We start from the raw sequence: 72,089 nt of genomic DNA on the forward strand, positions 1-72,089 counted from the left end.
ACGGCTAGATCGGTCGACCTCGAAGCTGGGGAACCGGGTTTGAGTCTCAGCAACGACGCCCAACATCCTGTGATTCTTGGCAAATCACTTAATCTCCCTGTGCCTAACAAAAATGAATATGTCCTCATGTAACGAAACTGGTGCTCTTGTAAAGCGCTCTGATACCCGATGTCTCTGGTCTAGTTTGTGCTATGTAGAACTAAAAAAAAAAAAACCTCTACGGTAGACTTAGCGAACCCTAAGGCAGGGTGAAACATATATCCGTAGCACGTTGCATTTTACCTGTTCTGACAGTAAAAAAGCTAAACTGTTTTTACTGTGAACCATTGGTGAGTACTTCATTAACACACTGAACCCCACAGCTGTGCTAACTCCTGAATGGTGCAACCAAAGTTGATAGTCCGAGGTATCAAACAACTTGCTACATTAAGCCTGACTTGATATTCAAGTTGCAAAAACAACAGTTGATGGACAGAATGCAGAACAATGTCATACATTCACCCCAGTACAGAGATCTGGGCCTAAATCCATCGTTTTTTTGCTCACCATGCCGTTTCAGTTTGAACCCAGCCATATGCAAATCAGTCTTGACCCTGTGCCTCATGGGTACAGTCCAGCCCGAACTGCCAAGCCAGGTCCTCCCTGGACTGGAAACAAGCATCCTAGGACCGGTTTCGGGGTTTCACCCCTCTTCAGCCAGGATAGCTTGATTCCAGTGGCATGGACAGCACGAGACTCACATCTGGGCATACCCTTCCCACTAGGGGTGACAATTGCAAAAATAACAGTTAGGGCTGGACTGTTCCCATGTGGCACAGGGTCAAGACTGATTTGCATATGGCCAGGTCTAAACTGGGGTGGCATGGTGAACAAACAAATAATGGATTTAACCCAGATCTCTTGACTGGGGGTGAATGTTTTGATTTGTTCTGCAGTCCGTCCATCAATTGTGTGTCTTTTACTTGTAAAATGCTTGTCAGGACTGCGGTGGTCCCGCCAGGCATAATGCTGGCTCTATACCGCCGCATGCCCAGATGTGGGTCCCGTGCTCACTGCACCACTGGATTCAAGCTAGCCTGGCTGATGAGGGGTGATGCCCCGAAACAGGTCCCAGGATGCTTTTTTCTGGTCCAGGGAGGACCTTGCTTGGCAGTTTGGGCTGGACTGTTCCCATGAGAAACAGGGTCAAAACTGATTTGCATATGGCTGAGTCCAAATTGGGGTGGCGAAGTGAGCCAAAGAACGATGGATTAAACCCAAATCTTTAAGACTGGGGGTGAATGTTTGCATTGTTCAGCACTCCGTCCATCAATTGTTCCTTTGCTTTTGTTGCCCTAAGTGGGAAGGGTAGGCCGAGACGTGGTCCCATGCTTGCTACGCCACCAGATTCAAGCTAGCCTGGCTGATGAGGGGTGAAACCCCAAAACTGGTCCCAGGATGCTTGTTTCTGGTCCAGGTAGGACTTGGCCTGGCAGTTCAGGTTGGACTGTTCCAATGGGGAACAGGGTCAAGACTGATTTGCATAGGGCTGGGTCTAAACTGGAATGGCCTTTTGTAGAGTAGAATGGCATAGAGCGGAGCAGTGTGTCATGGAGTGGAGTAAAGTAGAGTGGAGTGTCGTGGAGTTCTGTAGAGTGGAATGGCATTGGGTGTTGTGGAAGGAGTGGAGTAGAGTGGAAGGGTACAGAGTGGAGGGGCGTGAAGTAGTGAGTCGTGCAGTGGAGTGTCGTAGAGTCGAATAGAGTGTTGTAGAGTAGAGTGGCATTGAGTATCGTAGAGTTGAGTGGAGCAGAGTGTAGTGGACAAGAGTGGAGTGTCATAGAGTGTCAATAAGGGAGTAAAGTGCTGTAGAGTAGAGTGGCGTACAATAGCTTAGATTGTCGTAGAGTGGAGTGGCATGGCGAGTCATAGAGTGGAGTGGCATAGAGTGGAGTGGCATAAAGTGGAGTATAGTGTTTAGAGTGGAGTGGAGTAGAGTGTCGTAGAGTGAAGGGCCACATAGTGTCATATAGTGGAGTGGAGTAAAGTAGCTTTAAGTGGCATAGAGGGAGTTGCATACAGTGGAGTAGAATTTTGTGACATAGAATGTAGTAGATTGTCGTAGAGTAGAGTGGCATACAGTGACACACAGTATCCTAGAAGGGAGCTGCACAGAGTTTCGTGGAGTGGCAAAGAGTGTCGTGGAGAGGAGTGGAGTGGGGTGGAATGCTGTAGAGTGGAGTGGCACAGAGTGTGGTGAAGGGAGTAGAGTGGTGTAAAATGTGAGGACATTATGTGAAGGGGCGTAGAGCAGCGTGTCGTGCAGTGGAGTGTTGTTGAGTGGAGCAGAGTGGAGTAGAGTGTTGTATAGTAGAGTAGCATAGAGCATCATAGAGTGGAGTGGCATAGAGTGCCATTGAGTGTTGTGGAGGGAGTAGAGTGAAGGACCACAGAGTGGAGGGACGTAGAGTGGAGTTGAGTGTTGTGGAGTGGCATAGAGTGCAGTAGAGAGTCGTGGAGTGGAGTAGACTGGAGTACAGTGGCGTAGAGGTAGTAGAGTGTTGTAGAGTAGATTGGCGTAGAGTGGAGTGGTGTAGAGTAGAGTGGAGTGGCATAGAGTAGGATAGAGTGTTGTAGAGTGGATTGTTGCAGAGTGGAGTGGAGTGTTATAGAGTGGATTTGCATAAAGTGGCATAGAGTGACGTGGAGTGGGGTAGAGGAGTAGAGTGGAATAGTGTGTCATAGAATAAAGTGGCATAGAGGGAGTTGCGTAGAGTGGAGTAGAGTGTCATACAGTGTTGTGGAGTGGAGTAGAGTGTTGTACAGTGTAGTAGATTGGAGTGGCGCAGTACAGAGTGGAGTATAGTGTCACAGCATGTCATGTCATAGAGTATTGCGTCGTAGAACGTTGTGTTGTAGAGTGTCGTGAGGTACAGCGATGTAGAGTGGAGTGGCATGGAGTGGAGTGTCATAGAGTGGCATGTTGTAGAGTGCCTTAGAATGGAGTGGCGTATCGTAGAGTGGAGCATCATGGACTGGAGTGCCGTAGAGTGGAGTGTTGTAGTATGGAGTGGCATGTCGTGGAGTATGCATGCATGCATGGTAGTGCTCTGCCAATACAGACAACAGATTTCCGATTGAAATGACTATTACATTTGCGCAGACATACAGTTTATTGATAAAGTATACAGTGCACACATGATAAATGTGGTAATGGCATCACCTAGTCCATTGATTTGTTTTGATCATTTTTAAATATTTGTTTCCACTACACTTCAGAATTACAAAAAATGTGTTTTTCTAATTCTGATACATTCTGAAATATCTGCACAGTTAATTTACAGACATTTAAAATTTGTTGTGTGCTAGAAAAAAGCCTTTCCTTTCACAGAAAGATTTTCACATAAATCCTCTCACCTTGAAGTCAGAGAAAGAAAAGTAAATACTAAGCTCCCTCAGAAGACAGCGCCTGACAGCTGACATCTATCTTTGAATGCACAGCAAATGTGATAAGATAGAAACAAGATTTAAAGGCCTGTTTACAGAAAGAACAGCACCCATGGAAGAATACAGTAAGGGAGAAACAAACTCAAGCTGGACATCCTAAAGGAAATAAAGCCAGCAAATAGATAGCAAGAAAATGTGAGTTACAAAGCAAATGGTAAGCAATGGACAGAATGAATTCCCAGGGACGCTTTCAGAATGTTCCCAAGATGTTGTTAGCAATCAAGACAGCTATGCTGTCTGGTAGGCTTTGACCTAAAAATGGTACAAGGTGTCAAAGAAAGGCAGGGACAGAGAAGTAAAAAGTGAGAGTTTCACAGGAGCAAGCAGTGGCAGAAAGGGGTGAAAAAAGAGATTATGTCACCTGTAAGACAAGAACCAAGCTAGAAAAGGGATACAGAAAGCAATAGATATGGGAAAAACAGCATAAAGTAAAAGAAAAGGATGGAAACACACTACGCACAAGTTGAGAGATAAGAGGGGATCGTGAAATCAGCAAAGAAATTAGGAAGGGGAAAAAGGTGATTGGAGAGAAAAGAAAAATAATGGAAACGTGAGAGTGTTTGTATATATATATACTAGGCCACAAAGTCCAGTCCTAGTTGGAAAACTATGCAGCTTAATGCAGCTATTCTAGAGATTTCTGTCCCAGTATTTGTGGCCATAGTGAGATAGATCAGCAGGTCCGTCTCTTAAATAATACCTATCATTATTACCCAACAAAATACATGTTCCTAAGCAAGAAAGGATGAACGGTACGGTCGACCCTCTCAGAACTGAAAGCTGTGTTCTGAAGCCTACAATTAGATCCCAGCAGCAGGCACACAACCCATTGAACTATCCCAAGACCTATCTTATGGCAATGAACCAAGGTACACTTCAGCTGCTGAACTCTGCAGTCCTCTACAAAGGAATGCTGTTTGCTGGAATTGTCTATCATTTAAACCTAATGTCTTTCAGACAGAAAAAAATGTCATTGATAATTAACTTCTAAATGACCTTGCACCCAGCATTTTGCAATGCTTTATGTCAGTCAATAAAGTTTACTACCACCTGCTTCATCCCGAAAGTCAAATAAAATACCTGTTATGAGCGAGGATTGAATATCATTAAAATGGTTTCACTGTAGACATATCTAAAAGGCAGCAAGAAAGAGAGAGAGGTACTAGCTGTTAAAACAACGATGCTTTGTTGGCTTCGGACAGCAGAAAATAGACGTGGAGTCCTGGACACACTTTTGTAAGACTGTTGCATCAAATCAAGGCACGCCTTCTTTTCAGCTTCAATGATTCCATGAAAGTGCTCAGAATGAGTGCTCAACCCCTGGGAAAAACATTCGCAGCCACAGAATGTCATCAAGAATTTGTGATCGAAGAATATAATCAAGACAGCAAAATTACTATAAACAAGCACTGGCATAGCCAATAAGTCTCGCTTTTGGGACCTTATAAGTATTTAGTTATGCAGCACAATATCATTGGTGCAACAACATCAACTGTTGCATGGCTAAACACTTATAAGGTCCCAAAGGCGAGACCTATTGGCTATGCCAATGCTGGTTTGGAAAGTTTTGTGGAAATTCGTCAAATGGGCCAACGTTATTGGCAACACAAAAAGGCATTTCCTTTGGAAACACAATCCGAATTATGGCTACCCAGTGGCGACCAACACTGGGTAATATATAGATATATAGATATACAGACACACACATATACATATAGAAGGAGAGAGGAAGATTATGGTCTTTTTGAGAAGACCAGCCTGATGATGAAATACTGCGCACCTCAATAAATACAGATTATTTACATTGCCAAAGCATAACAAATACAAACTTATATTTTTTTTAAACAGACTTTTATTGAACTTTACAAAGTAATACAAGCAAACCTCCCGCTCGCTGTCGGGCTACCCCGATGAACCAGGATGTAGGAAATCAGCCAACCCGCCAGTCAGAGCACAACAGCATATCTCTCTTCCCACAAGGCATCTGTGCCATAAGGCAGTCCGTCAATAAGAGTGGTTCATTATCACAATGCAGTACAAGCAACAGACCCCCCCCTCCCCGGTAAATCTCCCCCAGCAACGCCCCCCACCCCAGCCACCCCCCCAAGCATGCCGCCAGTAGCCAACGTAGTGAACCCTGAAGCCTCCCGCCCCGCCTGATGGGTTCCCCTCCCACTGGGCACAGCGAGTAAACCAAGAGATCAGGGGGAAGCGTCCTATCCCGGGTCCAGAGTCCTCCCCTCGCCCTACACTCCCATGATCATGGAGAAATTCTCACGGGTCTCCTACTCCATCCCCCTCCCCAGGCTCCCCCTCGCCATCCTCATCCAACTGTTTGAAGAGTTCCAGGAGTGCCACCCATGCCCGGGCCATTTCTAGTGATTTCTCACTTCCATTCCTCCGAGCCATGTCTAGTCTATAGTTCCCCTCGCTCCCCGCCCACTTCACCATCTCCCTATTCCAACGCAAGAGATTAGGCCCTTGTCTCGCTTTCCAATGAGAAGTGAGCTCCCGCTTGGCCAGGACCAGCCCCAGGTCAATGAACCGGCTGGTTGCCTTAGTCCTAGCAGTATGCGGGAACCAATGCAGCAAGCAAACCCCTGGTAACGTCTCCAGTTCCCTCTCAGTCACGGCCCGCAGTGCAGACATCACCTCCCGCTAAAAGTCTCCCACCCGTGGGCAGTCCCAGAACATGTGGAGGAAATTCGCCCCGTCCTGGTCACAACGGGGGCAAACATCCGACCCCCCAAAATATTCAGCTATTTTACTAGGCGTGAGGTATGCTCTATGAAATACATAGAACTGGATAAGTTGGAACCGTGCATTTCGGGAACATTTCCATGGACGCTCCATGACTTCGTCCCAGGTTTTGTCCCCAATGGGTTCTCCCAGGTCCGCCTCCCATTTGAGTCGCAATGCAGTCAGGGGTTGACGCATGTCACAGGTAATCCGCCGATAAAGGCAGGTCACCGCCTTAAAAGTCCCCGCCGCCATCACTATGTACTGACAAGCAAGGGATGTGGTCATCTCCACCAGTCCCTGTCTCCAGTGTTTCCTGACAGCCGCAGTCAGAGCTGCATGCAAAAGAAAGTCCCCTCGCGGGAGATCATGCCGCTCCCTGAGGTCATCAAAAGGGAGAAGATTACCATCCTCATAGAGGTCACCCAGTGCCACAACTCCCGCCTCTTCCCAGGCTGACAACCGGCTCCAGTCTGCCCCATGAGGCAACGCCCCACACATCCGCAAGGGGATCTCAGGCACGTAGGGAACCCACACCCGCGTCCTCCTGGCCAAGCGCACCCAGCATTGTCGCACCGCTCTCAAATCCGATGGTATCGAAGCATCCCTCATCGGGACTCGGAGCAGCACACATGACAAATGGTGCCAGCTCGTATCCGACCCTCCCCGGTCCTCCGGACGCCTGATGTGGCCCGCCACCCACTTCGTGAACCACTGAAGCTGCGCAGCATGGTAGTAGGCCTCCAGATCCGGCAGGGCAAGGCCTCCCTCTCCCCTGGGCCTTTGCAGAGTAAGTAACGCCACCCTCAGTCTCCCAGCGCCCCAGATGAATCCTGTAATCAAAGAATTCAATTGTGCAAAGAGTTTACCCGGGATCCAAACCGGGAGGGTCCCAAAGTAATAAAGAAACCTGGGCAATATGACCATTTTCACCAGGGCGACCCTACCGGCCACTGACAATGGGAGGGTTCCCCAAAAGTCAAAACAAGTTCTCGCCCCACGCATTGCTCGCCCCCCGTTGCCCTCCAGTAGGTCAGCGGGAGCATGATAGATCTGAGTCCCCAGGTAGGACAAACACCGAGGCTCCCACGGGACATCCCCCGGGCGAACCATCCCGTTTGGCGCAGTAGGGAACAGATATGACTTGGTCCAGTTCACCCGAAGGCCTGCCACCCTCCCCAAGGTCTCCAGCAGGCCCCGCGCCCCCTGTAGGGCCTCCCCAGCATCCGGCAGGAAGATGAGGAGGTCGTCCGCATATAATGCTATGTGGTGCACCCGCCCCTCTACTAAAAGTCCTGGATAATACCGCCCTGACCTGGCATGCACAGCCATGGGTTCCAATGCCAACGCAAATAAGAGAGGGGACAGCGGGCACCCCTGTCTCGTCCCCCGAGCGACCCCACAGGCAGCAGAAATCAAGCCCTCCGTCCTCACCCTAGCAGTGGAAGCACTGTAGAGAAGCGCCGTCCACTGTACGAACCTTTCCCCTAGCCCAAATGCTCGCAGCACCTCAAAGAGGTAAGGCCACTCCAGGCTATCAAAGGCCTTTTCAATGTCGACCGCGAAGACGCTGGCCTCCGTTTTGTCATAGGAGTCAGACCCCAAGATCCGCATAAGTCTACGAACATTCATCGCAGTGGTACGGGAGGAAATGAACCCCGCTTGGTCCTCATGAATCAGCTTCAGCATATTGGGCATTAATCTACTAGCCAGAATGCGACTCAAGATCTTGTAATCAAGATTGAGCATCGCCAAGGGTCTATACGAAGCACAATCCCACGCAGGCTTACCCGGCTTAAGAAGGGGGATGATGAGGGCTTCCCACGTGGTAGCAGGGAGGGCCCCCTCCCTACGCGCCGTGTTATAAAGCCCCACCAGGCATGGAGCTAAAACATCCGTGTAGGCTGCGTAGAATTCCACGGGGAGCCCATCCGTGCCCGGGGTTTTGTTCCTGGCCATGTGCTTTATAGCACTCCGTACCTCACCCGCGTCAATGTCCTTAACAAATACAAACTTATAACAATATTATATGTTGTTTTTGGATGGAAAATGTGCAGCCCTATAAGATAATATGATTCTCCAGCTTTGTACACAATTAACATCTTCCCTCCTTTAGTTGCTGCAACTTTCAACCAACCTTTACTTTGTTCGCAGGCCCCTTTGTGCTACTAGTGTCTCAAACTCTCCAGCTGCTGAGACCTCTTCTCTGGAATGCCCTTTTAATTGACCTCCTCTTTTTTGATCGTCAAAGGGATTGTAAAGCCCAGACTCATGACAATACATTCCCTCCACCCTAGACACCCCTTGATGCCCACCTCCACGGCTAGTCTCCTAACCGGACCAGTTAGTACCCAAAACCCAAATTCAGAGGCCACTTAAATATATGCAAATATATGTTACAGTGCCCATGTCTCATCAAAAAACAACCATATACCATCAACATATTCATCAACTTATCTTCAGGTAAAGAGCCCATTTATCCTAAGAATTGGTAAGAGCAATGTACTGCTGTCACTAAATGCAAAATAAATACTACTGTTCATAAAAATACTGGCATTGAAACTATATCCCGGTATGATATCCTTCATAAGGATTAGAGAACGATCTGCCCCACCTCAGCTATTCCCACCTATCACCATATGTGAGCAGAAGTAAGACACAGTAGTCATTACAATGGGAAGAAACAACAGTAAAATACATCAGAATTCAAATAAACCATGGCTCAGGAGTGACTATTTGAAGTAACTATGGAGTACTGAATGACATATTAACTGTGTTAGTCAGTTACTGTGTACAATGAACATTATTCGTGGTGGGAGGAGGAGCACTCATGAAGATGCCAATGACACCCTGCCTGCTATACCTAGACAATAATATCCCGACCCGCCTCACGCTATGCTTTTTTAAAACAAATAAAATCACCATTTAAATGCTTGGCACAGGTAGGCAAACAACCACAAATCGAATGGGAAACACACAGCATAGCAGCACCAGATGTAGAACACTGTTACTATTGTGCACAGGCGCAACATGCACACTTGAAGCTGTGCTATGGCAAAACCAGCAGGGTCTACCGAGAGAACCAAATGCAATCCAATGCACTAAATGGGCGTGCAAAAACTAGGCGAGCATTGGAAACTTCCTGTTTTATTCACTGGTCGTTCCCTTTCACGAGATTCCATTGTTCCCCATTATCCTTCGAGCCCAAAACTATAACACAACTGCCTGAATTAAAACTACACAGAAAGGGAGACCTATTTTAAGAAGTCATATTTATGTATCTAAAAGATTTTAAGACACAATCTACTAGGAGCAGCTAGGGTGAAAGACTTGGGCAGACCTATGACCAACATAGTTCAGTTGCTCCCACATGGGAGATGTTTCACTCAACAGCAGACTCCACCTAACACATCTTAAATTCCTTTGCAGAATATGTTATACAGCACAAAGCCTACATCGTATGGAACTCATGGATAATTCTGAATGTGGCAGGTGCAAAACAAATACAGATTTCTTACACGCAGCAATGTTGTGTGCAACAATTCGAATATGTTGGTCAGAAGTGTTCCAAGAGCTATCTAAAATGGTAGACAACCCTCTGAAAACATCACTTTAACAGCTTTGTTGGGATATGTTAAAAATAAATCCTTCCAGCATTTGCTAATTTACAGCGCTAATGTTGTTGCCAGTAAAATGAGAAGCAGGAATTGGATAGGGAAGACCTCTCCTCCCCCAACAACAGGCAGATGGGTGAATGATCAAATTCACTGCAACTCAGAACTATGTGCATTACTACACCTACCCACTGGAAGACCGAGATATATTGGGGGACCATTAAGTACATATGTATTATATAAGTAAATAGAGATATTGCCCGTTCATTCAAAATCTATTGACTTAAGACTAATAAAGTGAATATACAGGTGCTGAGACAAAGCTGAGCTAAGAAATAGTAGCAGATACACAAAAGAGAACAGATTGGTGAAAACATGATAATAAATACCTAATGTAACCTGCTAAATTGCTAATATGGACAATGGGTCAAAAGGGGGACCACTGGGTCAGGCGAGACCTAAAAAGGCCTGCTGCGTTGCTGCTCAAAATCATTTTGAAAAATTGACTTGCGCGTCTTTTTATTTTTAAAGAAAGTCGTGTCTTTTCTTGCTCTTAAATAACGCTAAGCTTGGCACGTGGAACTTTTCCTTAAGCAAGTTAAATGTCCTAATCTTTTAAATTCATATGATGTGCTGCTTTTTAGCTAGCACCAATTCAACAGGTGTGTAAATTGCGCTGTTAACTCGGTTTCTAAAGCACAGCTTTCAGCATTAAAGTGGTATCTTGTCGTGTGCGAGTTGGTGGTGCCCTATACACTTCCCAGTAATTGAAACAGACCAGTTTTAATGGTTTTACAGAATTCTAAATAGCCTGAGAGGCTTAGCAAAAGTTGATTCCATTGGTCTTGGTGACGGAATGCTCTGCCTAGCCATAGAGTCCAAGAGGAATCAACTTGGAGATCTTTGTTGAAGCTCACGTAGAAAACTACCTGTTTTCAGTAATAATATCATAGGCGAGGTAACTGGGCAGCTTTCTTCTCAGACATAACCAGAAACAGCCTTCCTGTTTGGCTCGGAGATAACTTCCGATTGCGCTCTTTTAGAATATATGAAGGATCCTGTCCGTTTCTTTTTTGGTAATCCAAGTATTCTGGAAGTGCGCAACCCTTGTTAAAGCAAGCGACGAGCTCAGCTTTTATCGCAAGGAGTTTGCTGATGGTTACACTCCCTGAGCAGGCTCGATGGGAAAGGATGAAAAACAGCCCTGTAGTTCAGAGCTGAGATTAGAGGAGCCCTGCAGAGCTGCTAACACTCCAGGGCATCTCCAGCTAGACAAGAATGTGATGCGGGCCTGGGAGGAAGGAAGGATCCGCTTCAAGGTTAGTGCAGGGTCATCGCATCGTAATGACCGGCTACACAAGGGAGGCGGAGCAATGAATAGGTCTGTGCCGAGTGTAGCACGAAGGCCGTGCTCTGCACTGGGTATTTAATGTCTTTTCCCATATGTTTCTGAATGGAGCGGGATTTGGCGGGGATGAGCTCAGAAATAGCTTGTGTAATGACCGGTGACATGGAATTGTGACAGACAGAACGAAGACCTTGCATGTCCAGGGCATTATTGTGAATAGCCGCGGTCGACATCAAAGACTAAACGTTTACTCGCTTGTTATTTTTGGCAGATTACATTTTTTACATGGCTGTGCTTTGTTTTATTCTTTGCTTTTGATCTCGGTAAAAAAAAAAAGGCTTCAATACAATAGTAGATGTGTTTTTGGAAACACGTGGCCTGCGCTTTGCCGCCAACATGCGTTTCTGCTGTTTGATACTTTATTCTATTTCTCTTTCAGAAGGGACAAGTCTTCACACTCGCCGCCGAATGCAAAGATGAAATGGGGCCGTGAAGCGCGGCGAGCGATGCGCTTAATGAGCATGACGAAGAAAGCCATATGGCGCCTCTGCTCGTAAGGGCGTGCCCGCGCACATGCACGCAAGCTGTAGGCCGGCCATGGTAGCATTTTTGAAGCCCTTACAAAAAGTCTCGCCAGACCAACGCATGCGCTGGGTCAGGTGAGACCTAAAAATGAAATTGATGACTTAAATCATAGTATGTCAACCTGCGGGATTAGCACAGCAGACGATAAACAAACACAACACTTGTAACGAGCAACACTGGTATCTGCCATCTGAAGTAAAAAATGTCATATCTGCCGGGCGCCACGGCGGAATGGTATACCACAGGCCATCTTCAAAGAAGATCCTCACTTTTATGTAAACCCGTTATCCACATTATATAATGAAGTCCAATTAACTGGCTCTATTACAGAGAACTGGTAGGGCTCAATCATCAACCCAGTCTTTAAACAGGGGATAGATCTAACCTGACCAACTACAGACTTAGCGCACTCAATGACTCGGAAGCCAAGTATTATGCCTCCTTAATACTGGCATGTTTCAGTGAAGGGTCTAACATGAACAACGTGAAGCCTGTAAGCCAGACAGGATTCAGGAGAGGACTCTGCACAACAATCATCTTAACAGCTTCCTTAATTGTAGATAAATGCAAGCAAATGCGAAGGAACTGACAGCTTTGCTTTATAGGTTTCAAAGCGGCATTCTAGCGTGTTGAACGAGGGATGCTATGGAAAAAAAAGAAACGAATGGAGAATCCCACACAAGATGCTACGCGCTACCGAACAATTGTATTTGAAAACATGGACCCAAGTTAAGGTGGGCAGTGGCACAAGACTCTGAAGGAATATTGCTACCCAACAAGGTCTAAAGCAAGGATGTGCGCTGGCGCCTCACCTCTTCAACCTGTTCATGGCAGACATGACTTTGAAGTTAGACCAGGTAAACTCCAATCCACCACACCTGGGCACCTTTCGCTTGTCCCATCTGTTATGCGGACGTCCAACTGTTTATTATGACAAAAGTTGGGCTACAAAGGCTAGTCAATACAGTGAAAAGTAATGTCAACGCTAACAATCTTGAGACCAACACATCAAAAACTAAAACAATGACTATTAGTAATAGACACGGACCTCTAATTCAGATTCTCTTAGATGACATAACTCTGGAGGAGGTTAACAGCTACAAATCAATTAGCATATATATAAATAACATTAGTACATGGCAAAGAGTCTTCATTATTTAAATGCCCTGGCCAGAAATCACAGAGTTGAAGCTCTACATGGTTTCACCTGTGGTGGGTGTAGATTATCAAATTTCTGGAGTTCTCTAACAATTCAAAGACTGCAGATTTTGACAAGCTTGTGCAAATTGTACATTCTATACACTTAGGTGAGAATGCTCTACAAAAGTGCATGTGCTCTTGGTAACTTTTTTCTCCTTCCCTGACCTGTTTGACAATGCGGCTTTCGCCAGACCATATGTGACCAACAGAAAAAAGAGCTCTAAGAACCTGAGATAGGGGCTTTTGCCCCAACCACATGCTGATCTTCCTCCCTACTAAAATTGATTGACCTGATGGTGTGCGCATCTGCTGAAAAACTATATTGCACAAGCTAAGCTTGATATAGTGGGCCTGAGCTGGTTATGGTGACAAGCCAATGATCAAGGCTGTAGCCTGACTGGTTTGTTGGGGAAAGTTATGTCAGTTGCCATAGTTCTGATCTGTTTACTGTGAGGTATGACTAAAGCAGCAGAATAAAAAAAAATATTTTGAAAAGCAGATGTAAATGCCATTGGGCCTTTAGGGATGTATTGTTGTTTTCTGTGTTGGAGCCTGCAGATAAGTCATTTCTCACAGGACTCGTACAGATTTCCTTAGGATACCCCATCTAACAGACCTGGTTAATTTTGGACTTGCATTGATTTTTAGGCCTGGCTTGAAAACACAGCTGTCTGCAGGGGCTTATGTGATCCCCAGCAAAAGATCTGTAGGAAGTAATGCTAAAAGATAAGCTGTGGCTTGGCTCACGTGTTGTTCTTTTAAACAAGTTGTCCTAATCCGCCCAAGAGGCAGTTTCATTGCTCGTAAATGACTGGCTCACTTTTTACACAGATACATGTCAAATACAGTAACCAGGGGCTTTTGATATCATTATTACATGACCAGTACTTTAGGAAGGGATTTCACATTGTAAACTCTATGGCAATTATAGGAAGAGTTGTTACACTGTACTGCTTGGAAAAAACTAAGATAGTGGTTTTACATTGTGAACTCTCTGACAAATGCAAATAGAGGCAGCTTTACATTATGAACTCTGATAAATGTAGTAGCAAGGGGCTTTACATTTTGAACTACTTAACTAATACAATAGGAATGGGTCTCACATTGTGAACTCTGACAAATGGAATAGGAAGGAGGTTATTGCACATATACACACAAGGGCTGGACATTCTTTTCCTCCCCACACACTACCTATCCCAACCTGATGAACTCTGGGAACTGTAGTCAGAATTCCAAACTACAGGGGGGGTGCACACATGTGACCGTGGGGTGGAGTGCTCTAACCTATAAGAGCGAGGCAGGAGATCTTAAGGTGTGGGTGGAGCAGCGCCGTGATTACAGTGGCATCTGATGAAGGCGATGGAACGCCGAAATGCATTATGCCCGATGTCCGAATAAAGGCTTCCAAAAGGAATCTCCCCGAGTGGCCTCTTACTTCTCTGCACCGGAGGGGTTTGCGTTTGATATATATATATATATATACATCATATCATATTCACTGAAAAAAACAAAAGTTACATAAGGATACAGTTAGGTGAAATGTTCAGTAACAACGTAACATTTTAAACTCTAAAAACCACAGAAATTTAACAGTGTTGGGTACCTCTAGTGACTATAACTCGTGCTCTAACATAACTATAACTCGTGCCTTCGCACTGCTAATTGCCCCACATATTTTTAGAACAAATATCTACAGAAGGAGGGAAAGATGTATCTGAAGTAAGGAAAGTGAGGTAGGTTTTTGGGACTTTTTCACCACAAACCCAGTCCCAAGCGTTAAATAATGAGCTCCCATGAGAGAATGCTCTTCGTTATAGCTCCCACTTGCATTAGTGGCAGTAGTCTTAACATTTTTTCCGCTTAGGTCTCTTTTGATAAAAAAACTTGCAGCTATTATGTTACACCCTGATTGTAGCATTACAGCGTCTAGATCGTCATGCTCATCGGCTCCTCATTCTCATTACCAGGAGGCAACCTCATTTAGGCTTTTTCGATTAGCAGCAGATTTTGTGGCACAGCACTGCACGGTGGGTTGTTGGCCACCGGACCCGGCCTGTGGCCAGGTTCTGCGGCCACCCCCACATGCAGCCAACCCACGCTGCACATGGCTAAAGGACCTCCAGGACCTGTGGCCAACCCCCCAAAGGCAGCCAAACCCCCTCTGCACACCAATGTAAACATGATCCCAACTATATCTATACTGTGGCTACCGCCACTGGGTCATATATAGATATATATGTATAAATGTATCTGAGAAATGCAATAGGAAGGGGAAAGTATATATAATGTTAATGTTCATGTCAATGTATACCTTTGGTCTGCCTAAATTGTTTGATGGTTCTTTCTGGGCAGAGACAACATGGTGAGGTTTATGTGCAAGTTGAAGCCAATCCACATTCTTTATTGAATATTACATGTGAATACAAAGACATTAGGCTACTCATTTAAAACAGTAAATGGCTTAATAAAGACTATAGATTTAACCGTTTTGATTATGAAGTCTCGTGTTTTCCCAAAAACTCTTAAAGGGCCAGTGTTGATTTTAACGATATGGAGCAGGCTATGCTCTTGCAGGCACTATTCACCTCTCCATGCACAGTGGTGAGTTGTGATGTGCAGCTTGTTAATAAAAATATATACTGGCTTATTGGGTAGCACTGCCTTTGGCTGCTGCACAGGAATTACTGCCAAAATTTGTATTTCTCCCATTCATTTTTCCACAAAACCATCTTTTGCTGTGATGAGCATGAGAGGAAGAGCAAGAACGTGAGTGTAACAGTGAAAGAGTGAAAAGGGAGGTTTCAAGCAGGACTGACAGTCAATATTCCAGAAGTTACCATAACAGCTATACAAGTAGGCAGCAGCAAAGAGAGAGACATTGAGATTTATTAACCCTTTCAACGTGGCCGGAATTTCCCCGCGTTGCAGGAAAATTCCACTTGTGCGCAAATCGGAATGGCGTTGAATAGCCGGCGGCCGGCCGACGCATGCAAAGGGTTAAGAGAATGATTGAGAGTGTGAGAAAGAGCAAGTGAAACTTACAGATAAAGTGACAGAATGCGAGCAAAAATGATTTAAGTAGAAAGCAGTGCTTTAAATGGGCCGGTACTTACCGGTACTGAGTACCGGCACTTCCTATTTTTAGCACTTGGAGTACCGGCACTTCTCTGCTGCCAAGAAGAGTACCGGTACTCATAAACGGTAAGAGATTGGCTGCTAGTGCTGGTGACCTGTCTGACAGCCAAGGCATATCTGTAGCCGTGACTGGTGAGCTGAGCCCCTGCTGAACTATTCAGCGGCGGCTCATTTGTATACCGTCCTGGTGTTCACCATCATGCTGTGTTGCAAACACCGGATCTAGCCAGCCCAGTGACAGCGCAATTAAGAAAGCAAAAGAAGGTTAGGAGGTTAAAATAGCTTTAATCCTACCCGATTCTTTTTGCCTGAGTGTCTGCCTATATTTGTCTGTGTGCCTGTGCCTGTTTTGTGTGAGGAAAAAAGCGAGAGAAAGGGAGAGATTCGATACACTGTTGCAAATATTATATAACAAGGAAATGTTAAAACATCCCCACGTTTGGCTGTCGTTTTGTGTAACGAATTAACCTGTTTCATTTAGAGAAACGCATTTCTCATGTGTTTTGGTAAGCTCTTAGCCCCGCCCCTATCCCCGCCCACTAGCCTCATTTAAATGAGTACCTGCACTATTTTTTTCCCATTTAAAGCACTGGTAGAAAGTAAGTATGATAGGGTGAATACTAAAGCTAGAGAGCAAGTGTGGGGAGGTATGTTAAGAAAGCCAGAGAGGAAAGGTAAGAAAGTGTGCTGGGAGCCATGGGGAAGTAGAAAGGTTGAACAAGAAAGAAGATGTGTGGTTCAGTAGTTGAAAGAGAGGTAATGTATTGGTGGCAAGTGTGGATAAGGAATATTTGAGTTAGACCTATGATGTACAGGATACCTTTCAGGTTTTCCTTCTCTAGGCACAGTATATCAATGGTATATATTGATTGGTACAATGTAAGGCAGATATTTTCTTGTAATGAATGGGACAGCAAAATAAATGGTGGCATGCTCCGCAGCCACATCACCTGGGACAGAGGACGCAATGGAATTCAGATTGACAAACCCAATTGCATGCATTCAGATGGACATATCTAGATACGTTAATATCATAGCTACTTTATCTCCTACTTCAATACAGAAAGTATTATGACTGATGCTTTTAATGCCACCTGAGCACAGTATTTGAACATCTGTGCCGTTTCATAAGGTGGTCTGCAAATATGTTCACTGGTGCTTCTGACAAATATGTGACTCTTTACAAGCAAAACATTTCATGACTCAGATGACTGAGTATTCTGAACAAATCTTGAATAGTTTTGGATGTATTCATTTGCTCACATTGAGAGCAGTCGTTAAAATATAGGGTGACCTCCTCCCTCCAAATCATCACATTTCAATTCCTGTATTTTTATGTGCCAGGCTAATGTATTTTCGCTATTATAGTATTGTTTTGCTTCCACTGAATTAATTAGAAGATCAAACATTGTAGGTGAAACGTTCAAGATTGGAGAGGGTGTCCATACTGGCCTGGAGTGAGAGGGGTACACTAATAAAATGTGTGTCTTTTTAGCCTAACTAGTTGGAAAAATATGCTTTAAAATGTACAATTTAGGACCGCTTTATATAACAAAACGTTTTAGAGTACTGTTCCTCGCAATATTCACTTAGAAATTATACCGCGCTCGCTCTGCTAACATCAACATGCTGCTGTGCACACAACAATGAAACGGTGGATACAAATATTACATTCTAGCATTCAGAGGAAACATATTAGAGGGAACGTTGCTCCTCGGTCCATGGTCTAGGTGGGACAGCTTTGGCAACAAGGATCAATGTCCCATGAAGCCCTCTTTGGTCCAGCAGAAGTCCAATCCATTTATATTCCACCTTTTTCCATTCCCGGAACTTTTCTTGACTGGGACAGCATTAAATCCTCTGGACAGGTTGAAGCAGATTTTGGGCTACCAGAGATGGAAAGATTTAGATACAGTCAAGTTGGACCTTGGGTGCCTCACCCGTCTGTCAAACACGCAGCTATCAGGCAGCTGCTGCCCTCTGAGAAATAGTTGGTCAATATTCAGGGGACAAGCGCATACTTTCAGAAATTTCCAAGCACCTAACATACAGTAAGCTCAATGGGAAAACCCCGGGACAGAGGTGATAGGAAATAGCTTTGGGGAGGCCTTTGGATACTAGGAAGTGGAGTGCTATTTTGTCAAGAGTGAATTTCACCACATATGGCTTGGCAATAAAAGAAACCCTAATACAATGAGCAACATTTTGGTACTATACTCTGGGGAGATATCATATCTGGAACACATCTATTTCTGAAGATTGCTGGTGAGGAGGGACTGGGTCACTACCGCACTGTCCCACACTAACACGTGATTGGGGAGATGTGTTGAATTATATTGATGCAATTTTTGACTGTCCCATCGTCAGATTTCCAGTTTATGTAATTCTTTGGGTGCATAACAGACTTACATACCCACTTCAACCACCCAGGAGGAAACATCTCACAATCCTTTTAATGCGTGGCAAAGCAGGTGATTTTGGCATCCTTTGGAATGAGCAGAGCTCGCGATCACAGAGAATGGCTGCATAAGGTTTGTAACACTATGGGCATGGAGCAGATAGCCATTACTTTAGAACAAAGAGGGAAGGATTTTGAGAAGCTGTTGGGACCTTGTTTAACGATCCTGCCCACTGGATTTAAGAAGTTTACTCGTCCTAAATATCTTCAGGAACTGAAGTTATCTGCACAGTAGGAGGGATTCACGCAAGAAAAGCTCTAGGTTGATGGGCCGAGGGAACCCCTTGAGCCTGGTACCACCGTGGTCAGCTAGCTTACTCACCATGTGAATCTGACTATGTACTAAACCCAGTACAGAGTTTGGCCTAGAGAGGCGGGTTTGGTATCTAAGGCCCATATGTACAAAGGCATTTTGCATTTCTTAACGGTGCGAATCGCTATTTCAGGCCGTTAGGAAATGCAAAATGCCATGTCAGATTGTATGAAAGGCATTTGCGGTGGTGCAAAATGTGATTCCTACCTAGTAAAAATCACATTTTGGTAATCACAAAATAGGAAATTACAAATAGCAATTTCCAAAATGCAAATTGCAAACCTCGTGTACCATGGATTTCCTAATTGCGACTAGTCGCAAAATGGCCATTCAGGAAATGCAGTTACCATTGAATTGGATCAGGTGGTAACCAGGTGCAAACTATAATAAGGCCCCAAAAATGCTCCAGGCTCTTTCAGAATGGGAGCATTGTACATTCTGGCAAGGAGGTTGAGGATTTTGGCAGTGAAGAAGACAAGGAGGAAGAGACAGGAGAGGATATTTAGTGTATGGGTCACCCTGTTTGGACTGACAGAGAAGGAGATTCATGAGAGGTACAGACTCAGTAGTCAAGTGGTACTTGAATTAAATGATGAGTTACAACCTCAGCTACAGCCCCCAACTCTCAGAAGCAACACAATCCCACCACATGTGCAGGTATTGTGTTGCCTACACCTCTTAGCCTCTGGCAGTGACCAGGGGGTCAGAGCAGTGGCGGGGGTTCACAAAGTGCCCTGTCCAGGTTACAGTGCAGGTTTCAGGACATCATGGTGAGCAAAGTCAATTAATATATATATCATTCCCAAAAATACTCCCCAATCATTTCAACAAGCCAAACAGATGTTCTACAGGGTAGTGCAGTTCCCAAATGTCATTGGCTGTGTTGATGGCACACATATGCCTTATGTCCGCCCTCCTCTGCAAATGAATAAATATACAGCAATAGAAAAGCTCACACTCACTCAATGTGCAGGTAGTGTGTGATGTCTCCTGTATCAAAACAGACGTTGCGTCCAGATTCCCAAGCTGCAACCACAACTCCTCCGTAGTGGACTACATAACTGGCTGTCACAGGATAAGTTTGGCAATGGTTTCCTACTAGGTAAGCAAATCACAGACTCAATGCATACAGTTGCCAGGACAGTGTGTGCAATGTGACCTTATGGTGTACCTTTTTATGCTCTTAAGGTGACAGTACATATGCCTTATATTCCTGGATCCTCACTCCTTACCTGACTCCAAGGACCAAAAGTGAAGGACAGTATGAGAGGGCACACAGGACAACACGCTCCATCATAGCGAGGACCTTTCTAATTCCCCGTTTTGCTGCTCCACAAGACCAGCGGGGCACTACTGTAGAGACTGATACATGCTGCAAAATCATCGCCACATTTGCCATACTGCACAATATCACAATGAGGAAGGGTTTGCACGACATCACCATAGAGCCTGAGTCTGACTCTGATGGTGACTTACCACCACAACAGGTGCAGCAGGAGGGTGCACGTGCAGCAGAGGGACGTGCATGATGCACCGAGATAGCCAAAAACTATTTCTGAGGTAAGAAAATATCCAAAAAATGAGACATCACACATGATGATAAAGCTTGGTGCACAACCTTTTATTCAGGTGGCTACAACATTGTTGCAAGCAAGGATTAACGCCATCCTGGTGGATGATACATTGGTAAAATAATAAAAACAAAGTAAATAGTGAATGGAAAACAAAACAAAGACAACTGATTCCACTAAGTGTACAGTGAGTCACTTTTAATGGCCTTTGGGGTTTGGTGCTTTGTCAGCAGCACTGGGTGGTGGGACAGCCAGCATGTCATTGCCAGACGTGTGGTGGCGTGAGTGCCTGGTACTGAAGGCCTCCTGAAGGGATATACCACCTAGGCTAGAGCCCTCTTCACTCTCAGGTGGGGCAGGGATGTTGGGGATCCAGAGGTTGTGAGTCTGAATGTTTTCTAGTGTTGTGGTGACTTGCACTAGCTCACGTGCAATGTCCTGGCAGCAGCTCGTTATGTTGGTCTAGATATTAACAGTCTGCCTTGCCGGCATTGTTGTTGCGGTGACCAGGTTGATGGACCGAGTGAAGGTACTGAACCTTACCAGGTACTGCTTGTGCCTCTGTCGCTGCACACAATGCTACCTCTCCATTGCTGTTAGCCACCATTCCTGCATTTTCTCCGTATTCTGCAGTGACTTTGAGATGCATTGCAGTTGCCTACTGATGGTGCGTATCTGCCTTCTCTGCAGGCATGGTGTGGAGACAGTGGCGTAATGAAACTTGAGGGGGCCCCCCTGAAAAGTACATAGAGGGCCCCACCTCCAGATTCACTCGGAGCTCTCAGGCCAGGCTACTGTGCTGAGGGGGCTCTCCGAAGCTCGGGCCCCCTGCACTGCATGGGCTGTTGGGGCCTATGGTATGCCACTGTGTGAAGATGATTGACCTCTCCAGGCCACCATACACAGGATGTGCATCTGACATTTCTTCTGACAGGGTCTCTGAAGGGACTGCCGAGGTGTGATCTCTGTGCTTTCATTGTGTCCTGGTCTCAGATGTTGTGGAGTCCCTGCTCTGCGACTGTCCCTCATCGCTGTCCTCAAAGTCTTGCAGTGGTGAGATTGTGGCTTTCTTCCCAGTTGGAGGTGGGGTGATGGGCTGAGGGGATGGTGGTGTTGTGACCTCAATGACCACCTCACTGTCAGTAGCCCATTAGGCTTCCACAAGTCAACACATCCTGCCTATGATCTGTGGAAATGCATGTATATAGTTAGTGTAAAAAATAGTTAATGTTTGGCAACAATATTGTTCTGACTCTGCTGCATATTTTTGTGACATTTTTGTGTTGTACAGATATGTTTGGTGTGGTCATCAGCACACAGTACAGCAAACAAATGATGTGTACTACAACTCCCATGATACATTGCTTGGGTGAGCCAAGCACCTCCATGGCTCGAAAAATCAACTCGCTATGGTGAGATAGTTTTAATGAGGACGAGCTATTTTCAGGGACTACTTGCCCATTCTGGCGAGCTGACAACAGGTGTTCTGCTTGCTCACACAGTGAATAAACAAGAAATATGCCTTTAAATCTTGTTGTCTTGTCACATTTGCTCAGCTTTCAGAGACAGAGGTCAAAAGTCAGTTTTCCTTCCTACTTTTATTTTCAATCACACTGTGCAAAGCATGTGAAATGAAAGGCTGTAAGATATCAGGCTTTTTTTCTAACACAACACTGAAATGGCTCAAAAGTGAACTGTTCAAGCATTTCAAATATATTTCACTAGTTATGAAGACACATTTTTGTAATTCTGTGGTGAAGAAAATACATATATAGGATCAAAACAAATCAGAACACTTTACTTGGTGATGTGCTCACCCCTACGGGTCTCAAGGCGCTGGGGGATGTTGTGGAAATTAAGTGAGCTATTGCCCAGAGTCACATGGTGCTGAGCTGCCGCCGGAGCCTGGGGATCAAACTGTGAGCCCTGTGCTCCGAAGTCAGCTGCCCTGGCCACTGGGCCACAGCTCTCTACAAGTATGAATGACTCCTGGGAGCGGGAAAAATAGAGGCCTGCCGTTGGAAGAGGTGTCAGCTTTTCCTGTTCGGACCCCACACAGGGTGTGAACCCAAAAGGTGAACTTTGAAGGGGAAGCTTTTTTTGTCAGATAGATGGGTTGGCATCAGAGACAGAGTGGGGAGACCATTTGCCAACTGGTTTTCCGTGGGCATGTATAAAGCTCCACACACTAAGAGATGGGTTCTGCCATCTTGGGAGCAGGCAGAATAGTGCACACTGTGATAGCTAGATGTCATACATTCCAAGGAGTTATCATCAGGCAGGTAGGGATCTGGTAACCCATTAGGTAGTGACCACTATATCCATGGGGACACTTTCTGGGCACAAATATGACATCCCTGGCACCCAGACCCCGGATCACACCTGAACCGATGAGAGTCCTGAAGGGAACTGCCCTGCTGTTCCTTTGACCAGGCAGGAGAAGCTGCACCAACCTCTGGACTGCACCTTCTGATGTTTGGGCTAGCAAAGAGAGTAGTGTGCATGTGGTGCCTGGCTCATGGAACAGTCCCTCCTGAGTTCCAGACAGAAGTGAACTCCAGGGGTCAGTTGGTGTACTTTCTCCTACAGCACTAGTGCTACAAAAGCTAAAGAAGCTCATTCTGGACAGCCAGTAGCCACAGTCGCTTGATTTCCTATGACTACTGATGTGATGACCAAGCCCTGATGCTCAAAAGTTGCACCCGAGTTCGCTGACTCAAGAAAATCGGCAGCGTGCAATTTGGACTCCCAAGATACACACTAGCATTTGCCCAAGGGAATCATCCTCGTTACGGGCAGGAGTAAAGTGTATATTGCGTATTATTCGTCTCACTAGTGACTATACTGTAGCCGATCATGGCTCAACCACTGCCACATTCCAGGTGTCCAGGGTTACTTGCATCACTGGCAGCAAATCCAAACCTCATGCTCTCTGTTTCTTGGAGAGGTCTATTGATTTCCACACGAGGATGCCTGCAATGGTCTGATCAATGACACACCAATGCTTCTGGTTTTGCTTACAATGCCAGTCAATAACAATTTAAAATATTTGGGATATTCAAACCCTCTTCCCACAGCGGGCAATCAACTTTCAGTTGTCTAGTCAATTCAGGGAAGGTATTCCTGACCGTCTTGGCCAGAGAGGGTATTATTTTTAGCCCTAAATAAGAAATGCCCTACTTTGCCCACTGGACCAATGGTTGGTGTTGCAGATGATTTTTCGTCCTTCATGAGAAAGACAAACTTAGTAACTGAGACTTTTGTATGTTTATTTTTAAGCCCAAAGCTTTCCTAAAAAGATGTAGGGCTTCAATGGTCGCAGGTATGGACAGCTTCGGATCCATTAAAGCCAAAAATACATAAATTGCAATCCCAACTCTCATCTGTGATTTGGGGGGGAAGGGAGTTGTAGAGTGGCGATTGCAAAACTATACCTACCATCGGGGTTGGATTGGGATCAAAAATAGGCACGGGCATGCTAAAAAAAAGTGGCCCACATTTGCATATTGCCCTTCCGCAAAAACCTGCTTCGGCGAGCAGAGGCATGTTTTCTTAACTTCACTTAGATTAAAAAAAATGCACTGTTTTATTCACACTGGTGAAACACACCTGAACACAAGTGAGGCCACTTCTGCTCAGGCCCCCTGCCCCCACTCAATATGTATACCTCAATGGGCCGGCCCAGCGAGAGAAAAGGAGTGACACCTCTGCCTGTTGATAACAGAGAGGTAATGGACGCCCATCTGCCTCCAGTAAGGCCAATCAGGCCCCCACTGGGTCGCTGGCGGCATCCAAACAACACAGACACCGTCCAAATCGGCCACCCAGGCTGCCCAAAAAAGCAGCCCACAGCTGGAACTTGGACACCGGCCCATCAGCCATTGCCCGAGTGCCCGCCTTACCAATCCGACCCTACCTACCATTAATGGACGTTGGTCTGGGTGCCCTAAATGATTTACTTTATCATGCAGCTGTGCAATTACAAAGGCCCATGCGGGGGCTAGCGGGGTCTGCAGACACCGAAACACATGATATAAGAAGCCATCTGGGTGGGTCCCCGATCTGAGACTGGTTGGTGGGATTGGACGGAGCAACTAATGTACTGTTGAAAGTAGCCTGATGGTGCTGGAAGGTATATGTGCATGGCACTCTGGGAAATCACCCTATGCTCTGGACTTGCCTTTATGGTTTCAACCAGGATGTGTGACACTGACAAGGACACATGACATGCGACTTTGGATGGAGGTGGACATTCAGGTATGAGGCGGCATGATTATAGAAGGGAAACTGAGGTCATCTGACAATCTGAGAGAGACGGACAATCAGGGTCCAGGCCAATTCTTGTTATACAATGGGCTGGGGTGTCATGCTGGGGACATCCGGGGGACTAGCAGCGAAGAGTGTAGTAAGAGCTCGAGGAATACCACAGAGATTTACGTAGGTTTTATTCCAAGAATGCCCACAACTTAACAAGTCCTGTCGAGTCAAGATCCTGGCAGCAACTGACATAACTGTCACTGCCCCGAAACTTGGACAGACAAGTTCCATTTGGAACTCATGAGGTCATAATCCACCAATACCTGCACGAGTTTGATAAACTACAATGCTGACTACCACAAAGAGCCTACTGCCTCATGGCCTCCAGGTATTGTTGACACAGCTTTCACTTGCTTGTACCTGGCACTCCTACATCACTCTGCATGAAGAATGCGTATCTTAAGGAGTAGTGGGAACGATTGTTGGGGACTGAGGTAACTGACGGGCAATGGACAAAATGCTTAAGTAATGTCAAATTGGTTTCCAGGAACTCCGATATACTCAGTTTAACCACATATACCACACTTATTCGACCATGAAACGGCTAGCCCGCATAAACTCGGGGGCAACAACTGAATGCCCCAGATGAACAGAGGGCATTGCAGAGTTCCCACACATGGTACGGCACTGCCCGGTTGTCTCACGATTCTGGAATGAAGTACTTAAGTGTTTGACTAAACTAACAGGCTGCCTTATGCCGAAAGATGTTACTATGTGCTGATGGAGCAATCTAGGAAAACGAAACAGGTGTGTAAATTTGTAGACTTGGCTTTAATACAAGCGAAGCGGCGGCTCCTCCGCTAAGGCGGAGGAGCATCACCCCACTGCATTTTGAGCAGTGGATTACAGAAAAAGAAAATGATAATAACACTAGGTTATTATCATTTTATTTTTCCAGATTACGAGGCAGGGCGGGGCTTGGCTGTGTCACAGCCAACAAGGGGAGGAGTGGTGGCCACTTAAGTGGGCATGACTGCTTGGCCCGGCCAAGCAGTCATGTGCACTTTGCATGTTCCCCACCGGGCTGTAATGCACATCCTGGTGAGGAACATGCACAGGCACCCTATACCAGTCTGAGCGCCGAACCAAGGCACTCGGACCAAATTGGCTGGGACAGCCTGTTTGTGCTTCAAGCGGGAACAGAAGAGGACGACGGAAGGTGAGGCGGCGGTCCTGGAGCAAGGTAAATCTTTTCTTTTTCTATCACCCTGCCCTACCCGTGCTATTTGGTGGCAGCCGCCACTGGACGCATCACAATTTCCTGGAAAACAGTATCAGCACGCCAATCACAGACTGGCTGAGGGACATTCATAAGTGGGCTCACACGGTGATTGGCGTATTATCGGGCCCCCAAATTGAGGGCTGGAGGGCTACAAGATACACTAATTGGGATGACTATCTGGAAAAAACTGGAAGCCAAATCCCACATCTAACTTCCGTGACAGATGGGCCCTATGTGCTTCGCAATTATTAGTGCTGCACAAATTGATGGTATGGGAGTACCAGGAGAGGAAAGACGAGCGGAGGCGTAACCGTTGTCAAAATACACCTTTTAATCCTGATCCATGAACACTCACCTTTCACTTCTTACTCACAGATGAGCAGGAGTTAGCAAGATGTCACCCTACTTTTTCTGGAATTTTCTGTTTATTTGTATGTTGATTAATTGTATGTTGACTTGAGTGTTGAACCATGCTATATAAATACCTTTCAGTGGTTTTACTATCTAAATGTTGATAGATTGTAGCAGTCATTGGAGACGATGCTCAAAATGTCATGAACCCTGTGACTGTGGTGTTATTTATTGACTATGATAAGTGTTAATTTTTCAAAATTAGATAAAAATCTAAAAGAATCAACAAAACATTGTCTGCATACATACAGAAATTATGTTCCATTCATCCTATTGTCAACCCCTTTATGTGGTTATGCCATCTTATGTAAATAGCCATCGGTTCCATATACACGGCAAAGTGTGGCGGCGACCGGGGCAACCCTGCATTGCCCCCCCCTCTGATTGATTAATGGAATACCTAAGGTCAATGGACACCAATTCTAGCCTGAGGATCCTGATAGCTACTAAAAACCCAGGAGATAAACCTCAAGTCCAAGCAATGCAAGTTTCAAAAGGGGCCAGGGTTTGCAGTAAAATGTTTTTTCAGTGTCTACCACCTGCAGCACTGGCCCACTTCTGGCTCTTCTAAATGTTGCATTTTATAACGTACATTTGTGCTGCAGGATTTAAAACCATATTTGATATTTTAGTGGGTTTCACACTTTATCTGCTGGGCCTTTAGAAAAAAATTGAAAGCCTAGTAGGTGATATAACACATGCTACTACGTGTTTTTTTTTCTGTTACTGTTGGAGGGGCCTCTTTGCAGGATATTGCCCATTACCCACAAATTCTACGTGTTCCACACTTAGAAGGAATACTAGTGTCCTTTGTATGCTAGAACTCGATTCGCTTAAAAGTTATTTCAAAGTGACTACCTTTTTTGCCAGTTTTTAGGCTTGGTGGCTTCTTCCATGGACATAGCTCAGTCATCTCATATGAGAACTGCTCAGTGTGGGGTGGTGAGTGGTGACAACTATTTTGTTTTGATTTAGAAAAGCACAGAACATTGACAAAGTGATTAACATGTAACACTAATGCCAACTGATTGACACCCGCTTTTTCAATCTCCGGAGGAATGGAAGAGACATTAAGAATCAAACCCTAGACCTGCCAGTCCACATCACAAAATTAGGTGTGTTAACCCACTAAGTCCAGTATTCTAAGACCTGTACAGGTGCGACCTCAAACAAGCATATGCTGCAATGTCCCGATGAGTAGATTGAAAATGTACACTTGACCAAAAGTCAAACAACTGCAACAATATTTCATGAGCTCATCTTCTCAAAAAAGAATTGGCCAAAAGGGTTGTCATCTTTGAAATAACTTTGCAAAAACTGGTTCTGAAGCAGTTTGGATTTAAATCTGTACAAGTTGCGTTTTGAGGTATTAAATCACTTATTCCCCTTTTTAAAGAATAGCTGTTTAAAATGTACAATGAATCACTTGATTTTTTTGATTTGGCTCTAAGGATAGCTCCACCCCATAGTGTGAACTGCGAGCCCCCCCCCATCCTCCACCCGAGAAGTTTGGGTCTAGTTGTGCTCCTGGTGAGGGCCTCTAAACACAAGATCCACCTCACCTTTGATTGTGTTGTCCAAGTAGACTTCTACACCAATGAGCCTATATAAATTACTGCTAAGGCCCATAACCACATGTCAGATATACAGCATTTCGCTCCAATTACTTTCTGTCGAAAAATGAGTAAGGAGAATTGAAAGGTGGAAGGTGAGTTTCTGCTATAGTGTTGAACAACTGGACATACCTGCCTATGCTACATTCCTCCCATTAGTTTTACTGGATCATGGTTGTCTCCTGTCTTATCCCTCTGATTTTCCTCTGCCTTCTTGCAGAACCTTCTCGCCTTTAGCATCTTGGATTCGTATTTGGGCCTCGGATCATCAAATTTAACAGTCTTCATCATGTGCTCCCAGACATAAGCCAGCACTGTCAGACTATCAAACAAATGTGGATGGAGCAGTCAGAGGAGCAGTTTGAGATTTGGACGTCGGTGTACCAGGAGCACATTGGGTCAAATAATTAATCTGTTTTTTTGCTGACAACTTAAACGTAGGTGTGCAAAAAAGCATAATTTGTCAGAGAAGAATTCCATTCCTGATTAACAGAATCGGAAATAGTTGGATTTTGCCCTCACAAGTAGGATTTGCTAACGCAGAAATCGCTCCAGTATGGTATGGTGGAATTTACACATTTACATCCCTTGTGTCACGCTCTGGTATGCAAGCATTTCTGGGGGCGGGAGCTATCAACTAAAGCCAGCAAACACCCACAAATTTGTAAATCTTGGCTACCTGCCAAAGATTAGCACATAGCTTGTCATCCTGGAAATGTACACAGATCTACTCCTGGCAACGGCAGGAGTACATATGTCTCCAGTAAGAGGAAACACCACTAAAACTGATGTCAGTATAGGTGTTAGACCTGGCCTTTTTTGCAAGCAATCCCCTGTTTTTGTTGGCTTTAGGTGCTCTGGGCACTTTGCCACTGCTAATCAGTGCCAAAGTGCAAGTGCTCCATGTGTAAATTGTGATTCTGACTGGTTATCAATGATTGGCATATTTGATTTAATGTCCCAAGTAAAGTGCACTGAGTTTGCCTGGGCCTATGAATCAAATGCTACTAGTTGGCTTGCAGCATTGGTTGTTTCACCCACATAAGTAGCCCTGTAAATGTGTCTGAGACCTGCCACGGCATTGTTTGCACCCACAGTTTTAAACTGCCATGTTGACCTGGCAAGTGCACCCACTTGCCAGACCCTACCCTTCCCTTTTCTTACATGTCAGACAACCCTAAGGTAGCCCCGAGGCAGTCCTGTGCTGTGGGCAGGGTGCAGTGTATGTAAAAGGTAGGATATGAACTTGTGTGTTTTACATGTCCTGATAGTGAAATACTGTGCATTTCGTTTTTTACTATTGAAAGGCTGGCTGTCCTATATTTTAACATGGGAGCTGCCTTGTAACATCTTGCAAGTGTAACTTTCCAGTGAGCCAGGATAGAGAAATGGAGTTTAGTCTCTCTGAACTCAAAATGTAATAACACACCTTTTAGTAAAAGTGGACATTTTCTTACTTTACCATTCCGTGTGCCTCTGCCTGTTTGTGTACTCACTGTCTGTTTTTGGAGTGGCAGGAGCTGAGAATGTGTATACACTCTAGACAGTCCCAAGGGGGTTGAGGTGTGCCCTGCCTTCCTGGGTGACTCATAGCGAGGCTGAATAGACCTTTTTGCACTTAGTGTGGTGGGAGGAGTTTTCAGTAGCACCTGAATAGGCTGTGTCTGCTCTGCACAATGTTGTCTCCACCTCCTGTAGGGAAGCTGGACCAGGCGAGGACAGAACTGGTTTTCCTGAGCTCAGAGACTCTTGGAACTAAGACTACAAAAAGAACATGGGGTATAAATATTAGACCGAAGACCCCTAGAACCTTACACTACTTCTGGAATCAAGAGGAACCTCTGACAAGGAGAGGAGCTGAAAAGCTGTAAGAAGGAGCACTGCCCCTTTGCTGTGTGTTGCTTTGCTGGGTTGGCCAGAAGTTGCTGCTTCTGCCAAGCAGAGAAAAAGGACTGGACTTTGCTGTTTTCCTGCTTGTGAAGTTTCTTCAAGGGCTTGTGTGGGCTTGCCTCCTGTTCTGGAGCCTCAGGCCACAAAATCTTCACCCACAGCTTCACAGCTTCCGGGAACTCCTCTGCTGGACGTTTTGACCTGCCTGGAGGTGCCTTTTCCAGTTCTGGGCTTCTGGAGCTTGTTCATGCTACAAGAAGCTGCCAAGAACTAAAGTTCTGAAGGAAATTGATGCTTCGCTCTTGCGGCTGTTTTATCCGATACTACACCGCCATGGGGGAGAAAATCCCAACGCACAGTCCTGTGTGGCTGAAGAATTCAATGCAGCGCCTGCCGGCAGCCCAGAAAACCACTGCACGTCGAGTCCTGAGCACCGATCTCCGAAGTCCGAGATCACCGCACTGACTCCAACGCAGGCCCTGCTGTGCGGCTAAAGAAACAACACATCGTTAAACCCCAGCTGAATAAATCGACACAGCACCTGTGTGACCACCCCGCATTGACCTCCAGCGTGTCCGGATCTCCACACATTGCACCTGGGTGCCAAATCTACATCAACTCTAGGGCTGCAATAAGAAACTGACACCTCACCTTCCCGCAGAGTAAGAAACAGACGCATCACCTCCTCTACAGTAAGGAACAGATGCATCATCTCCCCTGCGTGGCAGTAAGGAACTGACGCATCACCTCCCCTGGAGCAAGGAACCGATGCATCACCTTCCCTGCGCATAAGGAACTGACGCATCACCTTCCCTGCACCCATTTTGCTTGTGATTTTTGACGCTTCTCAGGTACTTTTCAACAAAAGTAATGCATCCATAGTTTCCTATGGACAGAACAGTTTTTACCTTTTAAGGGTCATATTTTGATATCTGTATGTTGGATTTTTGTCCTGTTTGGTTTAGATAAAGATACTTTATTTTTCTTAACTAGTGTGGTGTCCATTTGTGGTGTTTTCACTGTGTTATTGTGAGTTGTATACAAAAGCTGTACACATTGGCTCTGTAGTTTAGCCTAACGGCTCTGTGCCAGGCTACCAGAGGGTGAGCGCTGGCAAACTTAAGTGTGTACTTTACCCATCCTGACTAGAAGGAAGGGTCCCTACTTGGACAGGATGTACACCCCTGCGAACTAGAGACCCCAATTCTAACAATAGGGAAAGGTGTCCATAAGAAGAAATATATTCCCGAGTGCCAAAAAAATAAAGCACAAATGAAGTTTTACATTAGCATGCAGCAGGCAGAATTTTTATACAATTGAGTTCCCAGGGATGTCCAACATGTGTTTTTATACATAAGTACACCTGTTTTTCAAGAATTACAAAAAGTCAGAGATGTATTCTAAATGTAGCATTATCCCTAAAGGATGCACTTCCATGGTTTGTCGTTGTAGTTTTGCTAAGCAGACCCATTATGCTTTTGTGCGATGGATGAAATATTTTGCATGACAAATCAATAAATTAAGGAATATCATACTGAAGTTAGAAGCAGCATCAGAGTTAACTAATTTGGGGAGCTGTTGCCATTAGCTTTACCAAGGTCACAGTTTATGGCTGAGGCCTGAGCTCGAAATGAGTATGCTGCAGGCCCGGTTCTAGCGGGTGGGCCGTGTGGGCCAGGCCCACCCAAACAAGGGGCCTGGCCCACCCAAACAGGAGCCTTGGCCCTCGCAGTGAGGGCTTGAAGGCAGACGCGCAAAGCACACGTGGTGTGTGTCAGCCCGGGCCGAAACAGCTTCCCGGGTGCGCACACACACACACACACGGACAGTTTTAGAGATTATCGCAGCCGCACCTGAGTACTTCATAGGTCTTTAAAAGACTATTTACATGTTAACGAGACTTTGTTTATTTTTTCACCCCTTCATCTCCACATGGCAAAGGCGACAATGTTCTGCTGCGTGGATATTTCTTTTTCTATGCAGCGCAGGAGAAAAGAAGTTTGTTTATTCCTATTCACCTTTCCTGACCCCTGCAGCTGCTTATCACATCAGGCTGTGACACAAAGTTTGACTAATGGAGTAGGTAAGAGAATATGTTACTATTTGTTTTTCTTTTTTTAAATATGCACACGCCCAGCAGGACACATACTTCGTGAGAGCTTCATTTAAACAGTTTTTATCATTATCATGGCTGATGCAGGACAACAATAAGACAATACAAAATGCCCAGATAACGCTGGTGATTAATGATCCTGCTGGAGAGCAATCGTTTGTCTGTTAGCAGTTTTTAAATGCAGATGAACTGCATTTTATGTGGAAGCTCAGTGGGTTACTGCCTTTGTCACAGAGATCATTGTGCTACTTGCAGTTCAGAAGTTACAATCCTAACATAGGACAGTGACCAATGAACTGTCATCAAAGAGCTGCATACAAACATGAATGGTATAGTTAGAACTTCGCTTTCTTTTTTTTCTGATATAGTTAGAACTTCCCCAGTCTTTCATTATTCTAATGTTGCTAAAATGAGTAAGTTTGGGCAGATATACATTTTTATCAGTAAAGCTGACCCCCATGGAATACTCTTTAAATCCTAAGGTTGTGTTTCCCCAGACCAAACCCTCTTAAAATATACTGCCCACCAGTATGGATGACATGTGATTCATACACCTTGTAATCCTCATTGGTTTATGGCACATTCCCTGTAGACTGATTTACATACTTGTATGATTCATTCTCTCTGGATAATGTGTGCATGGTGTAAAGTACTGACGCACACTACACTGATATGAGTAGCGCCGTACAACAAATGAAATGCATATGAGAGAGGGGCTACGTAAAGATGAGGGGCACTGTTGGAGGGTGGCAGTGAGGAAATCCGAGGAAGAGGTCAATAGGGGGAGGGGCTATGGAGCGATGAGGGGCACTGTTGGAGGGTGGCAGATAGGGAATCCGAGGAAGAGGTCAATAGGGGGAGGGGCTACAGAGTGATGAGGGGCACTAGTGGAGGGTGGCAGTGAGGGAATCCGAGGAGGAGGTCATGGGGTGGAGGGGGGAGCTAGGGAGAGATGAGGGGCACTGGTGGAGGGTGGCAGTGAGGGAATCCGAGGAGGAGGTCATGGGGTGGAGGGGGAGCTAGGTAGAGATGAGGGGCACTGCTGAAGGGTGGTAGTGAGGGAGTCTGAGGAGGAGGTCATGAGGGGGATGGGCTACAGAGAGATGAGGGGCACTAGTGGAGGGTGGCAGTAAGGGAATCCGAGGAGGAAGTCAATAGGGGGGGCCATGGAGGGATGAGGGGCACTGTTGGAAGGTGGTAGTAAAGGTTATTTACGGAGAAAGAGGTTATTGGTGTGGCGCCAAATAAGACTTTCCATCAGCGCTAAAGCCGGCCCTGTCATGGCCTTTCTGATTTTGTTTATTTAATTAGAAGTCGGGTCATAAGGGCTACTTGAATGAATGAATGAAATAAGCTTTATTTCGATAAAACATATCTTAAAAAGCACATACAAATGTAACATACAGAGTAAGCACAAACCGTAAAAAATGCAGTAACAATCACGCATCCCAAGATAAGCAGAAAAAGTTTAAAAAGTACATATAAACATAATAAATAAGACAATATAAAAGGAGGATATATACAAAGGGGAGAATCAATCATCCAGCTTAACTAAGGGCTACAAGGGCTTTGGTTCTTAACAGCCAGGACCACCTCAAGAATTTCGACAGAGCGCAGACATGGAGAGGTCGAGCATCTGATTTCAGAATGCGCAGGGCTATGCGGTGGTCACGTGTTCCCAGAGTTTTGCACAGGGGATTAAGCCAATAAGATCTTGGAATTTTGTATTTCGGGCATGCGAATAAAACATGTGCAATTGACTCAATTGTGGACTCACAAAAAGGGCAATATGGTGATGTCTGGGAGGGTGGTTTCCAGCGTGCAGTCAGCTCACGAACCGGGAGAGTGCCAATCCTGAACTTAAGATAGAGGGATCGGTCATACGGCTTTTGAATTATATCGAGGTAAGGCTTGTAACACACTACATCTTTAATCGCGAGGAATTCAATAGTTCTACTGCCACCAAGGGAGCTAGAATTTCTTTTTGCAATCACCCAACTCCAGTAAAGTTTCTTGAGCTCTGCTTTCGGGGGAGAAGTTTTATTATCCCATGCATCTTTAAGGCCGAGATCAAGAAGTAAAGCTTTGACATCTTTCAACCATTTAATTTTATGCCAAGAAGGGATAGATAATATATCTGATAAACCCTCCGCGTATTTGGCTAACTCAGGGGTCCGCCAAATCCGGGCCCATAGGAGTAGGGGGCGTACTTTTGCCAGGTCTTTCATTGCATGGCACCCTAGGTCCATTAATAACGGAACTAAAGGGGTGCTCTGCGGAAGTGCCAACAGTTCCTTATAAAAGCTAGATTCAGACTTGGCAAGCTCGTCAATGTTAGTTAGGCCCCATAATTCGGCACCGTAAAGTGCCGAACTCACACCTTTCGCTTTATATATGTCCAGAGCTGGAGCTATTGGCCGGGACATGGAGGATCGATGCTCCCTGAGGAGGGCGCCAGTAACCCTCTTGTGGGTTAATAACATTTTTCGTAAATGGGATGACCAGGACATAGTGTCTGTAATGCGAATACCCAAGTAATCGAATTCTTTTACCCGCTCAAGAGTAACCGAATTCAAGACTGGGGGCCGCCCTAACTTTCTAGGTGGATTTGAGATTAGGTACTTGGTTTTGGTAGTGTTTATAATGAGGCCTCTAGCACTACAGAAAGCTTGGAAGCTATCAAGCAGGATTTGTAATCCCTTTGGTGATTTGGATAGCAGGAGAGTGTCATCCGCGAACAGGAGAGTTGGAATACGGTCGCCCGCCAGGGATGGTGCATCAGAAGGGACTTTTTTCAGATGATCCACTACACCATTCACATAAAGTGAAAAGAGGGTAGGGGCAAGAACACATCCCTGGCGGACGCCCCTGTTCACTGGGAGTCTCTCCGTTTTCTGGCCCTGAGACCCCCATCGCACTTGGGCATAATTTCCATCGTGTAATTTCATTAGTAAGGCCAACAAGTAAGGAGGAATATTCATGTTGGCCAAAACACGCCACAAAGTATCGCGGGGGACAAGGTCGAAAGCTGTTTTCAGGTCGATAAAGGCAAGATAGAGGCTACCTTTTCCAAGAAGTACGACCTTCCAATAAAGGAGAAACAATCTAAAGGCCTGCTCTATGGTGCCTGTCCCGACCCTAAAGCCTGCTTGGTAGTCTGAGAGGATATTGTTGTCATTTGCCCAAGATAAAATCCTCTCCAAAATCACTTTCCCAGTCACCTTCTGAGATGAATCAATAAGACTGATCGGGCGATAATTCGCTGGATCGTCTCTGGCTCCCTTTTTGAATATGGGAACGACCTCCGCCCCCTTCCAAGACTCAGAGACCGGGGCACCATTATCGATGGCATTGATTAAGGTAGAAAGAAGCTTCCCCCATCTAGATGGGTCAAGTTTTAAAACATCGCCAGGAATGCCGTCTGGGCCAGCTGCCTTCAGGGGAACAATAGACTTAATGGCAAAGACTACTTCCTTTTCAGTGAAAGGAGCAATGTTCGAAGCTTTCACAAGGGGGGGGACGTCTTCAATAGAGGGTGTCCCCAAATCTTCCGACCGGGAAGAATAGAGTTTAGAAAAATGTTCGAACCAGGCCATGCTCGTGATGTTACATGTTAAAAGTACATGGGCTGGTCTGGTTTTGGATCTAATTATTTCCCAGAAGGAGCCAGAATCTCGTTTGAGAGAGGCCTCTCTTAGTGTCTGCAAATACTGTTCTTCCCAGAGTTTTTTGGCGTTAGAGACAGTAATCTTATAGTCCTTCCTAGCCAACTGGATCTTGGATGTGATCCTAGTTTTAATGGCCGCAATTAGGGCAGATTTTTTCTTCCTGCAAATTGGTGTATACCACCCATCGGTGGGGGTGCGTTTGGTCACGCCTCTTGGTGGGCCACCTTTACCCTCTATACGGAATAAGTTACCCAGCTTGCTTATAGTATCTTGAAAGACCAAAGGAGCCTTATCATAGGGAGTCTCATGAGTATTTAGTAAGGCCAGATCAACTTGCACTTCCTGCAGTATTGATCTTATCAAATCAACTTTCACATCATCTAGGCTCACGTTACGCCATTGAAGGCGTCTCTCGCAGTTGGCGGGACATACCTCATGGGTTTGCATAGTGCTAATTACTGGAAAGGGCAGAAACCCACGTATATCTTCCCATAGTGATTTTATACTGAGAGATAGCTGATTGTGGTCACTATCGTGTGAGGGGATTATTTCCATATCCACCTCATATGCCCAGAGATTAAGATCAAGAAGTATATAGTCGATCCGAGATGTATGATTGGTCCTATTGTAGGTATGCGTACCTTGAAGGTCAGAAGGTGTTCTGCCATTTGTAGCCCTTAGTCCAAACTCTAGAGTCATAGTATTTAAAAATATGGCAGTTTTCGTCCATCTCTTTATAGGAGTTAAGGATAGCAATGGGATGCCTCTTTTGAAGTCATCCTCAAAAAGATCGGGAAGATCCAATGAGGCAAGAGGCTCATAGGAACAGTTGAAGTCGCCAGCTATTAGTATATGGGATGTATGGTTGCACTTGCGCAATTCACCCTCAAGGAGTGGAAATACAGGCGATAATGCACCACCGTTAAGACCCCTGGCGTAGACGTTATAGATCTCAAGAGACTTCTTTCCATGGGAACCCTTTAAAGTAAGTTTTAGAATGTCGGGGGAAACAGTACAAACCTGCCTTACAGAGCACCCAATGGAGATGTTAACCCAAATCAGGAGACCGCCCGAGGGGCGACCTCTTCCTGTTGATGGTAGGATGGCCGGTATAAAGAAAGTGGTATAACCGACCATGTGATGGGGCACTGTACTCCATGTCTCCTGGAAGATACAAATGGAGTAAGGCGTTATTAAGGAGTTCCAATCTGGAAGGTCAAGTTTGCTGGAAAGACCAGCTACATTCCAACTAAGAACCTTAAGAGAGGAAGCATCAGTTGCTACATCTTGCGTTGTGATGGGACCAGGAGAGTTGGAAGAATCCTGTAGAGAGTTATATGGAAAGGATGGCAAAGGACAGTTGCTAGCCTGATGAGAAGAGGTAGACTGCAGGCTGTACTGCTGGATATTTTGGGGAAATTCCTCGGTTAGAGCGGTAAACGCAATTGGATCTTTAATTTTTTGGGCTCCTACAGAGGGATAAATTTTGTCCCCAGAAAAAGAAGAATCATGTCAATAGGAATCATAGCGCCCATAAGGGGCACAATACCTATTTTGGACAAAAGGAAGGTGGACATTTTCACAAGGAGGCCAATTTCCCATGAAATATTCATCCTGAGGCAGGTGAAGAGGGGGGGGGGGGGTGTGAATGATAGGAATACACAGGGTCAGAATAGAATTGGCTTAGGTCTAAACATTCTATCCCGTTGGTGTTAGAGCCTGGGTGTCCATTATTACAAATTAGCTTGGTTACATGGGGATCCCTAAAATTTATAATGACGCAATCACCAGACGTTTGCTTTGGTCTGTTCCCCACCCAAGAAACCCTTCTAACATGAAGAACTTGACCATCCAGGTGCCTAGGGAGTGGCCTATTAATGTTCAGCCAGTATGTCGTCTTGTTTTTTAGCTCGGTGAAAGATTCTAACTTGCCAGCTTTAAGGTGTGGAACACCTGTTAGGACAGCAACAAAAGGCTGGCACTCGGGTGGAAGGTTAATGTGGGGTAGTTTTTCCACAGGGTTACTGGCAACGCCATTCAGGTGGTCTTGGGCTGGGTCGTTACTAAGTAGTTTAGAAGAGTTCTGCGCAGGTTTTGCCGCACAACCTGATGCTTCAAGAATAGTGGGGCTGTAATTTAAAGCAGTGGGTAATTTCTTCCCCTTGGATAAAGTACCCGATTTAGATGTAGATGCCGGAGACTTAGTACCAGGAAAAATAATTCCATTCTTTACCCCTGGGCATGAGGCCGCATTTAGATGTAATGGAGCAATTTTAGAAGCAGGGTCAACGTGTATAATTTGGTGGGGGTCAATGGTTACACAATTTTCTTGTTCCATTTTTGAGTGCAGCTTGATTAGAGATTTAAGGGAGAAGAAGTTGTCCAAGGAGGACTGTTCAAACTTCTCAAGCCTCTCGGACAATATTCTCACTCTTTCCATCAGAGGTAATAGAAGGGAGTTAATAAGTGACTCGATTTGATCGATAAGCGAGTATTGGAATTCTGGAGCCTCTAGCGAATCAGAATGTAAAGGGCGCTGCTCAGCAGAGTTTGTGGGAACTAAATTAGGGGTCTGTACGAGAGATGGTCTGGACCTCTGGTGGTGAAGTTGAGAAGAAACTGTACGACCTGCTTTCTTTTCGAGAGTATTACGCAATTTCCCTTTGCTTTTCTTGGGGACTTTTGTATGGTCCTCAATGATACCGCTACCCACTCTTTTACTTTTACTTAGAGTGGGTTTCGGTCCTGCTGGGGTAGGTGGCTCGGGGGAAACACAAGTTTCGGGGGAAGGAGATGTGTTATTAATAGATTCAGAAACAACTAATGAGGTGGGGAAAAGAGGAGAATATGATAAGTTGAGCTGTGAGTGTGAGCCATGGGCTATGGGTCTCGCAAGAGGCACAGCCACAGTGGGTGACGTGTGTTGTGTGTGTCCCAATGGCGTTCCATCGGGTAAAATATTATCTGGGGCAGGAGAAACAGTGGAAGCAATCTTTCCAATTGAAGAGCGTTTATCGTTGTGCACGTCAAGGGAAAGACGGCGTTCAGTGAGGGCAATTTCTTTTTCAAGCGCAGAACAAGCGCGAATTATAAAATGGTCTAAAGTGCCACTCACTGATGGCCCGCCTGAAGCGCCTCCCCTACCCGACCGGGTCGACATTGCCATTGACAGGTGGTATGGAAACAGTATAGAACGTAAGGTGAGGCTAACAGTATGAACAGTATGTTATACGCACGAGAACCCAGTATAAGTATGGTCAACAGCAATTAGTCACATTACCGTCCTGGAGCAAGGACAAGAGACCTGGAGGATGGGCCCGGCCCGGCCTCCCTCAGCCCCTGACGGCCACAGACGGTCCCGCCCTTGTCCCGGGCTTCTCCCGGCGCCGTCCGCGCGTGTCCCGCGACGCGGGGGCTCAGTTCGAATTTATGCGCCTCCGTGCGTGGTGGTGATGATGAAAGCGGACTTCCGCCGCTAAGGCTCCTGGGGATGGTGGTCCTGCTCTCGGCGGCCGCGAAGGAACGTGGCTGCGGCCGCGGCAGGAAGATTGGAGATTCAGCCCCAGCACCAAGATCAGGTAAGATGATAGACACTGCCGGTTTTGCTATGCCCAGGGTTTCAAAGGGCTACTTGTGGAACATACTTTAAAGTGCGTGTTAATTATATTTACCGCTATATTCAATGTTTGAAGGTGATTTTACTAATGTTTTTACAGGGAAAAAAGAAAGTGCAGCCCGATGGTGCCTGATATGGGGCTGGGGCCCAAGGTCAGCTGTGCGATAAGGTGCACTGGAGAGGAGTAGTGGATAATCAAGCCTGTAAGGGAGTGTGTTGCAGAGTCTGGGGTCAGGTGGAGGTAGTAATGAAGAGGGACTCTCCCTGAAGGCTCGCACAGAGAGAGCCCGAGAAGTGTCCCTTGCCTGATACTCCCACCTCAGAAACCTCCTCTTCCCATCAAAGGAACATTACATGGAAAAAACACTTTTTGAGAGTGATAATATTTAGAGAGAGATTTGGAAAAGAGTGCGTTTTACTGGGCCTTGTAAGACTAAGAAGAGATAAAGGAGGACCATGAAGCAGGCCTGCCTAGACATATATGGCCAACCCAAATGCACCCTTGGCCCACCCAAATAAAAATTCCTGAAGCCGGGCCTGGTATGCTGCCAGAAAAGGTTCCCATGCGGAGTCTGGGAGGGTAGGACGTGGCTGCTAGAAGGGAGCTGCGCCTGCGAATGAATGGATGTCTCCAATGGGAGTGATGCAGAGGCCGCAGAGCGCCTCGGGTGCAACCTTACTCCTGGGATCCACCTTAAGGCTCTTGTTGTCTGTAGATCACGTTACTGCTGGCCCACATCCAGCTGCTCTCCCAGCAGCGGAGGAGAGGTAGAGAGGGCTGAGGCTGAACCAGCTGCTAACTAACGGGAGTACAGCTGCGAGGCTGGCAGGCTTCGAGACACCCATGCCCTGCCACCTTGCACCAGAGAGCAGGGCTGAGACAGCTGCGCTGGACGGTATCGGAGCCATGGAAGGGCAGGGACACACTGAGAGCCCTTGGGTGCCGGCAGGTGGCTGGCCATGCAATGTCACCTTGAACCTTGGACACTGATTAGCAGCTGCGTGCCTCAGACGCAGCAACGGCACCAGCCCATTGGCCAAGCCAGCGGGTGACCGTCCTGCCATGAACGAGGACAGGCAAGGTATGGAAGTACCACTCTTGGCACGAGTCTTGTTGACCCTGGCAGTGGTGGCGGCCACCACCGCGGCTGTCAGGTGGCTGCTCTCGGGCCAGCGGAAGAAGGCAAGGACCGCTTCCGATGCAGAGAGGCTGGAGGTCTGGCTGGCAAGGCAGAGCCTGGCAGACAGCAGCACACAGGAGGTCGACAGTCAGCTCTGGGAGGAAGGGCCTGCTCTCTGCCATCGACAGGTTCTAGAAGGCAATGACGCCTCAACGCAGAGGAGCCAACGCCACGGCCATGGTGGCACACACGGGCGCAGTGCCATTCAGGGCATTAGCAGCGCTCCTGCGTGTCATGTCACCAGCCCAGACCAGGAGATGTGGCACCAGCTGGAGGCAGATCCGCCCACGACAGACAATGGCACCTCACTGTTTCCAAAACAGGAGCCTGCGGCAGAGCCCGGTGCTCCTGTCTGTGACATGGCCCCTGGATGTAATGTGAGGTCCCAGCTAGATGGCACACTGGCTGCCTTCATGCCATCCACAGTTGGGAGCGTGGGTCAAACCAGCGTGTTCGCGCAGCCCCCCGATGCCACCCTGCCTGGAAACCCCAATTATCCGAACCGAGCGGACAGCTTATTTGTGGCATCGGCTCTCGCAGTGCAAGCCGAACAGGGTCAGGGAATCGATTGCACAGTAACCGGTGACCATGGTAACAAAAGAAACAGCCTCATTTTCGGAAATCGATACAGCCCGTCGACTGACAGGGCTCGAGAACCCGACACCGGCTTAGAAGCAGCGGCTGCCAGCAGAGGGTACGCGCCGCTGTGTGAAGAGAGAGAGGTGTGCCAGGAAAGGGGGTGCCCAGGTGAGCGGGTCCCTGCTGTGCAGGCAGGATGCGCTCCCACAGAGCGGCACCTGGGCACTCCCGTGCCACCGCTGCCGCTGGACAATGCACGCGAAGAGGCACCCCTCGGCTTGCCAGCCAAGCCCTTTAACTCAGTGCCAAGTGAGACAGGAGCCAGGGAGTCACAATACCCCCCAGGGGCGCGCCCCGGGGAAAGCACTAACCAAACAATGAAGGCTGTGTCTGACTTTACAATGTGTGCAGGAGAAATGAATTCCAGCGATATCCTCTGTGATCCGGCAGACGGCAGCCCTGGGACCTGTTCCGAGAGCGGCACGGACGGCATTCCTGGCCCGGATCACGCCGGCTTGGCTTCAGGCACTGGCTGTGAAGAACACGAAGGCTGCGAGGACTTTGCCAGTCTGACGGGCACACATGAGTCCAGGGATCCTGGTGATACAGCAGCAGAGCCGTGCCTGGGCAGAGGGCCTTCCGTGCATCCCGACAGAAGGCTTTCTTGGGAAGGACCACCTGCTCTTACAGCAGAAGGTGGGCCAAACAAAGGGCATTCAACCGCAGAGAGGGGGCACCTTCATGCAGAATGGGCTTCTTCTGAGGGGTATTTCGAAAAAACACGGCAACATGAAGACACCTGCCTGAACAAAGTCCTGGAAGCTAGGGCCTGTGTTGAAGGCTCTCAAGACGACTTGTCAACGTGTCATGAAGAAGATGAACACGGCTGTGCAGCTGAGCAGGTGAGAGCGGTCTCTTTGAGGTTACCTAGTGTACCCCCGGAATGTCATCACTTCAGAACTAGAAGCAAAGAAAGTGACCCTTACCACGGTGAGACCACCGACATCACAAGGAGTGACCTCAGAGGGCAGGGCAGAAACGGCGGCAGTGCTGAAATTCACACTCAATCTGGGGATCAAATTGCAAAGCAGGGCAGAACACAGCTGGAGGTTGAAACATGCGGATCTTCGGATCATGACACCACAACAACACAGTTGGACCTTGAATGGATTAATGTCGCTGCCAAATTGGGACTTAAACCGCTCATTGAGACAAAATCAGTTCAGGATGAATTTTCACTGAGTGAGAGGTCGGACTGCTCAAATGAAGTCAAAGGTCAGGCATCAATGGAACCCCATGTGGGTAGGAAAGGCAGAGAGGTCGTCACACAAATGTCCACGCTTGATGACACGCCTGACAGTCCCAATTATAGTAACAACGAACCCACCCCAGCACCAAAAAAATACACAAGTAATCACACAAGTAAACACATAATTAATACTTTTGGTGAAAGTGACTTTCAAATGGGGAATTTACACTCTAACACATATTCAGATATTCAGGTCAATGCACAACATCTTTGGAAAGAACAAGCAGTTTACACGCCCTTCAGAAGAGATGAAACCAAGAGCCTTTGTCAAACCCAAGAGAAGGAGCAACTTCAAACAGATAGTGCTGGTTTAGAGTTGAGGCTTCAAAATACTAAATTGAATAACAATAACTTGCCTTTAGGTGTCACTAAAGCATTTGGCAATGGGCAAACCTATCAAGTCAGCTTGTCAGAAGGTGACAGAAATGATAGCAAATCTTTGTCACGTGAACAAGGGCTCAAACACATAGTGAAGAATGAGTCATGGTCAGATGGATTTCCATTTCCTGACTCAATTCTATTGAAAGAAATTGAGGAACAGGGATTACCAGCATCACATGAGAGTCACATATGCTGTGATGTCACTGGACAGCCTGCTATGGTTTACCCATCTGTGAGAGAAACGTCTCAGTATGCCCTTGTCAACTTTTTGTCATTACCGCCTCCTACAGCTGTATCAAGTATGGTAGAGAAATGCACTTATGAGCCCACATTCCCATTGGTAGAGGACTCATCATGCAGAGTGACGAACCTAAAAGCTAAACATGATTGTGAGCAAAGAGACAATGATATGATGGATAGAGGCTACAACACCAGTATATCTTCTCCGACCACTCCAAGATTGCATTGTGAGGGCCATTCAGTTAGTGCGGCCACTGATGTGAAAGTGTCAATAACTATGCCTCCAGTGCAGAAGACTATTGAAGATAATGAATCTGTGGTTGGAATCCAAGCTACATTGGAAATTAGGGAAGCACATCAGTGTAAAGAACACTATCCAACTGACTTGCCAAAGTGTGACACAAGAGATGACCAAGTCTGTAAATGTCAACCAGGAAAACAGCCTGTACTCGGTGAAACAGAAGCAATGCTGGAGCCATCTCAGAGATGGAACACTGATCACGGGATTTATCAAGCGAAAGAAAATAATGAAGATACTGTAATTGAGGGTGAGAACGGCAATGACAGTAAGAGTTCCTTTAAGAGTGAATTTCGGGCCCAGGATGCAAACACAAACACACCACACTGCCTACCCGAGAAAGAGACACTGGGAAGGCACATATTGTCATTTCCCAATGAACTTTTCCCCCTGGAATCTGAGCCGGTCACAACAACAGAGAGTAGTAGTCAGGGTATAAACCATAATGTTGAATCAAGAACTAGCCCCTTCCAAGAAAATGCAGAATGCTCAGATAACCTTGCAACTGCTATACTGAGAGACCTCAAAGTTAATGAACTTCAGCCATCCCATGTAAGTAACAAGGGCCCAGATGCCAACGACCAATTGTCCCTACAGGATGCGTCTACACTGGGTCCATCAAGTGATGTGAAACACAACCTGCTGTTACCATCCACTGACATCAGTAGACGGCCTGGGGTGGGAGAAATAAATAATGCAGGCCATCACCAAGAGCAAGAAAGTATTTCAAGTAATGCAGCTGTTTCTTGTCAACTCGATGGAACATATATGGTCATGGACATAAAGACCAAGATTCATAAGGAAGGTTCATGTCACAGTGCCCGTGAACATTTATTGGGATCTGCCTGTAGAGAGGGCGGCAGCAATGTAACTCTAATGCACCATGGAATCAGCAAAGACAAAACAAATGAGGCAGCAGATGAGGACAGCCCCAAAATACAGACGCTCCAGGAACCAGAAGATACTTTACAAGGTAACAAGACTGCAGATCCTATTGATCAGTATGTAGCAAAAGTCAAAAAGACTCAACAATGCGAAGACAGAAGTAGCTGTATACAGAATGTCTATACAAGTAGTCAAGATTTCTCTGAATTGAAGATGCCACCCCACGAGTATCTATGCTTGAAAAAGCAACCCAGACCTGCAGAGAGTAAAAACAATTTGGATTCTGAAAAAAGTCACTCAGGATACACAACAGACAGTATCTGCACCCCTGTCTATGAAGAAAGAAGTTGGTCATCTCTGGGGACTGAAGATGAAGAACTGGAGAGTAACAACCATGATTTACCAGACATGGAACAGACAAGAGACACAGCATATCACAGAGAAAATAACACTGCATCAGCAGTGGTAAATTATAAGCGCATTATCCACAAGGACAGCATCAGTGCAGAAGTCAAGTCAGAGGAGAAGAGCCAAGTGTCCACAGAGGATTCTCAGTCTCCAAGTGCCAAGCCAGGAGTGAATGTTTGTGATAATTTATTTGCATCAACAACGAATGTATGTGTAATGGAAATAGGACACAAACACATTGGACTAGTAAGTGACCATTTGCAACAATCAGTTAAAGACAATTTCGAGAACTTCTGCAGAGGAGACAAACAGTCTTGTAAGTCTTCATGTCCTGAAAAATGTGGGACTTGCAGCGATACAGACAAATCACACGACTCTGACAACGCAATGCTCAATGTTTCATCAGATCAGGTGAAGAGTTCAGTGGCAAAGAATCAAGGCCAACAACTTCATGAAAAATGGCCTCCACCAAATACAGCAGAAGATCCAGAGCAAGCAACAGCAGGCGAGGCTCCACAATGCATACAGGGGCTCAGGGGTGCAGACAACAACAATGAAGATGAAGAGGCCCTCACTGATCCAGACATCAGCATACACTGCTCTGCTGACAGCATTCCAGAGGAACCATGTGCAGAAAGCGTGGGCACAATCACCCCCTGCCAACACAAGGTGGAAGATGCGCATCGGGCTCCTCAGTTTGAAAAGATTGAAAGTAATAAGCAACCAGCGAAAGAAGAGCACAACAGTTCTACCGATGTTTGCTCTGACTGTTCAGAGCCACAGAAAGAGAGCAATTATGAAAGGAAGTTCATAAGACAGCCACAAGATAGGAAAGCTATTACTTACACCAAGAGGATTTCTTGTGGACCTTATGAAGGTTTTTTAAGAGACAAAACTGAGTCTCTTAGTCTTTTGCATAGTGGACAGGAAAGTCATAATGTTTCTAGACTTCCCAGTCCAAGCATTTCTGATGATGTCATGGACAGCCTAACATTTTCAGAAAAGGAACATTCGAAGTCTAATAAATCCCAAAGCATAACTGGAACTCACCCAGTTAGGTTTAGCCAGACCAAAGGTCAGGCAACAAGGACTTTGGATGCTGTATTTGGAGAAAATGACAAGGCTAGTTCCCAGTATACTCATCCTACATACTACCAAGAGATTCCTAAAACAGCGTCCTTGCCAAACACTGCTTTTCATGAAATACCTTCCCCATCACTAATAACGCCCTTTCAACCAAGTAACTCAAACTCCAGCATGGATAGGCCAAGAGTGGGTCAACAACAATCTGTATTCAATAAGGATCATGCTGTTTCTACAATTAATGTCCCAGTGGAACTGGAAAGAAAGATGCACCAAAGGAGAAAAGGCATCCAGAGAAGAGGAAGCATATCTGAGATTGCAGAGAATCCTGAACTCAGAATATATGAAACAGAGTGCTCAAATCCTAAAACAAAGATGCTACTGGCTAAGAGCTGTGAAGACATCCTGTCTGCCGCACCAAACAAGAAGGTAGATGCGAAGAACAAAGCCCGAAGCATGCTGTGCTTGCTGACAGAACATTACTCGTTACCAGCCTCGAAGGACCAAAAAAGCCCAGTGGAGCTCGTTGCTAAAGGAAGCTTCCTCAATATTCCAAGAACTCTTCAGTTGACTGAGGATGCCATGAAGCTTCAACTAAATTTGGGCAACTGCCTCGAACTCTTGAAGTTTGCAAAGAAAAACAGAGCAGGTGACCTTCAAGAAGCAGCCTATACGGTCCTGAGTGACAACTACCTTCAGGTGCTGAGAGACCCAGCAATCTATGGCCATCTCAATGGAGGTGAACGTGATCGGATCCTTCAACTGAGGACGAGAGGGAAAAATGTTCTGGGTGTGGCTGAACTAGAGACCATTTATAGACTGAAAAATATCAGACAAAGCTCAAGCTGTCCAGCTGTGAACGATTTACCACCACACTCGCAAGGCACTGGCCTGCAACCACATGCTTGGCTATACACATTCAACATGCTCAAAAATGTCTGGCACCCTTTAACTCAAATCCCAGCAGAAGCCAATTTGAAAGGATGTAGCATCTGCACTTTGAATAACTACTTGTTCCTGGCTGGGGGTATAAGAACACAAGGACAAGACGCGATCTGCTCCAACAAAGTATTTTGTTATAACCCCCTCACTGAGATTTGGAGACAGGTTATGCCCATGAACCAAGCACGGTCCCAAATGAAGCTAGTACCAGTAGATGGCTATCTATATGCCATAGGAGGCGAGTGCCTCTACACTGTAGAACGATATGATCCACGTTTAGACAAATGGACATTCAGGGCCTCCTTGCCCAAGGGATTGTTTGCTGTAGCCCATGAGGCAGTCACCTGCAGTGGTGACATCTATGTCTCTGGTGGGAATCTTTTCTACCGTCTCTTGAAGTACAGCCCTCTCAAGGACCTGTGGGAGGAGTGTCCCTACAACAACAGCAGGAAGCGTTCTTGTGATATGGTGGCCATCAAGAACTGCATCTACAGGTTCGACATCCACCGAGAGTCAGGGGTCAGCGTTTTCAAGTACAATACCACGGCCAAGATCTGGAACGAGTGCGCCACTGTGTGTCTCAGCGATCCGCTCCCGTTCCGTTGTGCAGTTCTGGATGGAGCTGTGTACTGCCTGAACAAGAAAATGACTGTGAGGTTCTCCACTGATGACACATCCCAGAGGTTTGAGCCCGAAAGCTTAAGTGCATTTCCTGGTGGAGGCGGGGGCGCACTCTGCCCATTTGTGTTGACCCTGCCACACCCCACCACATTACAGACCTCTGTGTAAACTGCTTTTTTGACTAGGGTATTCAAAAGCAGTGCCTTAAATCATCTAATACTGGGTAAGTGAGATATGGAGAGGGAAGAAAATCAGGATTAGTAACTCTAAATTAAAAAAAAAAAGCCTGTTCTGAGCAGAAAACAGACGGTATAAAAATTGCATGCTTATTTGTCCTAGAAAGGACTCAAAGTTTAGGTTAATCTGTTCCGGATGTTATTGAATGTATATTTTGACTCATAGCGGTGAATTCGAACGTAACCCATTACTTGAGACCCTGTGGTACAGTGTGGTCAATGACAGATATGGCTAAATGTTTTTACCGACAGCATGTAGTCGTACAAACAGAAAGAGAACAGTAAACTGTCAGCCATCTTAAAACGGGGAGTTTTCCCGTTCACTGCCCAAGCAGACGAGGGAGGAGGCAATACTACTGAAATGTAATGAATCGGTATATTTATAAAAATAGTAATAATATATATTTTCTTACCATTTTAGAGAACGTTATTCTCAATATTGTTATGATCATCTGATAATGCTAATATGTAATGCGCACTGGAGAATCACATTGCTATAAGGTCACAAACTAGCCTACTTTTTACCGATACAGCCACGGACAGAAAGTGACTTTGAATTGTTGGGGCATATTTACTAGTAAAGTGGCGAAGCGTGTCGTTAAGCCAAAAAGGCTAACAACATACTCCGTCACCTTAGAAACACAGGGCTGCACCATATTTACAATATGGTGCAGATCTGTGTTTCCCCCTGCGCTGGCGCTAAATTTAGCAGCCTAGCACATAAACCATCATTGGCGTTTTGCTGTATCGATGTGTGCTGCACAACCAAGCACACATGGAAACAGCAAAAACAAAGAGAAATTAAACATTTCTCCTCGTTTCGCCAGGGCCCTATATTTACGCCACCCTTGTAAAGATGGGGCAGTGTCAAAATCAATGGGTGTTGCAGTGAAAGGCCGACCACAACACCCATTGCCCTCCCCTTTCAAGCCAATTTCACGCTTATTTACAAGGCAGCGTTAAGCCACGTGGCTTAACGCTGCCTTGTAAATAAGGTGAAGCCCCTATTGCCACCACAACGTCCTTAAAAGTGACGCTGTGGTGGCGACAGGGGCTAAATATGCCCCGATATATTTAGTCATTCTATGTCCTCCAGTACAATGCTGATTTAGTGGCAATTGCTTGTCATGCCACTTCGCACAATCAATACACCATGTGCCTTTTCCCAGATTACCAATGTGTGTTGCGCTCAGGTATAAATATAGGAGCCCTGGACAAATCCAGTAATTGAGCTTCAAATATGCGTCAGGGTTTACTCAATTATGTGGCATGGAAATTCAAATTATTCATAATTGTATGACACATTCTGCGGCAGGATTATCTTGATAATTGTCATTTTAGCACAAAATGATAGAGAGGAGATCCAAACGGTATGCAAAATACCAACGTTTGTTAAGAAAGAAAAGTACACATATTCATTGATCGACCTGAAAATGTTATTCATTAATACTATTGTTTCGCTTGGGAGCACAGGAACGCCATTTGATGAACAATGTCCTTTCAAAATCCCAGAGTGAGTGAAATAGCTAGTGTAACACGTAAACCCTTGCACACTGTGTAGCAAACACGCTTTTATGTACAAACTTCGTTTGATGAATGGTACCGCTCTTGTAGCCCAGCTATGGCGAAGACATGGTCATCAGATTTATTTAGGTTTTGCTGTCCTCTCCACCATGATCTTCTAGAGGCGCCTCTTTGGATTTTTATGCCGTTTTAAAATAACTGCTGCTTGAATTATTATGCATTTCCTAGTTGAAATATAATTAAATATGTAAAGCTTTTTCTCGTGCTGGAGACAAAAGGCCTTTCCCCGTGTACAGCAATAAATCACTGGAAGGAGACCCGATAAAACTGCAAACTGTCTTGCTCGGTGTTGCACCTCGCGTGCCGCACTTTTTAAAGTATCAATGTATTCGTTTTAGCTAGAAAATGTATTTTTGTTAAAGTTTGCAAATGGTGGCACATGTGGTGCAAATCAAATATTATGTGGAAAAAGCTGCAGAATGGCATACTACCTGACGGCCTTCATATCTAAAAAGTCCTAGAGTGAACTTTTCAGCTGAGCCTAGACCTCAAGCTGAGCACACATTTCTGAGGCATTACCATTGTAAAGGCCCCCCATGGGCCTTGCGTTGCTTCCCCCCAGAGGAAGGGGTCTTATGTGAAAACTCTTCCTTCATTTCTGAATCCATTTTTCATCTCAGCATACTATAGGCACCCACGGGAAACCAGAGCGGATTCATTTCTAGACCCCTGGAAAAAGCACAGAGGGGCAGATTTACAAGCCCCTTGCGCCACCTTTGCTTCACTTTTCCCATGTTAAAAGAGACGCAAAAGTGGCGCCAGGGGCTTGTAAATCTGCCCCAGAGTACTTAAGGGACAGCTGCCAAATATCGGAATGCAGGTTTCTCCCATCTTGGATAAGATCTCATATAGAAAGCTGTTTTCTATCAAGGGAGCCACAGCTTCTCGGATGCCCCAACAAACTACGGGCTCCTGTGATGCAGGCATAAAAGCTTTCTCCAGACCTAAAAGAAAAGGAGGCTCTTATGCTGCAGATATCCCCGCTGCCCTGGAAAAAACTTTCTCCAGACTGAAAAACGGCATGAGTGCTGAGGCGATCAGGAATTCGCGATGCCCTGGACAACACGCTCACCAAACCAAAATGCAGGTTGCTATCAGGCAGGTGGTCCTACTCACCCACTGGAATATAATGTAGACCCCTCTGGGGCGAGTTGTCCGCTCGACTGAACTGTGCTTTCTAATGATCTAGTCCACGATGGACGCCGCTGTGCTGGTGCTACTTCACACATGGAGCACTCATTCTACAGGCCTGGGCACTGTAAAGAGCCCCTTACTCCACCCGAGGCCCACGTGCTTGCTTTAAACTGGACACACACTGCCCAGCCCTGACACAAATATAGCCGGGTATTGATGGGGCAAGTATCCCCTCTCACCTGAACACAGGCATCACACCTTAACATACGATTAGGTCCATGGGGATCAGGTGGTAGCACTCACCTAAACTAAGCTGCATTCAGATCTAATCATAGTAAAGGTCCTTCTGAGTTGGGGGTTTTCTATTGGCTTGCCAAAATGCTTTACAGACCTGGACATGGTTTATATGACCCGGTAAATCAGGTGTTTCCTCTGACCGTTCTCCATATTTCCTCAGTACAGCACAGGTGTCTAAAGGGGTTGGGGGCGCATTGTCTCCCATCTGGAGAAAAAGGGGTGTACTTAAAATTCGAGTTCTCCTTGTAGACTGAAGCAGAGCATTTTACCTGCGGACAGACCCGTTTTGGACACGCTTAAGTATGAAAAAAGATTGAAGCTTATTTGCACTATTGGCAGTGCCATAGCTCCAGGGGGGTGTTTGGCGTGTAACGCCCCCGTAATAAATGGATTCTGGTGTGTTTAGTTGGTTCCAGGGATCTCCAGGCGGGCTACCAGTGTCTGGGGTTGGGTTTCCACTCTGATTACCAGTCCTCATAGCACACCCTCCATGAAACTTTGCAGGGCTTGCATGCATCCACCCCACCTCCCCCCCACACACACAACCCACACCAGACCAAGAATAAACAAGCACTGGCAAAGCCAACAGGCCTTGTCTATGCAAGAGTTATCGACTTTGCTAATGTTTTTCACTCATGTTGTATACCAGTGTAGTTGCTGTTCAACATGGCTAAAGGTTAATAGCATAAAACAGGGTGGCATGGAGTGGTGTAGAGTGGAGTAAAGTGGCATAAAGCGTTGTGGAGTGACATAGAGTGTCATAGATTGTCTTGGAGAGGCGTAGAGTTAAGTGGAGTATCATAGAGTGTTGTGGAATGGTGTAGAGTGGAGTGTTGTGGAGTGGAGTGTCATGCGGAATCATGCAGTGGAGTGTTGTATAATGGTGTGGAGGGCAGCAGAGTAGAGTGTCGTAGAGTGGAGTGCCATTGAGTGACATTGAATGGAGTAGAGTGGAGTGGCGTAGAGTGGTCTAGAGTGGAGTGATGAGTGGAGCGGCTTAGATTTACATAGCATAAAGTAGAGAAAGTGTTGCAGAGTGGAGTAACGTAGAGTGGTGTGGAGTACTGTAGAGTGGAGTGGCTTAGTGTAGAGTGGAGTAAAGTTTCATAGAGTGGAGTAGCGTAGCATAAAGTGGTGTAGAGTATCATAGAGAGGAGTGGCCTAGACTGGCATAGTGTTGTAGAGTGGAATAGAGTGTCATAGAGTGGAGTGGTGATGAGTGGCGTGAAGTGTCATAGGATTGAGTGACATAGAGTGGAGTGGCCTAGATTAAAGTGGAATAGTGGCATAGAGGGGAGTGGCACAGAGTGGAGCGGCATAGAGCAGAGTAAAGTGTCATAGAGTTGAATGCCATAGAGTGGAGTGGTGTAGAGTGGAGTCGTGTAGAGTGGAGTACAGTAGAGCGTAGTAGAGTGTCGTAGAGTAGAGTGGCCTCGAGTAGCGTAGAGTGGAGTGGCATAGAGTGGTGTAGAGAGGAGTGGTATAGCGTAGAGTGTCATGGGGTAGAGTGTTGTAGAGTGGAGTTGAGTATAGTGGAGTATGCATGGTGTGGTAGCGCAGTGCCATTAGACAACACATTTTCAAGTGAAATTAACATTACATTTGCAGACATACAGTTTTACTAATAAAACTATAAATCATCCAATGAGTGGAAATGGCATCACCTAGTGTATTGATTTGTTTTGATTGTATTAGAATATTATTTTCCACCACACTTCAAAATTACAGAAAATGTGCTTAATTAGTACTTTCCTAATTCTGATATATTCTGAAATATTTTCACTGTTCATTTACTGACATTTAAATTTTGTTGTGTGTTAAAAAAAAAATATATACACTGTACAGCCTTCCTCCAGTACACCCCCAGTACCCAGCACCATTATCACATGAATCGTCTCACTTTGAAGTCAGAGAAAGAAATGTAAACACCAAGCTCCGTCGGACAGCACAGTTGTATATTTGACCTCTGTTTTTAAAGGCACTGCAAATGTGAAAAGATAAGAACAAAATCTAAAGGCCTGTTTACAAAAAGAGAGCATTCGTGCGAGAATACAGTAAACAAGCTATACTCTACAGGAGGGACAAAGACATACTGGACAGCCTAAAACAAATAAAGCCAGCAAATAGAAAGCAAGCAACTGTTAGTTACAAAACACAAAGACAATAGCAAGCAATGGGCAGGGTGCATTCACTGGGAAGATTTCCAAATGTCCCAAAAATCTCTTTGCAAAGCAGACAGCTACGCTGTCTGGTAGGCTTCAACCTAACAAAGGAGTGGTTGGCTCCTAATTTGTGATAGAAGCCTTTTAAATGTAACACTATTTTCATCGATTTTGCTCCCAAAAATATTTAAAGGTTTTTTGTGAGCTTTGGGGCTCTCAAAGTAAATAACAAAACATGTGATGATGATGTGATTGTAATAAGGAGAGTAGGGCAATTAACAGTGGTGAACTGGCAGCACTTCTCTTTTTAGAGGCAGACCGAGTTAAGACAAAAGAGAGAAAAGTAGGTAATGCAGACTTCAATATATATAGAGAGATCTATCTATCTATCTATCTATCTATCTATCTATCTATCTATCTATCTATCTATCTATCTATCTATCTATCTATCTATCTATCTATCTATCTATCTATCTATCTATCTATCTATCTATCTATCTATCTATCTATCTATCTATCTATCTATCTATCTATCTATCTATCTATCTATCTATCTATCTATCTAATGTATGCATATATAAATCAAGCAAGTTTTGCACAGAATAGCTGCTAATGCATGTGCACCTTAAATGAAGCATCATTTGTACAGAATAGCTGCTAATATATATGCACTTTAAAGACAGCATAATTTGCACAGAACAGTTGCTGATGGCAAATAGCTGCTAATATAGATATATTCATCTATCTTCTAAGAAAGGTACTTTTTGGATATTAGGAATTTATTTTGCAAAGACACATGCCCATCTCCTCTCTAATTATGTAAGACCTTATTTTTTTTTGTGTACCATTGGTCATCTCCTGACTCATCAAATTTTACCAGATTGTTTTGAATTGATTGCATTGACACTTTATATTTAAGAAAATGAAGGGTACTTAGTATCTTGCTACAAATAGTAGGTAAAGTGTAGGAGCACTTTTTGTGAATTGTGTGTAGATTTAAATAAATCACATTTTGACCAGCGTAAATTGAAGTACTTTACTGTGACTTCAGTTACAAATATGAAAGAAATGAGAAAAATAAAAAGAGTGAATCTCACTGACCAGATATATATGGAAACTGAAAAAAAGAAGAGAAAACAAAAACAAAAAAAGTGGTAAAAAGCATGAAATTGATTTATGACTGCCATTTCATGATATTTAGTCAAGTAATCATAATCCTGTACTGGTTGGAGGAAAGTAGTGAATCTTGTACTTTACATATATGAAATACTTTTGTGTAAAAAATGACATATGATCCTTGACAATCATATGCAGAAAAATATGCGGTCTAGTTGTTTTTAAAGAAAAAGTGAAAATGGACTAAAAAGTAGAGGGTACTTTCAATTGGACAATGTAGATGGTGGGACTCTATGGTCCTGTGGAAGGCAAATGCCGAAACAGGTGAACTGTCCCTGTTATAAAATACACTGTTGCTGAAAAATAACAAGCATTGGAAATGCAATAGGTCTCGCATTTGTTTGATTTTGAGCTTTTGGTGTTGTAAATGGCAATGTTTTGTACCCATGTGTTATGGAGTGTATGTATGTGATGTGTAGTGGAATATTTTGAGTTGGATTGTAATTTTTATTTGTGGTGCACCATGAAGCAACTGGAAGGATATTGAGGTGGTGAAGAGCAGCATGAGGCACCAGGACAGAGAGTGAGGAGAAGAGAAGCGTGAAGCACAAGGAAGGAGATTGAGGAGGACAGCAGCATGAGGCACAAGGAATGAGAAGAGCAGCGTGAGGCACAAGGACAGAGAGTAAGAAGAGCAACATGAGGCACAAGGACGGAGAGTGAGAAGAGCAGCGTAAGGTAACAGATAAGGAGAGTGAGGAGAAGAGAAGCATGAGGCTGAAGGAAGGAGAGTGAGGAGAAGAACAACGTGAGGCACAAGGACAGACAGTGAGGAGAAGAGCAGCGTGAAGCACAAGGAAGGAGATTGAGGAGAAGAGCAGAGTGAGTCACAAGGATGGAGAGTGAGGAGAACAGTAGTGTGGGACGCAAGGGCGTTGATTGAGGAGAAGAGCAGCACTGCATGTATAAAACCAGGCGGTGGACTCTGCGCTGAGCCAGCAAAGCCCGTCATGATAGATCTTATATGTTATACAGGAGTGAGCGATTTTCTGGCATGACGTGTCAACCAGGCGCTGTCAAAAAGTAACGTTCTTGAGCAACATTCCCTGTATTATACACCTTTAGCCATGGACTGGAGACAGGTCATGATTTTGTGTACTATTCAAAGAAAAACCTAAGGTCAAAGGAGTTAGACCGGCAGAGGCTAATGGGGCACTAAAATGCGCTTCAATATCCTATGCTGTCTTGCACTGGCAGTTGCCCAAGAGGCTGGGTTCTATTGTCCAGCTCCGGGGTCAAGGACCCTGCAACACCTGGATGACCATCAACTCTTATAAGACCCTAATTGCGTAAACCTACATGAATTGGGTTATAAGAAAGTATATAAAAAACAGAAGTGCTCCAAGCCAGATTCGGGGTTTCTACAATCGCACAAGCTCACAAAATGGCACCGGTGTCAATATCCTCAGGAAGATTTCCTGCCAAGTTTTATGGCCTTTGCCTAAAGCTAGCCTGAAACATCTTTAATGCAAATGGAATCAGATCCGCTTGCCAAACAATTTTGTTCTGCATATAAGGTCCGACACCGCAAACCACGGCGTTTTGTAAAATTCCTTTTAAAAGTGAAGACACTCAAATAGCCCACAATTAAATCTTTAGGAAGTACAGAGCTCGCACATAAGCCACCTCCGACAAATTTTGCACAAGTTATTGTCAGTAGATCAGTCACGAATGGCAAACGCACCGCACTATAGCAACTCATTGTGCAATTAATGAACGACAGACATGCACTTCCCCCTGTTAATCACCGCCATAAGCAGAGGGAGTGCACTTCAGCACATTGCCTTCGGTTACTTTTGGACCATACTAATCACTGATTAACTATACTTTTGTTTTACTGTTTCCGTAACTTATGCCAGCGTATGGCATATTAGTAGTTAGTGTAATTTAGCTTACCGTGCTGATTTTTTTTTTTTGCCAGTTTCTCTCCACTTTTTGGTGTAATTTGGTTACATTTTGTTTTTCCAATACCCAATTTCAATGTTTTTGTTCATCATGCAAATGAACCTAAACTTGAAACACCGAGGAATCTCTTTGGGTAGGTTGGATCGCAACGCAGGGAAGAAAGTGAATTAGCCATGTTACTGCTTACATGAGGCACGGTCTCCATTGTCCTGGGACTGTTTGTTAAGTTTGGGGCATGCTACAGCCATGTGTTACTGCTGGATATTTAGTCAGTCAGGGTGAGTGTGGCGCCGCTTCAAGGACACCGCGCTCGTTTTTGTTTTTTAGGTCTCGCTGAGCCAGCGCGCATGCGCTGCTTGGAGAGCATTTAGTAAATGGGTTTTCAAAGTGCTACCCACATGATTTTGCAGGCCTGAAGCTTGAGTGCACGATGGCGTGCACGTGCACAGATGCTGCTCACACTCCCTCCTCCCTTCTCCCCCTCCCTTTTCGTCAGCTTTAATCAGGCTCCTCTGCTGCTGGCATTCCCCCCTCCCTTCTCGCCCAGCCCTTCTTGTCACATCGGCTTGCACTCATCCCTCCTTTCTCCCCTTTCGACCGCTTCGATGTTCTCAGTGAGCCACGCGGCAAATGCTTGTTATTATAGGACTTGTTTTTAAAACCGAATAGGTCGTATTGAACTACAGTGTTGTATTTTGGTACTGTTGTAGGCATGCTACTGCATTTTAAGCTGTGATCAACTTATATTTTGGTACTCGGATCTATATGTTACTGCACTTTAAAACCCATAGCTCTGTCATCTTGAATAGTGGAATGAAAGTGACATGGTAAAGGAGTCTGTTACAGTTCCTGCTTTTACTTGTGGTTTGCGCAGACCTGTTCTGGTTTCACGTCTCTTCTGGAATTTTTTTTCTTCTGTGAAATGTACTGTGAAAGACAAAAGGTGTTTATCAACTGTGCCTGGGAGAGCTGCAATCTGAGCCTGGCACATCTCGCCACATGCAATTTCCCAGATAGAAAAAATGCGTTAGGCTGAAATTCAACACTTCTCTTCAACCCCTCAGTTTTTGTACATTTTAGATGGCTGTGCTGCCGTCGTACGGCTAGAGCAGCCAATTTAAAAGGGAGCATCAGAACATGTGCTTTTGAGAGAAATTGCTACAATAAATTGAGTTGTTCAAACCTCCCCTTCTATTCCAGAACGCACCCTTTCTATCAAGTACCTTATTAATGCAGCGCTCTCTGCGTGCTTATAATCATTTTGTTGGTCGTATTGGTTAGAGATGCGTGCATCGTTAAGTCTTACATCCCCAGTCTCCTGGTGCTAAAGTTCTCGATATTTAATACATACACACCCTCCGTTTTCAGACTCCATGGCTGGTGTTTCCTGTGTGAAACAATCATTTTGTGATGTAACTGTGAGTCAGTCGTGAGCACGGACTTGTGAATTTCTCTTATCTCCACCTTGAGGAAGGACTTTGATGAAGGAGTTTGGTGGAACATTTCGCCATATACTTTGAAGTATATGGCTTCCTCCCCATGAGCCACGCATGGGTGACTGTAATTACTGGTGCTGGATGGGTATGATACTCTGTGAGTTCAACTATTGACCATTTTTATGGAGTTCCTGGTAAACCTGTTTCAAGGTTCGGGAACCTCTGTTCACACCAGGTACTTCGGGTTTCGAAGTGCAGGCTTAAAACTCAGAACCATATGTTAGCGATCCAATGTTTAAGTGCGCTTCACAGAGGCTCATAAACGTTTTGGGGTCGGTTGAGGAAGGGGTCATTACTAGATGTTTACTTGTCAGGTATCACCTCGTCAGTTGTTGCAGTATCTTATCCATCAGAAAATGAGTTTGTCTAAGCCACGACGTGGCAGGCAGCGGTGAATTACCCAAATCAACCTCCACGTATATCAAGGGTCATCGCGTGTTCTGGAGCAAAGGGTCCTGAAGTGTGCTGTTGACAAGTCTTGAAGTGGGTGAGTGAACCTTCGCGGTTGAGTGAATATGTGGGAACGAATTGGTGGCAACAGTATGTCGAGAGCGCAAACCGAAGCATATGTGAGGCGATGAGGAGCAAGATTACCGACACTTGAAGTGATTCCTGCTCGTTGAACGTTCCTGTCAGTCCGACGTCTGAGGCAGCTTTGGGGCGTGCGCGAGCAGGCGCCGTCTAGAGACACTAATCCCCAGGTTGTGCGCAGTACTTGCCAGCGCTTTCAGCGGTTTTGACTGGAATTGGATTCTCATCAATCCATGCTTGTTGCCATCGCAAAATAAACAATTGCGATTCTTGAAAGCGAGACACAACACCAGGAAGTGGGAACACAAGTGCTGTGGCAAGAACAGACACCTCCTTCCCCATTAATAGAAGGGGTTTTCAATAAGGATGAAGTTTGGAAGTAAAACATATGCTCATGGTATAAGGAAGCTAGTTTGGAACATGCTGTATACTTTATCAAGGTTAAGCATTCACTTCGCACCTTTAGAGAACATGTGCATTCCATGAACCTAGCACATGGACATTTTGACTTTCTAGGATCAGCACTATGAGCAGTTGGCACTGAAACTTCCTGATTATTTCACACCTTTTGTAAATTGTAAAGGTAACTCCCAGTCCAAACGTACATCCACTGCATCCTTGACTCTAAGATTTTTCAATCCTTCATTCTAGCGGTTGGGCACCCGAATTAGACCATGATGGCTGCGGCAAGCATGAGCCAGCCACCCCCATTTCTAAATGAAGTAGGAGAACCCGAGATATGCTGGAAGGAGTGGGTCAAACTTTTCGAATTGTACCTGATTGCCATAGGGGGGTGAACGTTTCACTGACATATGCAAACAGCACATCCTACTTCACAATTTGGGTGTACAAGGGCGCACAATTTATGAGACGCTGCCCGAACCAGAAAACCCAATGGCGAGACAGTGGAAGGTTTGGACGATTTTGCTACCACCATGATAAAGTTGTAAACTCACTTTGGGGCCAAAATAAATGTAGTGTTGGAACAGCACACATTTTTCAGTAGGTCTCAGGGTAAACAAGAGTCAGTTACTAACTACATTGCAGCATTGAGGGGTCTCACCCAATTGTGCGAATTTGGCAATTTAACAGACTCTCTGATAAGAGACCAATTGGTGCGGTGTACTAACAACTTACGCATCCAAGAAAAACTGTTAGCTAAAAATCCCAGCCTTCGGGAAGCTGTGAGTATTGCTAAATCAGTGGAACACACTACCAAATGTATAAAAAAAATGAAGAACACAACTGAAGTGGTAGCCAATATCCGAGAGGAAGGGGAGACGTGTGATGTAAATAAAGTGCAAAGCAAAGAAAACGTGCACAAGCCAACAGGGAATGAAAGGGTTTATAAGTGTTATAGGTGTGGGAGCAGCAATCATCTTGCAAACAACATCCATTGCAGCCGCGGTCGGTAGTAGGAGTAACTGCAGGGCGGTGACGTCGGGAGGGGGAGGGGAAGGGTGGGGGCTAGTAAACTATGGATTACGGAGGTTTACAGGTAAGTTAACATATAAATTAATAAAACAAATTTCGTTGCGTGCACTGCCTCCCCAAATGAGATGCAGTGCACACAACGAAATTCGTTTTATTAATTTATATGTTAACTTACCTGTAAACCTCCGTAATCCATAGTTTACTAGCCCCCACCCTGCCCCTCCCCCTCCCCACGTCACCGCCCTGCAGTTACTCCTACTACCCACCACGGCTGATCCATTGTCCAGCTCGTAGTGTTATTTGCAAGAAATGCAATAGGAGGGGACATTTTGCAAGGGTGTGCAGAGAAGGCGAATCCCATCATGGGGAGGGTGCATGTGTAGAGAGCCCTTCTAGTAAAGAAATTAAATGTATCATGCCCAGTGAGAGGAAGTACATTTTTCAACTGAAAGAAAGTCCTGGTACTGTAAATGTAATTTATCCCAAATGTGAGTGTAGGAAGGTGGATATCTGACTATGGTTACCCCCAAATTTTTGCCTAGTGTCTAGCTGGTTTTTCGACTTAGTTGGCCTGAGATCCTGCCATTCAGGCTCTCAGGCTATCTGCTCTCTCTGTAAAATGGACTCCATGTACCCTAGGTACATACCCAATTGGTTGGATCACCCTGTCAGCCCCTGTACCAGTGTACACTAGGTACCCAGGGCATTGGTGTATCCAAGGCCTGCCAGGGGCTGAAGCATGTATTATGCCACCCCAGGCTTGGCCTAACAATCTGACACAACTGGCTGATCACTCAGCTGGGGTAAGTTGGTGTAATCACCTCTTACTTAGGTGTAGTATACCTATACCTAACCTTAAATGGGACACCTGGTAACCTATGAGTCACTCCTATGGCAGGCCTTAACAATCCTGAAGGCAGAGTGCTTGGTTCCATGTGAGATGGTGCTCTGGCATGAGCTGAGCCTGTCTGCAGTGGTCGGAACAACTTCCTTCTACTGTTTCCAGATATCGTCATACCATATACTCTTAAGTGCATTATGAACCTCGCGGTTAAATGCTATCTTTGGTTTGGCTTTATCAAAACATGTCGAGTAAGGTGTCATACGAATTGGAATACTAACCCCTCGCCAATTCTGGCGACGGGGTTAGCATTCCACCCTTCTAGAGGGACACGACATGTACAGTACCTGAAACCCGGGTAAAATCAGACATAGCCTCAGCTCCACAAAATGGATGCTGCCACCACAGACACAAGTCTGCCCTCCTGCTGCTGGGAGTCCTTCCAGCTTGGGAGGTGTGGACAAAGGGTTTCCTGCCAGGGGAGGTGCGTGCACCACCCCAGACAGGATTTTGTGTATTGGTCAGGTAGGGCTTGAAAGAAACCAGACATGCCTGTGGCTCACAAGGAGCCTCGGTGCATATGTCAGTTCAAACCGGTCCTGGGGCACACCAGTCCCGGGCCTGGGGCGAGCTGGACAAAGGATTGGGGGTGTAACCACCCCCCTTCCTGGTCCCACCCATAGGGAGGGACCTAGCAGGTAGTCCGGCCCCTAGAATCCGAATAAAGGTAGGAGCTGTGTCCTAAGACTTCAGACATCCTGGAATCAACTTGAAACTAAGAAGAAGACGGGAACTTCGACATTCTGCTGCACAGAAGACTGAAGAAAATCTCCCCTGTGGTCAGGGAGTGACCACCTTGCTAACGCAAGCACCATCCAGCGAATCAACGTCTGCTTTGCCGCCGCCTCCCGCCGGAGCCCGAGCCCAGAGACTGACAAGACCTGGACCTCCAGACCTCTCACCGCCCGATCCACAGTCCCTGAAAAGAGGAGACCCGTGGAGGCACCGAGACACGTGGAGCCAGCCATCTTGGATCGACTACGACAAGCTGACAAGTGCAACAACCGAGGCTCCCTCCAAGTTGTGCTTTGGGTCCTGAGAAGCCCAACCCTCGAGCAGCACCTGCACCAAAGGTGAGCCCTCCAGCATCTCCACGATCTGCGTGGGGCCCTTCTGCATTTTGCCACTCGACGCGCCTAACCGGTTGCTGGCCCGCTGGCTAGTGGCCATCTTGGCGACGAAATCTACGACAAACACCGCTGGTCTGGTTGCTCCAGACTGGCCCTTGCTCCCCTCCAAAGGAGCGATCCCTCTGACCTTGCTGGTCAGAACCAACAGCTGATTTCCGAATCCTCCTACAATTGCTTTTGCCAAGGCTTGTTTGCTTCGACCAAGTCGCCGACACCGCCGACAGCGAGAGCCTGCGTGGGACAGCTCGTGAGCCGACTCCTGGACGTCGTCGACCTTCAGGGACCACGTGGCTGCGGAGACAAGCTACCCCTCATCACCTGTTTGCACCCGACATCGCCTGGTACCCACCTGGTGCCACGCTGGTCACTGGCTAGTGACTGTGAACACTGTCCCCTCTGCTTACAGGTCTTCAACATCTCCGATCCACTCTTGGATCCACTGCATCTCTACCGGACCGACCGCCTGCAGCATCTTTGTACCAGGCTCAACGGAACAGATAGAAGAAACCCGACGCACCTCGAGGCCTATGCACCCGCTTCCTGTGGGTGAGGTAAAACTGGCACACCTGTGCCCAAGTGTAGTATTACATCTCTAGTGCCTGTGTTCCAAATCTTAAGTTCCTAGGTCATCCGGAAGATTCCTTTTGCAGTAACTTTGTACTTTTTACGCACCCATTGAAACCTATGGGAGCACGCGTGTGACTATTTGCTCTGCACACGCCACCCGTGGACCTCCTGGTCACTAACTGACGTTAGCTCCTTGTAGGCCCAGCGATTCTAGAGGCCCTAGGCCTTTTCCCTTTTCTGTTCGTGGTACTTATACCACTATTTTAGTATATGGTTTGAGTGGCCACCAGGGCCTATCCATATAACGTGCAACTTCTGTGTATTCTGTGATAATCTTGTTTGACGATTTGTGCTCCTGTGCTCATAAAGAGACTAGGGGTTACTTTGAGAAATAAATACATATATATTTTGAATATATATCTGTGTGGTGTCCTTTCATTGGTATAAAAGGGGGTTGCATTTGGTAAAACAGCTGGCTTAACACGCTTCACGAGTTTAGCCTCAAAGACTGCTTAGCCTACGCTACCACTAGGGCAGCTAGTCCGAAAAGGTTGACTTACAACCACACCATAAGGGTTGCTTGGCATGGTACAAGGTGATCACTTTAACTAGTGAGCATCATATACCAGGCCAACTTCTCACATTGGTGAGCAGCGGTGGGATTTGAGCTTGCTGTGTTTTACCATTGTAATCTCTTGGTTACCAATTGAAAGATCACATAGGTACCTGTAGGTACATATAAAACAAGATTAGATATACATAAGTTCTACTGAACTTAGTTGTTGTAGAGCAAAGGGAGTAGCACACCCTGACTACAACTACTAGATAGGTTTAGTAGGTAAACCCAAGTGTAGGTAGATTGCAACACATCCACCCACACTTAAGAGCAATGGCCGGGGCAGAGGGGTCCACTGTACCCATCTCTGTTGAGAGTGACCCCCAGAGGGCACCATCCAGCTTTGCTACCCTTAATCAGAATGAGCTCAGGCATTTGGCAACTCTTAGAGGCCTTAAACAGCCCAAGAACCCAAACTCTGCTGAGCTCAGAGAGCTCTTACAGAATGATGAGAATCAGAGAGAACTCAGGAAAGCTTCCCAGTTAGCCCCCTTAGGGTCAGGAACAGGAGGCCCCCCTTCTGAAGATGCCACAGAGGTACCCCCTTTCAATAGTCACCCCTTAGATGGGATGCCTACCACAGAGGAAGAAAGTGATGGGGATACAGATGTGAGTGGGGATGAAGGGAGAACTAGCCCAGTGCCAAGTGTTATACTTGGCCCAGCTAAACTAAGGCTATTGGGGACTGACAGTGGGTTCACCCCATTGGATCTCCCCAGTGGACTTAACACAGGGCTTGGAAGGCAAAGGAATCGCTCAGGTGACTCCAATGCTTCCCATGGCTCTAGAGGCTCTCAAGGTCACTCCAGAAGGAGACTGACCACCCCTCAGAGGAGGGAACATGAGGCCAGAATGCAGGAAGCCCAGCTGAGGATCAGGAAGCAGGAGCTAGAAGTAGCCCTGATGGAAGAAAAACTGAGCAAGGCTAGGCAGCATAGAGAGAGTGGGTCTATACCCACTGGTGGCAGCAATGTCCCTAGGGACAAAGATAGGGTCTTTGACAATAGGAACCTGTCCAAGATTGTGCCCCCCTACAAAAGTGGGGATGACATCCACAAATGGATGACTGCTCTTGAGAGAGCCTGCAAAGTGCAGCAGGTTCCTGAAGACCAGTGGGCAGCAATCTTATGGCTCTCCTTTGAGGGGAGAGGCAGAGATAGACTCCTCACTGTTAGAGAAGAGGATGTCAGAAATTACAGAGTCCTGAAGAGTGTCCTAGTTGATGGGTTAGGCTTAACCACTGAACAGTACAGGTTAATGTTCAGAGACACCCAGAAGACACAGACTCAGGACTGGTCTGAATATGTGGAATGTGCCACTAAGGCTTTGGGGGGTTGGTTGCTGGGAAGTAAGGTGTCTGATTATACAGGATTGTACAATTTGATGATGAGAGAGCAGATTTTAAGTAATTGTCAAAACCAGCTTCTCCATCAACACCTGGTAGACTCAGATTTGACCTCTCCCCAAGAATTGGGAAAGAGGGCAGATAAATGGGTCAGGACCAGGATCAGGCCTAAAAACCAGGGTGGTGACCAAAAGAAAGATACCACCAAGCCTCAAGAGAAGGGTGGGGATAAAGAAAAAGAGAAACCTTCCTCAGGGCCCCAAAACTCCACACAGGGTGGTGGGTCCCAAGCTCCCTCCTCTACCACAGCCAAAAAGCCCTACTGCCATGAGTGTAAAACTCCTGGGCATTGGAAAACTGACAGCGGTTGCCCAAGGGCTAAAAACAAAACTGTTCCTCCAATTACTCCTGTCACACCACCTATTACTGTCAGCAGTAATCCCCCAGGTGGTGGGAGTGCCCCCAGAAATCTGGGTGGGTTTACTTGGGGAACACAGGGGGACCCTGGCTTAGCCAATTCCCCTACAGCAACCACTCTTGTCTGTGATGGGGGCATGGGGTTTGCCAACTTCACTGCCTGTCCCAACACTTTGGGTAGGTACAGACAGGAGCCCTACATCAATGGTACAAAAGCTGAGGCCTACAGAGACACTGGGGCTAGCATCACAATGGTGGCCCATTGGCTAGTTCCCTCTGAGCAGCTTTTGCCCGGTTTCTCCTACCAGGTGACTAACATTGATGGCAAACAGAACAGTCATCCCATGGCAGAGGTATGTCTCAGCTGGGGAGGGGTCACTGGCCCTAAAAGGGTAGCAGTGTCCCCAACCTTGCCTGTAGACTGCTTACTGGGGAATGACTTAGAACTCTCAGCTTGGGCTGGAGTTGAACAAGACACCCATTCTAAAATGGTAGGCCTTTCACAAAAGGGTAGGGGGGTTGTGCCATTCACAACCCCTGTCCAAATAGATTTCCTCCCTGAAAAGGTTGGAAGGGCAGTGGTAGCCACAGCCCAGGCACAGACAGACTTCCCTGTAGGGACTGGCAGAGCTGTGACAGTCACAGCTCAAACACAAACTGAGTGCCCCCCTGAAAAGGTTGGCAAGGCTGTAATGGTCTCAGCCTATACTCAGACTGACATAGGTGTAGTGAAGCCTGAAACAATGGATCACTCCACACAAACTGAGAGTAGTGGGGAGGAAGAAAAGTCTCCCTCTCCCCAGACATTAGGAAAAGGTCAGCCTCCTCAGGGATCTGACCTCACCCCTTGTGAAGGAACTGCCCCAGAGGTAGCCAGGCCTGGCCTGGCAGAGCCTCTGATGTCAGTGGCCCCTTCCAAGGTGGGATCCAGTCTGGTGCAGGTAGCCTGCCTCTCTCTACCCTGCCTCAGTCAGCCCAGGGCTGCAGAGGTCAGGGAGGCCAGTGGACCCCCAGAGGGCCCCTGTCCACAAGAACCCCCCCATCAAAAGAATGAGGATTGCCTGGCTAGTAGCCCTAGTCAGGTGATGGGTAAAAACATTCCTGAGGGATCTCCTTTACAGGTAGTTAGGGACCTCCCCCAGGGGGATTCTGTTGGGCACAGGCAAACATGGGACCTTAGGGCCCCAAACCTGACCTGTCCCTCCAGTAAGCCCACAAAAGGGACCCAGCCTCCAGCTTTAGGTAGCCAGAGGCTGACCCTGAGAGCACAGTGCAACTCAGTTAAAGAAAGAAAGGCATCCATGGTGGAGGATGATTGGAGGAAGCTGAGGCCTCACTTTGAGGACACTCACTTCAGTACTCCATCTCAACACCAGCCTTTTACTTTGCCAAGACACACCACAGGTAGAGATTCCCTATGGTGGAGACCCTCTGATACCCTTAGGGTGAGGGATTGCTTAGTGGACCATGAGGCAGGGGGTAACCATGCCAGTGCTGGTTCCTCCTTATATGGCCACTTGGGCAATATAGGCTTACCTGGTCAAGGTCAGCCTTATCTCCCTTCGTTTGGGGGGGGGTTGTGTAGGAAGGTGGATATCTGACTATGGTTACCCCCAAATTTTTGCCTAGTGTCTAGCTGGTTTTTCGACTTAGTTGGCCTGAGATCCTGCCATTCAGGCTCTCAGGCTATCTGCTCTCTCTGTAAAATGGACTCCATGTACCCTAGGTACATACCCAATTGGTTGGATCACCCTGTCAGCCCCTGTACCAGTGTACACTAGGTACCCAGGGCATTGGTGTATCCAAGGCCTGCCAGGGGCTGAAGCATGTATTATGCCACCCCAGGCTTGGCCTAACAATCTGACACAACTGGCTGATCACTCAGCTGGGGTAAGTTGGTGTAATCACCTCTTACTTAGGTGTAGTATACCTATACCTAACCTTAAATGGGACACCTGGTAACCTATGAGTCACTCCTATGGCAGGCCTTAACAATCCTGAAGGCAGAGTGCTTGGTTCCATGTGAGATGGTGCTCTGGCATGAGCTGAGCCTGTCTGCAGTGGTCGGAACAACTTCCTTCTACTGTTTCCAGATATCGTCATACCATATACTCTTAAGTGCATTATGAACCTCGCGGTTAAATGCTATCTTTGGTTTGGCTTTATCAAAACATGTCGAGTAAGGTGTCATACGAATTGGAATACTAACCCCTCGCCAATTCTGGCGACGGGGTTAGCATTCCACCCTTCTAGAGGGACACGACATGTACAGTACCTGAAACCCGGGTAAAATCAGACATAGCCTCAGCTCCACAAAATGGATGCTGCCACCACAGACACAAGTCTGCCCTCCTGCTGCTGGGAGTCCTTCCAGCTTGGGAGGTGTGGACAAAGGGTTTCCTGCCAGGGGAGGTGCGTGCACCACCCCAGACAGGATTTTGTGTATTGGTCAGGTAGGGCTTGAAAGAAACCAGACATGCCTGTGGCTCACAAGGAGCCTCGGTGCATATGCCAGTTCAAACCGGTCCTGGGGCACACCAGTCCCGGGCCTGGGGCGAGCTGGACAAAGGATTGGGGGTGTAACCACCCCCCTTCCTGGTCCCACCCATAGGGAGGGACCTAGCAGGTAGTCCGGCCCCTAGAATCCGAATAAAGGTAGGAGCTGTGTCCTAAGACTTCAGACATCCTGGAATCAACTTGAAACTAAGAAGAAGACGGGAACTTCGACATTCTGCTGCACAGAAGACTGAAGAAAATCTCCCCTGTGGTCAGGGAGTGACCACCTTGCTAACGCAAGCACCATCCAGCGAATCAACGTCTGCTTTGCCGCCGCCTCCCGCCGGAGCCCGAGCCCAGAGACTGACAAGACCTGGACCTCCAGACCTCTCACCGCCCGATCCACAGTCCCTGAAAAGAGGAGACCCGTGGAGGCACCGAGACACGTGGAGCCAGCCATCTTGGATCGACTACGACAAGCTGACAAGTGCAACAACCGAGGCTCCCTCCAAGTTGTGCTTTGGGTCCTGAGAAGCCCAACCCTCGAGCAGCACCTGCACCAAAGGTGAGCCCTCCAGCATCTCCACGATCTGCGTGGGGCCCTTCTGCATTTTGCCACTCGACGCGCCTAACCGGTTGCTGGCCCGCTGGCTAGTGGCCATCTTGGCGACGAAATCTACGACAAACACCGCTGGTCTGGTTGCTCCAGACTGGCCCTTGCTCCCCTCCAAAGGAGCGATCCCTCTGACCTTGCTGGTCAGAACCAACAGCTGATTTCCGAATCCTCCTACAATTGCTTTTGCCAAGGCTTGTTTGCTTCGACCAAGTCGCCGACACCGCCGACAGCGAGAGCCTGCGTGGGACAGCTCGTGAGCCGACTCCTGGACGTCGTCGACCTTCAGGGACCACGTGGCTGCGGAGACAAGCTACCCCTCATCACCTGTTTGCACCCGACATCGCCTGGTACCCACCTGGTGCCACGCTGGTCACTGGCTAGTGACTGTGAACACTGTCCCCTCTGCTTACAGGTCTTCAACATCTCCGATCCACTCTTGGATCCACTGCATCTCTACCGGACCGACCGCCTGCAGCATCTTTGTACCAGGCTCAACGGAACAGATAGAAGAAACCCGACGCACCTCGAGGCCTATGCACCCGCTTCCTGTGGGTGAGGTAAAACTGGCACACCTGTGCCCAAGTGTAGTATTACATCTCTAGTGCCTGTGTTCCAAATCTTAAGTTCCTAGGTCATCCGGAAGATTCCTTTTGCAGTAACTTTGTACTTTTTACGCACCCATTGAAACCTATGGGAGCACGCGTGTGACTATTTGCTCTGCACACGCCACCCGTGGACCTCCTGGTCACTAACTGACGTTAGCTCCTTGTAGGCCCAGCGATTCTAGAGGCCCTAGGCCTTTTCCCTTTTCTGTTCGTGGTACTTATACCACTATTTTAGTATATGGTTTGAGTGGCCACCAGGGCCTATCCATATAACGTGCAACTTCTGTGTATTCTGTGATAATCTTGTTTGACGATTTGTGCTCCTGTGCTCATAAAGAGACTAGGGGTTACTTTGAGAAATAAATACATATATATTTTGAATATATATCTGTGTGGTGTCCTTTCATTGGTATAAAAGGGGGTTGCATTTGGTAAAACAGCTGGCTTAACACGCTTCACGAGTTTAGCCTCAAAGACTGCTTAGCCTACGCTACCACTAGGGCAGCTAGTCCGAAAAGGTTGACTTACAACCACACCATAAGGGTTGCTTGGCATGGTACAAGGTGATCACTTTAACTAGTGAGCATCATATACCAGGCCAACTTCTCACAGTGAGGTAAAGCTGAACAACAAAAATGTCACGATGTTTGCTGACTCATTTTCTCCTTTTACATTGTTGAACTGTAAAGAAAACGTGCACAAGCCAACAGGGAATGAAATGGTTTATAAGTGTTATAGGTGTGGGAGCAGCAATCATCTTGCAAACAACATCCATTGTCCAGCTCGTAGTGTTACTTGCAAGAAATGCAATAGGAGGGGACATTTTGCAAGGGTGTGCAGAGAAGGCGAATCCCATCATGGGGAGGGTGCATGTGTAGAGAGCCCTTCTAGTAAAGAAATTAAATGTATCATGCCCAGTGAGAGGAAGTACATTTTTCAACTGAAAGAATCTCCTGGTACTGTAAATGTAATTTATCCCAAATGTGAGGTAAAGTTGAACAACAAAAATGTCACGATGTTTGCTGACTCATGTTCTCCTTTTACATTGTTGAACTGTAAAGATTTCGAGTGTATAGACAACCAGGGAATCAAAACCCTACAAATACCAGATCTTTTCCCCACAGGTTAAAATAAAGAATCTATACCATCTTTTCCCCACAGGTTAAAATAAAGAATCTATACCCCTCTTAGGTATGAAAGAGATGCAAATTGAATTCAAGGGAAGAAACACTGTTGGCAAGGTGTATATTGTAGAGACAGGTTCGAATTTGTTAGGGTGGCAACACCAGAAAGAGTTGGGTATTATCCTTAATCCAAACAGGGAAGAACAAGTTTTGCTGACTGACCAGATTTCACATAATGCCAACATTTGTGATGAGTTCCCTGAACTGTTTGATGAAAGGTTGGGACTCCTTCACGATTACCAACACAGAATTAAACTTAAGGTTAATGAAAAACTAGTCGTACACAAATTGCGTCCTGTACCACACCAAATGAGGGAGCCCTCGGAAAGAGAGTTGAAAATACTATGCACGATGGAGATCATAGAACCTGTAGACATGTCCGAATGGTTGGCGTCCATTGTGATCGTGGCCAAGGCCAGTGGGGAGGGCATCTGCTTATGCGTGGACTTACGAAGCCCGAATGAGAACATATGGGTTGAAAGGTACCCACTACCCAACATAAATGAGATGCTCAGCACCATGGGTCAGGCGAAGCTATTCAGCGTCATTGATCTGTCTATGGCTAACAATCAGGTAGACCTGCACTCGGATTCAAGACCCCTCACTGCTTTTATAACCCCCCCAGGGAGCTTACATGTCCAAAAGGATGCCATTTGGATTGGCACCCACTGCAGCGGTATTCCAGAAGATCATGCACCAGATCCTGAAATATGTAGACCATACCATGTGCTTCCAAGATGATATTCTGGTATACGGTCAATCAGTGGAAGCCCACGACCGCACCCTCAGATTGGTGTTCAAGAAGTTGATGGATGCGGGGTTGACGGTGAAGAAGTCCAAGTGTCAAATTAAAGTGATTTCAGTCGACTACCTTGGACATTCCATTTCCGAGCAAGGATTCAGACCAAAGAACAATCTTCTGAAAGCTGTCAAAGACACACCCTACCCCCAGAACAAGGTCGAAGTTAAATCCCTACTCGGACTTATGGAGTACATGGCGAAATATGTCAAAGACTTCGCTTCCAAGTGTGAACCTTTACGTGAGTTGCTGAAGAAGGAACAAGGATTCTGAATGGCAGGACCTGCACAAGTGCACTGTAGATGTGTTGAAGGAAGAGATATTACTTTCATCTGCATTAGGCACCTTTGACCCAACCAAGAAAACTATACTTACCACTGATGCATCTAAGAAGGGTTAGGAGCCACCCTGTCACAAAAAGCGGTAAAGGAGAAAAATAATTGCTTTGGCTTCCTGGTGCCTTTCTAAGGCAGAGAGCAATTACTCTGTAATTGAAAGGGAGGCACTGGCTTGTTTCTGGGCTATAAAGCATTTCAAGTTTTTCCTATGGGGCTTGTACTTTACCGTCCGTACAGACCATAAGCCCCTTACTTCCATCTTTACAGTCAAAGGAATGGAAAATTGCACTCCCCGGATAGGAAAATGGATCTTGGGTTTGGAGAACTTCAACTTTAGTGTTGAGTATGTCCCAGGCGAAGAGAACAAAATTGCTGACTACCTGTTGAGGTCTTCCGTGCAAAAGGAACAACCCGATGAAATGTTAGACAGTCCCATCATGGTGGTGGATGAGCCAGCACTCACGGAGGAGGAATGGGAAAAAGGAATGCAAGAAGATAAGGACTTACACAAACTCAAAGTGATAATGAGGGAAGGATGGCCCAACAAGTGCAGCAAACTAGAAGATAACATCAAGGACTTCTGGGAGGTCCGGTATGAATTAAGCACTATGGGAAACAGAGTAGTCCGTCAAAATAGGATTGTACCACCTGTAAACCTCAGGAATAGAATAGTGGAACTAGCACACAAAGGGCATTTAGGACGCAGCCTAATGAAACAAAGGGTGAGAGAAAAATTCTGGTTCCCTAGGATGGACGCCACGGTAGAGCAATCGGTGAAGGATTGTGTCAGCTGTGCCTGGAGCGACAAAACCAAGACTATAAGTAAGGCACCTTTGTCCCCAGTTGAAGTGCCCCTTAAGCCATGGAGCAAGCTGGCCATGGACAGTTTGGGTATTCACAAAAGGTTCATGTTAGTCTTAGTCGACTACACCTCCCATTGGATTTCACACAAATTCATCCATCGCACCAGCACTTGTGCCGTTCTTGAGTTTCTCAAAGACGTCTTTGCGAAGGAGGGTATACCATCCTCCCTTGTCACAGACAATGGGGTACAGTTTACATCGCAGAAGATGGTTGATTTTTTTTAGCCAAACTCAATATCAAACATGAGAAGACTGCACTGTACTGCCCTAAGGCCAATGGCCTGGTTGAGAGGGCCAACAGACTCATTTAAGAACACATTCAGCTAGCCTCTACTAATGGTTGGGATCTAGAATCATCCTTGCGTGATTGTTTGTGGGGATACCACACCTCTCCCAATCTAGTAACAGGCATTTCCCCCTTTGTATCCCTCAGGAGGCGAGAACCCTGAACTAAACTAACCCCAGTTGGTTGGAGGGTGGCAGGGTGGCAATTTCCAATTCTGTAGAAGCTAGCAAAAAGGTCAGACTGCACCAAGCAAAAGACAAGGGTTGGTATGACAAAAGGAATGGAGTCAAAGCCCCGGAGTGGAGGGTAGGTGATGTGGTGCAGCAGAGGAACAGCGTAAAGGGACCACACAGCCCAAGAAAGTTCTACCCTCCCTGTCGTATAGCCAAAATGTTTAAAAATGTGGTTCGTCTTGAAAATGGACAATATTGGAGTTGTGACAAAGTTGTAAAATCCAATGTTTTTTCTGTGGGTAAATAAGTGCGATGTGTTACAATCTCTCACAGTTGTCTTTTGGTACGTTCCATCTCCCCCTCCCTTTCTCCTTACTTTGCAAACGCTCTGCTGAAGCTTTCATTGGAAAGTTGACAGATGTCATTTGTTGAGGAGAGTTGGATAGCCATTAAAGCGCACTCTGAACTTAATCTGATTTTTTGCTTTAATTTACAACAACAAGAAGTGTGAGGACATGAATAAAAGACACATACATGAATAAAAGACACGTGGATGCCGCGCTCAAATCAAC

The 72,089-nt window shown here is 46.2% G+C and overlaps 1 protein-coding gene across 1 annotated transcript; it reads left to right on the forward strand.

The window, feature by feature from the left end:
- Window positions 1–40,070: 40,070 nt before the first annotated feature.
- Window positions 40,071–54,140, forward strand: LOC146812884 (uncharacterized). The gene has a single exon (XM_085619954.1). It carries the CDS (start codon window positions 40,363–40,365, stop codon window positions 47,392–47,394), a length of 7,032 nt encoding a protein of 2,343 aa, XP_085476080.1. The 5' UTR covers window positions 40,071–40,362; the 3' UTR covers window positions 47,395–54,140.
- Window positions 54,141–72,089: the final 17,949 nt, after the last annotated feature.

This window comes from Triturus cristatus, chromosome 7 (genome assembly GCF_964204655.1).
Source record: "Triturus cristatus chromosome 7, aTriCri1.1, whole genome shotgun sequence".
Classification (NCBI taxonomy): domain Eukaryota; kingdom Metazoa; phylum Chordata; class Amphibia; order Caudata; family Salamandridae; genus Triturus; species Triturus cristatus.

What these genes read in the sequence shown, in the direction of transcription:
- LOC146812884 (XM_085619954.1), top strand. Translation starts at nt 40,363, where the DNA reads ATGAACGAGGACAGGCAAGGTATGGAAGTACCACTCTTGGCACGAGTC.